The sequence below is a fragment of the Ictidomys tridecemlineatus genome, chromosome 9 (genome assembly GCF_052094955.1).
Source record: "Ictidomys tridecemlineatus isolate mIctTri1 chromosome 9, mIctTri1.hap1, whole genome shotgun sequence".
Taxonomy (NCBI): domain Eukaryota; kingdom Metazoa; phylum Chordata; class Mammalia; order Rodentia; family Sciuridae; genus Ictidomys; species Ictidomys tridecemlineatus.
Genome location: NC_135485.1, coordinates 117,424,966 through 117,497,054, shown reverse-complemented (window position 1 = coordinate 117,497,054; position 72,089 = coordinate 117,424,966). Strand labels below are relative to the sequence as shown.

The following is a 72,089-nucleotide window of genomic DNA, read 5'->3' as shown; positions in this document are numbered from 1 at the left end:
GTAACCGATGTGATTCTACAATCTGTATACGGGGTAAAAATGGGAGTTCGTAACCCACGTGAATCATATGTATGAAATATGATATGTCAAGAGCTTTGTAATGGTTTGAACAACTAATAATAAAAATTTTTTTAAAAAGAAAGAATAAAATCATAGCATTTGCAGGTAAATGGTTGGCGTTGGAGAAGATAATGCTAAGCGAAGTTAGCCAATCCCCAAAAAAACAAATGCCGAATGCTTACACTGATATAAGGTAACTTACTCAGAATGGGGTAGGGAGGGAGAGCATGGGAGGAATAGAGGAACTCTAGATAGGGCAGAGGGGTGGAGGGAAAAGGAGGGGACAGGAGGTTAGCAAGGATAGTGGAATGTGATGGACATCATTATCCAAAGTTCATGTATGAAGACACGAATTGGGGGTCAACACACTTTATATACAACCAGAGATATGAAAAATTATGCTCTATATGTGTAATAAGAATTGTAATGCATTCTGCTGTCATTTATTTTTAAAAAAATCAATTAAAGAAAATCACATGGTCATGACAACAAGCGAAGTGAGAGAGGCCACATATGTTTGTTGGGGGCATTTAAGTGTTATTTATGCAACAGCATACCCTCACTAAGATGATACTCCAGAGTTCTAAGGTTTTTGTTGGTTCATATCTTAGATACAGGGTCTCAAAATGTTGCCCAGACTGGTCTCAACTAACTCATGGGCTCAAGTAATCCTCCTACCACAGCCTCCTAAGTAGCTAGGACTGTAAGTGCCTGGCTAAGAGATTTAAAAATTTTAATGAGTAAAATCAAGTAAAACCTTTAAGTATGACAGGATGAGAGGTTTTTGTTTGTTGTTGTTATTTTTTGGGTTTTGGTTTTTGGGGGGTTTTGCGGGTTTCTAAAGACAGACTCTATTTTAAATGTATTTATTGGTGCATACTAATTATACAGAAGAATGGGCTTCTCTGTGGAATATTCATACATATACATAGAATAATTGGGTCAGTAGTACTCGCTAACACTACTCCTTGCCTCTTCTCCTCCCTGTGTGCTCCCCTTCCTCTACTTTATTGGTTTTATTTTTACTTTCATGACACCCTTTTAATTTTTTTCCCTTCTAGCCTCCATATCTAAGAAAAAAATATATATTTGTCTTTAGCTTATTTTGCTTAACATAATGCTCTCCAGTTCCATTCATTTTCCTGCAAGTAACACAATTCCATTCTTCATTATGGTTGAATAAATCTCCATTTTATATATATCACATTTTTTTATTCATTCATCTGTTGGTGAACATCTCTACTGATTCTACAACTTGGCTATCATGATCATGGTTTGATAAACATGTCGTATGCACACATTCCAAAGTATTCTTTCCAAAATTCTTCTGGATAAATACCAAGAAGTGGTATAGCTGGATTATATATCCGTTCAATTTTTAATTTTATGAGGAAACTTCATACTGATTTTGGTAGTGGCTGTAATAATTTACATTCCCCCCCCCCCAAGAATAACATGGAGACTAAATTACCTTAATAGGTAGTTCCCATTTTTTTTTAGAAAATTGATGATCTTTATTCAAATTTAAGGTAGGCCCTTATCTTTTGACAAAAGATTAATGAACAAGTGCTGGGGCTAAGGGTTGCGGTCTGATCATTGTCTAAGCAGAATCAGAGCAGGATCTCTGGGAAATGAAATATCATTTCTTGTCTTCCTTCTTTATGTTTGATCAGTTGATTTTTGTTTGCTGTTTTGATTTCTCTCTGTGTGTTTTGTTTGTTTGTTTGTTTTGCTTTTGGTTTTGGTTTTACATATAAGTTTTGAGGCCTGCTTGCAGAAGACAGGAGAAGCAGCTTTACTGAGAGAGAACATTAGCACACTGCTTCAAGGTGCAAATGACATTGTAGTAAGACTCTCTGAGGTTCTTATAGAATCCGACAATGCCCTGCTCCCCTGGGAAGATGCAGCTTTGGGCATAAGGAGTGGCAAACTCTCCACCAGCTGCAGCAACAGGAGGCCTTCATCAGACTACTGTGATGGCAGTCGTCTCAGCCAGGGCAAGCTTAGAACAAGAAAGAACAGGAGAGTAGCACAATGGGAGTGTGAGACTTCCCTCTGGAAACTGGCAAGCTTAACTGAGACACTTGGATGCTGAGGTCTGGTAAACATGCTGCAGGGGGCTTTGCAATTTGGGCATTAAAAGTGTGAGACACAAGCTGTTTATTTGCAGTGACTCAGATTTCTCAGGAAGGGAGAGTGACTTATGCATCAATATTTTAAACGATGGTAGGTGAAGACTTTCTGGGACTAAAAAAGTAAAAATATCCCCACCATTCATCAGTCCAGAATGAGAGCTGTGGATAAAGTCATGTACAGATTTATTTCAACACATCATTTTTCCCGTACACACACTACATAAAATGCCTTAACAAACCAGTTCTTGGAAAGCTACTACTTTCTTACTGAGAAATTTTATTCTGTGAAATCATAAACTATTGGAAACATTTTTGCTCTTTGAAACTATTTTAGTAAGAATTAAATGCCCCATTCTCATCTAGAGAAATTAAGTCATTATGACGCAGTGAAGCTGCCTTTGATTTATAGTCGCCTAGAGACAGAGCGTCCCTGGACAAAACACTTGACGTGTGTGTGTGTGTGTGTGTGTGTGTGTGTGTGTGTGTGTGTGTGTGTGTTTTGATGGGGATTGAACCCAGGGCCTCTCACTTTCCAGGTAAGCATGCTACCACTGAGCCACATCCCCAGCCCAACATTTTACTTATTTTACTTCTTAATGTAGTTTCCAAGAAAACAGAACCTAAGTTCCATTTTGCAGTCCTGAGCTAGTGCTGACCCACTTTACACATAACTTTACTTTGCTTTGAGTCCATCAAAGCACAACTTCATTTGCACTGTGTCTAAACTGCACTCTTTCACAAAGTTCTGTATTAATTTTCTTTTCCTTTATCTGGTGAGGCACTCATATTGCAATGAGTCATTTAACCTAATTTAATTGGTCTATAGTTTGTCCCTAGCGATCTTGGGCTGATTGGGAGAGGATAAGACTATGTCATATTTTTTTTAAATATTTTGCCTCCTGTGAGTACCCTTAATTTTCTATATTTTATTCTGCTCCATAAGCCAGAAGTAACAAGGTAGTCTAATTGCAAATCACAGGATACTCATGGCCTACAAGTTCCCATGCTATAAACATAAAAAGTTATTGAAACTAAGAGTGAAAATAAATGTATAATGAAACAGAGAGGATGAGCCACTTATAGGAGAACAATAATAAAAAGGGTTTTATTCTCCTTGATAATCTGACCAAGCAGGTTTAGTGAGAATGACCACTGTATCACTTGAAAGCTATAGGAAATTTTTAAATACTTACAAACTTCTAATTCCTCATTCCAGGTCCTCACTCAACTTATGATCTATTTCCTATTTCACAAAGAGGCAGAAAAATGTTGAAGAGAATGTACACAAATTCCTACCACCACATCTTCCCAACTTCCTGTAACTGCTATTATTATTGATGGCTTCTCTGAGCACCAAACAAAGGCTATCTATGTCCATGCAAGGACATCATTCCAGTAATCCTCTCCCTTCTTTTCCCTGAGAGTCAGCCTTCAAGATGGCCTCCAGTGACCCTCACCCTCTGATATTCACACCATGATGCAGTTTCCTCTCACACTGAATCAGAGACAAACTGTCAATGAATAGAACCCAGAAGAAGCGAAAGTGTGTGATTTCAGAGTTTAGGTCACAAAGGACAATGACATTCTCCTTAGACTTCTCACCCTGTGTAAAGCCAGCACCATGTCATGAGAACACACAAGCAGTCCTACAATGAGGCCCAGAGGAAGAGGAACGGAGGGCTCCTCTTAGTAGCCAGAGCCAGCTCAGGACTCACATGAGTAAGCCACCTAGAAGGTGCATCCCCTAGGCCCACTCACATCTCCAGATGCGTAGAGCCCCAGCCCACATCTGACTATAACTCTTTACCCAATCCATCCCCAATTTTTTGCCCACAGAAACTGTGGGAGATGATACATGTTTAGTGTCCTTTCATGTTACTGTTTTGGGTGGCTATATTTGTTACAAAAAAATAGATAATTAATATGCATCCTGTGATCAAAACACTTCAGTGACTTCTTATTTCCCTCAGAGAAATAGCCAAAGTCTTCTTGATACCCCACAAGTCTTCTCATCCTGCCTACCCCCAGGACCTTTCTAACTTCGTCTTCTACTATTCTCCTTCTTACCACCTCAGATCCAGCCATAAGTGACCTCTTTGCCATCCTTCAAATATATCTCAGGGCCTCTGTATTGAGGTATCTGTACAAATAAATTCTCAAATAATGTTAGCATTTTCTTAAGCTCAAAATAGGTGATTAACACTCTCTTTGGTTTGGTTTATTATAAAATAATGAACTTTTTAAGAAATGAAGCTTTAAATTTTTGTGAACCTATTTTAAAAGTTAACAAGAATTGATAATGTTATTAATTGTTGAAATAACCTTCATTGTAAAACATTTTGTGTGTAAAAAAAAATGCTTTCATTAAGGGCAGCAACACTTTCAACATAGCATCATCAATTCTCACTAAAACAGCATGTTTTTCCTAATATCAGGTTGTTCTTGGTAGATTTGTTTGCTTTCATGATGTGATAAGACTCTTCTTGAAAATTATATATTAAATAAAGATATTAGAGTTAGTTGGTATTTATTAATAGCTTTAGGTATCCCTGAAGTTAAATAAACAAAATTACAGTTTTGTAATAAACCAAATTACAGTTGGTAGTATGTTTGCCTAGCATGCACAAGGTCCTGGGGTCCTAGGTTCAATCCCCTGCACCACAAAAAAAAAAAAAAAAAAAAAAAAAAGACACAGATTAGCAACTGACAACTCAAAGTTTAGAATAAAAGAAGAGGGATTCTTACATCATGCATCCACAAAGCAGATATGGAAACCAGGCCCAGCATGGAATTGTAATAGTAGCAGAGCTGCTGGCACAGATCTCAGAGGTAGATCTCATTTGTTCAAGTCAGGACCCTAATAGGAACAGTGGGACCATGTAACCTGAAACAAGGACAACTAGAGAGACAAGTTAGAAAATCCTAAACTTCCAGGTGTTTTGAACCATTGAGGATGGCAGAAGCATCTCCTTCTCTATAGCTTCCCCTTACCTGGATGCCTTTAGAGAACTCAAGGCAAATTCCCTGGAAGGGCTTCTTGTTTCAAGATGTCTTCTCTTTTCATTGCCTCCACACCAGTAACAAGGATCAGAGTGAGCACAACCTGAGTTGGGAAAACACAGTACATTCTCCAAGAGAAAAATCACATACTCTTGCAAATGATTACAAGACCTAACTAATATGTACTATTGGCAACTGTGGAACCAAGGTTAAGAGTGAAACTCTGTTCTTTGCATGAGGGGAAGCAGAAGACAAACCTACACAGAGAAAGATTTATTGATATGCCAAAGAAAGTAGTCACTTTATTAATGGAATAATTTATGCTGGCCACTATGAAGAACCAAAGAACACTTTGATTATAAAGACAGGACAATAGAGTATTCCCTGGTACCTCTCTTGGTTTTTCTATGCTTATAGCTATAAATGGGCAATGATAGCAACAACAGTCTGAACTTCATTTCATCAGACTTACAGTGAGGAATATTTGATCTAGTGCTGGAGTAGGATGATCCATGGTAAAAATTATGGTCTAAGGAACAGTTTCCTGAGCAGTGATTATTTTTTCCTATACCAAGTCATTGTAGAGATTTTGGCAGGATACTATTTGGGGGGAAAAAAATAAAAATGAAGGAATAAAGAAAATTATGTGTTAAATTGATTCCTTCCTTTCTACAAAAACTGAAGTAGAGTTCTTTTAAATTCAACATGCATGGTTACATAATCAAATGAATCAGCAGGTTTTCTTTGCCTTCATACAATTCATAATTTCTCATTATATAGAGAGATCCTCAAAATAGGGAGCAAGATCATTCAGTCTGTAAATTAATTTAGCCACTAAGGAAGGAAAGCAAGTAGTCAAAAAATTATTTAAACTCCCACACTTATATACCCCAAAAGGTCATAAGGTGATAAACAGGTGTTCAGAGATTAAATGTGAAAAATATTGGCTTTGATTTTATAGAAAAGAATAAAATATAATTTGACAGTAGACTATTTACTTTATAAGTGCTTCTGTTACATTTCATAAATTATTTAAAAAGATTATCAAATGGCTTAAATATATAGTTAAATAAATAAGAAAATTATGTGCATATAGAGATGGAGGTAGAGATAGGGATTGAGATGAAACAAGGTAACTGATTTGGTTGGTTTATTTCCCCAGGTTGAGAAATAATTTAACCCTTGGAAAACAATCTCAAACTTAAAACAATATTTTATAGACTACTTTACAAGGCAGTTTTAGGCTCACACAAAAAAATGAGCAGATAAGAAAGAACCCTCATACAGCTCTCCCCTTCTATTGTGCTATTATTAGCATCTTGCTTTAGCCCGCTTCAATTCTTAGGAAAAAAAAAAGTGCATTTCTTGAAAATGATAAACCAACATTGTTACATTATTCTGCACTCTAGTCCAAAATTTACTTTGGAGTTCACTCTTTCTGTTGTACAGTGCATTGGGTCTGATCAGTGTATAAGATCTAGATGTAGTTTCTAAATCCTTGTGTTTATCTGCCTTCTGAATCCATTGATTGCAAACAGAGGAATAGTGATGACCCTCATTATAACCACTCTCCTTGCAGTTTTACCAGTTTTCTTCTTACATATTTTGACATTGGGCTTCACATCTTCTTGGAGTATTAACTCTTTTTTCAAGATATACTGGCCCTCTTTATATCTAATAATCTCCTAGAATGATCTGTTTTGTCTGAAATTAAAATAGATTCCCCATCTTTCTTTTGGCTAAAGGTATCATGTATATGTTTCTTCATGTTTCTAAATCTGAGCCTTTATAATTAAAGTGGACATCTTGTCAACAACATATAGTTGGGTTCTGTATCTTATTCATTCTGTCCGTCTTTGTCTTTTAATTGACGTACTAGGACCATTTACATTTAAAGTGATTATTGATAGAGTTGGAATAACATCTCCCATAGAGTAAATGTTTTTTTTTTGTTACTCTTTTGTTGTTGTTGTGGTTGTTTCTTTTCTTCTTCTTTTCTCTTCTTCTCCTCCTCCTCCTCTTCCTCTTCATTTTTATCTTCCTCTCTTTTTCTGATTCCTCTAGTTTTAATTGAGTATTTTATTATAGAATTCCATTTTCTCTCTTCTCTTGAATATCAATATGCATCTATTTTTAAATCAGGAATTTCCCTAGAGTTTGTGGTAGACATTTTTAAATAGTCCAAGTCCACTTTTAAATAACACCATACTGCTTCACAAATAGTGCATGTGCCATCTAATTAACTATTCCCAGTGTCTCCCTCCTGTCCCTTGAAGCATTATTGTTGTTCATTTCACATATCTATACACTAAAATCACTCAACGTATTGCTGCTATTACTATTTTGAACAGTTAGATCAGTAAAGAAAAACAGATCAGTACAGAAAAACACAAGGGGATATAGCTCAGTTGGTAGAGTGCTTGCCTTGCATGCACAAGGCCCTGGGTTCTAATCCCCAGCACCACAAAAAGAAAAACACAAGATGTAGTTTTATCTTTAATTATTCTTTTTCTATTCTTCCTCATGTCAATCTGAGTTTCTGATATTTACCATTTTTCTTCTACATGAAGACCTTCTTCTAACATTTTTTTCCAAGACAGTTCTGCTGGTCATATACTCCCTTCATTACTGCTTGTCTGGAGAAGTCTTCATTTCTCCTTGAGAGGATAATTATACTGCACAGAATTCTAGGTTGGTAGAGTTTTTCTTGAACACATCTAAATATTTCACTCTACCTCCTCTTTGTTTGCCTAACCAGGCAAACAATTAAAAGTCTGTTTAATTCTTATCTTTATTCCTTTATAGGTAAGGTGCAGTTTTTCCTCTAGCTTCATGTTTTATCTTTGTCTGATTTTCCTCAATTGGAAATGAAATATAGATTTTGTTTGTTTTTCTTTATCCCATCTGATATTTTCTGAGATTTTTGGATCTATAGATTGGTGTCTGGCACTAAGTTTGGAAAATTCCTAGCCATTGACATTTAAAATATATTCTGTTTCTTTATCTCTTTTCCTCTTGGTATTCCCATGACCTATATTTGATCCTTTTGTGGTGTTTTTGCTTTCTAGAGTTTTCATTTTTCTGATTATACTACATATATGTTTCTGCATATTGTCCACTTATTCTAATAGATCTCTTAGCATATTAATCATGGAGATTTAAATGTACAGACCAATCATTCCAAATTCTCCGACATACCTTAGTCTGTTTTGCTTTGTCAAACTTTATTCTTGCCCATAGCATGCTTTGCAATTGTTTGTTGAAAACCAGCCATGATAGCCAGCCATCAGATAATAGGAAATAAAGTAAACAGACTTTTATAGTTTATGTTTACCTGGATGGAAGTTAGGCATGTTATTTAATACTTGCTGCATCTTTGCAGGTCTATATTTTAAATTTCCTCTAATTTCCCTTTGTTCTCTCCTATTGTCTTTGAGTTTTCTTATAAACTTGTCCTTAAATAGAGTCTGTGTCTTAAGGCTCTCTCAATTATTATACTTGAGCACTGTTAATGTGGTCATAAGATATTGAGGAATGGATAATATTTTTATAATCTTCTGATAAAGCCTCTTAATTTGCTACATACAGATTCCCAGTTTTCCCATCACCATTTGTTAAAGAAGCTATCTTTTCTCCAATAAATGTTTTGGGCACCTTTCTCTTGTATGAAATAACTGTACTTTATGTGGGTTTGTCTCGGTGTTCTCTATTCTGTACCATTGGTCTGCATATCTATTTTGGTACTAATACCATGCCATTTGTGTTACTATTGCTCTGTAGTATAGTTTAAGGTCAGGTATTGTGATGCCACCTGCTTCACTCTTCTTGCTAAGGATTGCTTTGTCTAATTGCCCTTTTTATAATTGCAATAAAGAATAAAGTTCTGGTGAAGTTTGCCTTGCAGGTAAGCTTTTGTTTCAGAAAGCAAAACACTATAGATGTATTTCAAATGGCTCACTGTTTCTTTCTAGTAGCAGAAGGAAGAAATTATTCTCCTATCTTCAGTTTCAGAATCTGATGGGGCTTCTGAAAGTGAGACTGAAGCCGGACCCTACCCTCTCAGGAGTTAAATTTTAACTCTTAGTTTGTCCACAGTCTGCCTGCACATTTTAATGATTATTTTTTATGTTCCCCAGCCCTATTACTGGCTCCAGCATCTTTTGCTTCTCTGATAAGTTGTGATTCTCTGTATTCATTTGTCTCCTCACTTTTCAGGAAGGTGGTTCAAGGCATAACCTCACTTCTCTAAGAAGTTGTTGATTTGGTTTGTCATGATGGGAGTGAAGACTTGACTTTCAAGCTCTTCAACTGTCAGAGCAGAAACCATAAGTCCTAACGATTTAATCATATATATATGGTCCCTTTTGATCACATTTCTTACATTTAATATGGTAATATAAGAAAACTGAGGTTTAAGGAAATTAAATTACTTTTATAGAGAAATATTGTTAGTAGATAAAGCCCAAACTAGAAATCAGATCCTTTAGTGAATTCTAGGACTCTTCTCATATATAGACCTTTATGTTTAGTCATTAATGCATATGAAAAAAATTTGAAAGAAAAAATTTAAGCAATGTTATTCATATTTGGACTCCTCTGTGGCATAATGTACAAAGCACTGGACTCTGGGATATTAAATAATAAATATTCCCAGATCTGACATAACCCCGACTCACTTTCAGATTTTAGGAAATCCTCAACAGTAGAAATCTGTTTTTTCAATGTGAATCAGAAGCAATAATGAATCACATGATCTTTGAGGTTTTTTCTGTTCACAGAGTGAAATGATTCTTGTTTAGATTTAAGGCCCTTTATCTATGGAAGCATATGTGTGTATCTATACATATACGCCAGAGTTTTTGAGGTTTCAGTTCCAGACCACCATAATCAGGCAAATGTTGCAAATAAGTGAGTCTCATGAACTATTTAGTTTCCCAGTGCACATTAAGTTTATACTTACCCTCTACTGCAGCCTATTAAGTATTCAATAGTATTATCTCTAAAAAAAAAAAAAAAGTACATACCTACTTTAACTAAAAATACTTTATTGTTAAGAATACTAATGATCCTCTGAGCCTTCAGTGAGTAATTGTTTTGCTATTGGAGGGTCTCACCTCAGTGCCAGTGTCTGCTGACTCATCGGGGTGGTGGCTGCTGAAGGTTAGCTGGCTCTGGAAATTTCTTAAAATAAGGTGGCAATGATATCTGCCTCATCAGTTGGTACTTTTTCTCACCAATATCTCAGTAGCATTCTCTGTGTTTTAGCATTTTAGCAATTTTGAATTTCTTTCAAAATTGGAGTCATTCTTCTCAAAATTTGCCACTCACTGCTTTATCAAAAAGCTTTGTGTAATCTTCTTAATTTTTTTTTGTTGTCATTTCACCAGTATTCATGGCATCTTCACCAGGAGTAGATTCCATCTCAAGAAATCCCTTTTTTTTTTGTTCATCTCAAACCAGTGACTCCTCATCATTATCTTGCTAGTTTCACCATATATGCAGTTACTTCCTCCACTAAAGTCTTGAACCCTCAAAGTCATCCATGCAGGTTGGAATCAACGTCTTCTGATCTCTTTTGATGTTCATATTTCTACCTCCTCCTCCCGTGAGTCACAAATGTTCTTTATCGCATCTTGAATGGTGAATACTTTCCAGAACGTTTTCAATTCCATCAGAGAAGTGGTGAGTTATAGTAGCTATAGCTTTATGAAATGTATTTCTTAAATAATAAGACTTGAAAGCTGAAATTATTCCTTGATCCATGGACTACAGAAGGGATGCTATATTAGTAGGCATGAAAACAATCTCATTTTACACTTCTGTCAAAGCTCTTGAATGACCACAATTATTGTAAATGAGTAGTAACATTTTGTAAAGATTTTTTTTCCTGAGCTATAGGTCCCAACTGTGAGCTTAAAATATCCAGTAAACTATGTTTAAACAGATATCTGTCATCCAGACTCGCTTTTCCATTTTTAGAGCACAAGCAGAGCAAATTAATACACTAACTGTCCTAGGATTTTCCAAATGGTAAATGAGTTTTGGCTTCAACCTGAAGTCACCAGCTGCATTAACCCCCCATGAGAGTGCCAGCCTGTCATCTGAAGCTCTGAAACCAGACAGTGACTTCTCCTCTCTAGCTATGAAAGTTCTGGGTGGCACCTTCTTCCACGATAAGGCTGTTTTGTCTTCATTGAAAATCTGTTGTTTAGTGTAACCAACTTTATTGATTTTCTTATTTTCCAGATAACTTGGTGCAGCTTCTGCCTCAGCCCTTCTGCTCATCTTGCAAATGTTTTTTAATGGAAATGACTTGTTAAACTTCAGGAACAAACTTCTGCTAACTTCCAATGTTTCTTCTGCAACCTTTTCAACTTTCTCAGCCTTCCTAGACTTGAAGAGAGTGAGATCTTTTCTCTGAATTAGGCTTTGGCTTGTGGGAATTTTTAGACCACTAAAAATAATAAGACTTGAAATAATAAGACTTGAAAGCTGAAATTATTAGACCAGAAATTTTAGAATTTTAGAAAGCTAAAATTATTAGAATTTTTAGACCACTAAAAATAACAAGACTTAAAAAATATGGAGGCTAAAATGTCTGCATATCAGCAATAAAGCTGTTTCATTTTATCATTCTGTTTTTCACTGGAACAGCACTTTTTAAATTTTCTTTTTGGGATGGGATTCAGTGTGGTATTTCTTACATGCATATAGCATGAACTGATCAAAGCCTTATCTCTAGTCCCTCCCCCTTCCACCCTTCCCAATTCCTAGTAGTCACTAGTATACTTGAAGGTCAACTTTGTTTTAGCTTCCATATATGAAAGAGAACATGTAGTACTTGTCTTTCTGTATCTGGGTTATTTCACTTAACATGATGGCTTCCAGTTCCACTTATTTTCCTGCAAATGACATGATTTGATTCTTCTCTGTGGCTGAATAATACTTCATTGGGTACACAAACCACATTTTCCTTATTCATTCATCTCTTGAGGGGCACAAGGCTGAATCCCTATCTTAGCTATTGTGAATAGTGTTGCAATAAATACGAACATGCAGGTATCTCTTTGGTATGCTGATTTCATTTCCTTTAGATATATACCTGGGAGTGGTATTCCTGGATCATATGGCAATTCTATTTTTAATTTTATGAGTAAACTCCATACTATTATCCACTGTGGCTGTATTCATTTATATTCCCCCCAACTGCATATAAAAGTTCTTTTTCCTCCACATTCTTGGCAGTATTTTCTTTTTTTTATAAAGACCATTCTAACTGGGATGAGATAAAATATCATTGTAGTGTTGATTTGCATTTCTCCAATGACTTAAAGATACTGAGAACTTTTTTTTATAAAATTCAACTCAGAATAGATGGAAGATCTAAATGCAAAACTTGAAATTCTGAAACTACTAGAAGAAGACAGGGGAAATATTTCAAGACAATAATCTTTCCTCAGTGCAATGTTTAACTGGAGATGACCCCAAAGGCACAAGAAACAGAAGCAAAACTTGACAAATGGGGTTTCATTGAATTAAAAAGCTTCTGCACAACTAAGAACATAAAAGAATATAGAAACAACCTAGAGAATGGGAGGAAATATTTTCTAACTATTCATCTGAAAGATGTTAAAAATCCAGAACATATAAAGAACTCATGAAACTTCACAATAAGTAATTCAATTAAAAATTGGCAAAAGATCTAAGAAACACTTCTTAAAGGAAGAAATGCAAATGGAGTAGCCCATCTAATTTCCTTCAACTATTTTTCCTTTGCATTCACTTTCTACTGTATGACACAATAGGCCTAGCTTTCAGCCTATCTGATCTTTCAACCAGCCTTCCTCACTAAGCTTAATTACTTCTAGTTTTTTCTTTTTGTTTTTGTTTGTTTGTTTTTTTAATGAGAGGCATGTGACTCTTATATTTGCTTGAACACTTGAAGGCAATTACAGGGTTATTAAGTGCTTTAATTTCAATATTGTTGGGAATAAGAAGGTCCAAAGAGAGAAACTGTCAGATGCTGGAGCAGTCAGAATACACACATTTATCAATTAATCTTCCTGCGTTCTATGGTTGCAGTTCATAGTACCCCAAAACAATTACAATAGTTACATCAAAGATCACTGATCACAGATCAGTGATCTCATAACAGATACACAAATAATGAAAAAAAATTGAAGTTTTCTGGGCACAATGGCACATGCCAGGAATCCCACCCAGTGGCTCAGGAGACTGAGGCAGGAGGATCACAAGTTCAAAGCCAGCCTCAGGAACTTAGTGAGGCCCTAAGCAACTTAGGGAGACCCTTCTTAAAATAAAAAATAAAATAAGGTCTGGGAATGTAGCTCAGTGGTTAAGTGCCCCTGGTTTCAATCCCCAGTACAAAAGAAAAAGAAAAAAAGTTTGAAATACTATGATAATTACCAAAATGTGACCCATAGAAACAAAATGAGCACATAATTTTGGGGAAATGGCATCAACAGACTTGCTTAACAAAACTTCAATTTGCAAAGCACAACAAACAGAGATGTGCTAAGTAAGTGTGTCCGCCTGCTAAAGGGATGTTATTTTTTCAAAATCTTTCTAAACTGCTAAATAATCCTTTCATTTAAGGGAAAAGTCTTAGCTTCTTTAAATACCTAAAATGAAATAATCCTTTGACTTCGAATCTGCTTAGTTTATGACACTGTAGTTTATGACTGTGAGCAATATTGAAAGCAAAATCTCCAGGATATCTCATCTTCGAATGGTCCTTAATGTTTTTTTGGTTTTATTTTGTTTTGTTTTTCTTTTTTGTGAACTGCATAACCATCAACAACCACTGGCTGGTCTCAGTTAAATATCACTTAATTTCAAACAGGACTTCCTTAAACTCAGACTGGTATAGAACTTAGTACTTCCCCTTTTTGAACTTGAAGTTCATGTCTGTGTCCTTTGTTGAACTGGAACCTACATGAAGTTAGGACTTTGTCTACACACTCCCGGCGCCGTGTAAAACAATGCTTTCCAGTAGAACTTTTGCAAGATTGAAATATGTCCTATAATCTGCATATATGGCTTTAGCAGTTGAAGTGTCCAATGCAAGTGAATTACTGGATTTTTTTATTCTACTTTTTTTTTATAATTTAAATAATAACCACATGTTGCTAGTGGCTACTTAAATATTGGACAATAGAGAACTAAAGCAATGTTTCTTAAAAATCTATGTAGAGATGTCAACATTTTCAACCATTCTTCAGGCAATTTACAGACAATAAAATACAGAACATCATATAAATATAGAACATAATCCTCAAGCCTGGCTTCACATTAATGTCATCTGAAGGAAGTTTTAAAAGGAAATGATTCTGGAGCCACGCCCCTAGAGATTCTATTTTAGTTGGTCTGGTATGAGATTCGTATTAAAAGAAGAAGAAACACACACACACACACACACACACACATCACCTCCCTGGTCATTGCAATATGATGCCACCAAGCTTAAGAACCTAGAAAGTCCTATAAATCGTCTATCACTCAGTACACGTTAAATAAATATACAAATCAATGGTTTGAATGCATTTAGAAAAGATTAGTGGTTACAAGTGAAATTCGTGTCACAGGAGATGTTAGTGACCTCAATAGTTTAGATGATTATTTTTTTTTTTTGATGTTCATTGGGGGTAATATTTTACAATCTTGTGAAATTCCCCAGTCTTTTCTTTTATTCATAAACACCACAAATAACACTGTGAGCTTAGGGTGACATGCCCAGCCTTCTCTGAACAATCACATCTTTATACTCAATACTCTTCTGGTTTGCTGGTTGATTGACAAAGGGCTTGACGACTCCTCAACTGTCACCTGACAGTTCGCCCCAGTCCCGCACTGGAAAAAAGGCGGTCCCAACCTGCAGCCCTGTGAAAGCCTCCCTAGGCAGGTGCTGGAGTCGCGGTTCTGCAGGAGGTGGGAAGGGAACTGTGAGAGCAGGAAGCAGCTCCGGGAGAGTTGGCTGGGCCAGGGAAGGGGTCGAGCTCAGGGCGCCCAGTGGGACTCAGTCCCTGCGCAGCCGGAACCCAACGCGGTGAGTACAGAGACCGGGTGGCGTTGCCGGGGGCGGGAATGACTTTTCAAAAAAAACAGAGGGGTGGTTAAAAGAAAACTCCAGGCTCAGAATAAATACGTGCAAACACTGTTAACTTTAACCAAGAGATCAGCAAAGGCTTGCGGGAGATTTGAGGAAATTAGCATGAAACTAAGAATGAAAATGTTGTGAAGCAGAACAAGCAGTATAGATCAGAACCCACCAAATACTAATTTAACAAAGAAGGAGGGGGATGATTAGAAGTTTAAATTGGTAGGGAAAACGCAGGGGGAAAATATTTACCAATAAGTGAGATGAAGTAGTAAAATTTTAAAAAAGAATACAGTTTAATAAAACAGACCGTTAAAAGTGAACATTATAAAATTATGTTGGTTTCACTAAAAGTTCAAACAAAAGGAAAAATTTTGAAAGTTTTTATCATGGAGAAATGATAAAGGTTTGAAGAAAGATCTTTAACGTGATTTAAGATTATACAATGAATACATGGATGGAAATATCCCCTTACACCCGATGAATATGTACAATTTTTATGTTTTGTGCCAGTTAGAAAATCAAATAATAAAAATTTTAAAAAGGAAAAAAGTAAATGTAAAATTACAAAGAGAAATTCCATCCAGCACCAAAATAAATATAGTTTGAGACTTAACAGATTTGGACTAAAAGCAATTGAGAGCAATGTGCTAGAAAAAAAAGTGATGGTGCTTTTCTTTTTCACAAAACCTTCATTGATTTAGAAAGAGGTAGACTCTTTCTTAAAGACAGTAAATTATTACCAATACACATTGAAATTAGATCACAGGCTGTATGCAATAAACTTTATTTATATATGGGTTATAACTGATTAATGGTCATGCAACAGTCAAATTGCAGTTCATGCACCCTGATTAGCACTTCAAATTATTCTTTCAATTCAGGGTGAAATCTGAGAGGTGTAAGGCTGTCTGACAATAAAATAATCTGCTGTCTTTGAAGTTTAGTCATCTGTTTTTATCAACGTACTTACAAAGATTTTGTTTTGCTTTGTTTCTTTTTAATTAAAATGGAAAAAAATATTCTTATCTAACACCTAATCCTGTCTTTCTACTCCCATGATAGCTTTCCCAGATAATTCCCATCTCTCTGACCCTTCTTAGCTCTGATATCATATCTTGGCAGCTCTGCCTGTTTGGCCCTTGAGCTTTATGCCTGTGAGCCATTTCGAGGGCTTAAACTTTCTTGGAGCCTATCAGTAAAACTACTACATGGATCTTTAAATATTTATTATTTTTAAAAATAAAATAACAAGGAAAGTTGATTTCAGGTGTTTTTTTATTCAATCCATATCAACAAGATATTAAATTTGAAGAAAAAAGAAAAACTGGATTATCTTGAATTGTATTCCACAAGGTTATTCCAAAGGGTCAATATACGAATACAAATGCAAAATGGTATTGTGAAAAACTGATAAAAGTGTGTGTGTGTGTGTGTGTGTGTGTGTGTGTGTGTGTGTGTTTCATGAAGTTCATGCAGCTGAATAAGGTGAATTGTATTTAGTGGTCTTTTCCTAATGTTTTCTTATTTTAAAAAAATGGCTCTTGGTTTCTTGCAGTTTGGGTCCTTTTCTTCATAGGAGAACCACTGCTGTACACTAGAACTTTTTTCAGTGATAGAAGAGTTCTGTAACTTGCACTGTGCAGTAGGGTAGCTAATGGTCACATGTAGTTATTAAGCACTTGAAAGGTAGTTGATGTGGCTGAGGAACTGAATTTTTCACTCTTTTATTTGATTTAATTCATTTTAATGAAAATTTAGCTATTTGAATGTGCCTAATGGTTCCTGGATTGCACAACACATACAACTAAGTAGCTGACTCATACACTTCAACTCGTTGATATTATTGCACAACACACCACTGCTGATCTTTCACTTTACAAGATTCTTGAAGCATGTCTTCTATCTGTTTATTTTTTTTAAAAGGTCAAAATGATACAGAGGTTCATGAACGACATTTATATATATATATATATATATATATATATATTTTTTTTTTTTTTCTCGGTGCTAGGATGGAACTCATTGCCTTCCAAATGCTCAGCACAGAGTCTACCTCTATTATATACCCACTGAGATTCATGAACTATTTAGACTAAAACTTACAATGGGTGTATTACTCATGAAAATAAAAGTACCTTTTCCCCTAGGGAATTCTGAGTTTGTAGCAGCAGTACAACCTAAAGTTCTCTGAAGCTGATGTTGAAAAGAAAACAAAAGCTTTTGCTTAGAAAGCACTTAGGCTTTCTAGAAGTCCTTGAAGGTGTTTTTGCATTTGATTGTCACAACAACCAACTGAAGTAAACCAAGTTCCAGCCCCCAAATCTTTCCCTTATACTAGTCTCCCTATAGAGAAGAATCTTTTATATCATATAATAAAAATTGCATCCAGATCTTAGAAGAAGTTAAATTGCAAAAAAAAAAAAATGTTGGATTTTTAAACTTGTAAGTTAGTGATAAAACATACTTGTTGGAAGAATAAATGAAAAAAATTAATGAATGTACATGTGGCATGTGAACATTATATAACTGCATAATGTTCTAAGCATCTTCAAGAAGTTATTTTAGAGTCCATACTTTTGATTGATGATATTGTGTATTAATTACAATTTGTTCAGAGATTCAACACTTCTCGATTGTTTCATTTTTATTTCTTTTATTTCAGAAACTCTTGAAAAGCATATAGAGCCAAAAGTGAACCAGCCCTCTCTTGCACTCCTGGAACCATGACCAATAATGGAACAGATCTAGCCATTGGCTACCTCTCCTCTTCTGTAGCGGTACTTTTGTTTGGCTCAAACTTTGTGCCACTTAAAAAATATGATACTGGTGATGGTAATTATTTTCTCTTCATTATTAACCTAAAATTATTTTTAAATCTTTTGGGTCTTTTTAAAAAAATTATACCTAAAAAGTAATGAAAAATATTAACATAAATCATTTGACAGTATCCATACCTGTTTATCTGAGAGTTAGTATAGGATCACCCTTAAGATTTTATGGTAAAACAGGAAAGCTTTTCAGACAGTATCTGCTATGTGTACATAAGAAGAAAGTCACAGTAAATTCTAATAACACTTGTTTTGAAAACACACATTTCCGACATGATTGATGTATTACAGAACAGTGTTGAGCCTAACAGGAGTTTTGTTCTAGCTCATATGCAATTTTGTCTCTGAGAAAACACTAGGTGAACAAAGAAAACTGCACCAAGATGAATACAGATGTGTAGTATTAAACAAAATCCATGCACATGTAGACACACACTCACAAACACACACACACTTTTCAAACCCCTAAGCTTCCTCAGTTCACCCCATGTGTTATGCATCACACTACATGCATCTGAAGGCAAAATCTTCTATTCACCAACTTCACAGTAATTTCATCTTCCAGTGCTACTTCTATAGCTAACTTACAGTCTTTTTCAATTTCGAGTGCTATATTTATTGCAGCATTCACGTATTTAACCAGTTAAAAACAACTGTCATTCTCATTAGGTCTACTCTTTTTTGATACATCGCTGATGAAGTTTTCCAGTATTCTTTCCCCAAAACCCGTTTTCCCAAAAAGCTCTGTGGTTTGTATTGCATGGTTTTTGCATAGTTTTGAAGGCTTTGCAGTGATATTTAGTAATGCACATGTCATCTTAAAACTGCCTGTGATGTTTATTTTAGAGAATGAAAAGTCAGAGTTATTTTTATTTAATACCCTCCATATGGAAGCCAGAAGGAATTGAGGATATTGGAATGAGGAATATCTATTAGGAAGAAACTTTCTGTTAGCATTTATCTCCTTAATTTCTTATGTCTTCATACTGCCTAGACCATAGGATTACAAATCTTTTTCCTCCAGAGTCTTTCTTCTCTTTTTATTTGGACTTGAAACAGGAATAGAAACTACTTAAAAAAAAAAAAAAAGTGGGGGAGGGGGAGAGGGAAGAGTAGAGGACCTGGATTTTAGGTTTCTTGCAATTAACTTTGTGCTTCTGGGCAAGTCTACTTCTTTAAATTTAATTAGTTAATTTAGTGATTTAGTTAGTTGTTTGGGCTTCGTAGATTGAACCCAGGGCCTCACACATGGCACATGTTCTACCGTTGAGCTATATACACTCCCAGCCCTGGGCAAATCTTCTCAGATCTTTCATTTTTAGTTTCCCACTTGTAAAGTGAAGAATTTATAAAATGAAGTTCCTTTTCATCTGGTAATATTACTTTGTTGTCTTAGAAGCCAATTTTTTCCCTCTCCTCCACTGTGAGGGTAAATAGAAATAGGCAAAAATCATCCTCAAAGTCAAAAAAGTGACAGGTTGAGTTATAACTGACTTTTTCTTTCGCTGTCAACTATTTCCTTATCTTTTTAATTCCTAAATCCTTGGTGGTGCAGCAGCTTCAGAGAGGTACAGATACATCTCATATCATCAGGTGATCTTCAGATCATCAGCAAATATCAGCTAAAAACATTACAAAGGAGAGCAGTCCTGATCTAGAAGGCTTGTTCTCAGATTTGTAATTTCTGGCTTATCTCAGGCATTCGACTCTAGATGAGACCAGTTGGGGGCCATAAAAGACTTTATTTTTATCCCAGAGTTGGCACAAATCATTCCTAAAAAGTTTTAAGTCACTGTGTGCTACTCTAAAGTCTTAATGCCATGTTTTGGGTGGATGGCTCTTAATGTCACATCTGAATGGAATTACAGACTTGGTCTGGCCAGCATTCTGTAACTGAGAATTCCTGATTTGTTTGATAGGTTAAAAAAAAAAAAAAAAGAAGAAGAAGAAGAAGAATTAAGCCATAATGCACTGTGTATAGGCTTAGCATCAAACAACCTGTGTTAAAATTTCAGATCTACAAACCAGCAGCTATTTGGACAAATTGTTTAATCTGGCATTTATTTTCTCTTTAAGTTAGTGTTAATTACAATGCAGAATACTTGTAAAAATGAAATGTGCAAAGTGCTTATTGCATAGACGTTTAGTAAACTGTGTCCATGCCTACTGTGTTATCTCATCCATATTCCTAAGCAAAAATTCACTCAAATCATGTTGGAGCATTAACACCAAGTTCTTTTGTTTCCAGGAATGTTTCTTCAGTGGGTTCTTTGTGCTGCCATTTGGTTGGTTGCTTTGGTAGTCAATCTGATATTACGATGCCCTAAGTTTTGGCCTTTTGCAATGCTTGGGGGCTGCATCTGGGCAACAGGTAATGTATGTTGTAACCTTTTGTATAATCATTTAATAATGATCAAAACACGTCTCAAACTCACAAAGGGAAGAAAGAGCACAAACAGAAATTCTCTATAATACTTAGTCATAGGTAATATAAATTAACTATGTAATTTCTTCCTTTTAAATATTCAACACATATTTGTGAACATTTCCTGATTTATTCCTTTCAATGATTTTTAAGTTCTTGATAGACAATTATTATTTCAAATATTTCAATCTTTTTAAGCAAATCTCATCTATTATCTTATGTGCTCATAAGCAAGCATCCATCCAACCTACAGATTTTTACAACCTCAGTAGGTGTTTATATTTACTCAGCAGATTCCACTGGGAGTCAGTGGGGAAGAGCCAAATTCGGGGATATGTTACAGATTGGGATAGTACAAGTCATAGCAACTGATAGGATATGGACCACTGAGAAAAGGGAGGAATTGATGATGTAGGGCTTTATTATAGTTGATTAGGAGGATGCTGTTATTGATACATGAGGAAACAGAAAGAAATATTTGGAAGGGAAAATGATGGAGTTAACTTGGAACCTTCTGAATTTGAAAATCCTAACGTTTCATCAATAGAACATCTAGCTGCAAACTTATCAGCATAACACTTCACACTCAAACAGGTATAGGCTGGAGCTGTCATGCTGGGAGTATGTGTCTCTGGTTGACAACTGAAATCATGAAATTAGGTGCATTACCCAATGAAGAACATAGATAATAGCAAGAAGAGCATGTTCCAAGTGAAATCTGCAGGAGGCACTTAATCCAGAAGGCATGATGAGAAAGAACAGCTGGAAAGAACTAGAGAGATACAGGAGAATAACCAGGAATTGAAGGAATCTTGGATATCCAAAAAGGAAAATCTTATAAGAAGGAGGCGAGACCGCAGGGCTGAGGCCATGCTAATGAGGGGTTAAGAACTGGTAAAAAGCAATCATGGATTTGGCCCTGAGTGACCCTTAAGAGCACAAGGTAATAAATTGGGAGATTTAGAAGAAAAGTCAATGAAAGTGAATGTGGAAACCTGGAAGACAAGTCCATGAAGGTAGAAGAGTAGATTCTGAGGCTATATTGGAGTCAAGGCTTCTCCAGTGGTTGGCCCCAGATGAATTCAAGGAGAACTGTAGTTTTATCATTTACATCTTTTACAAAGAGCCCTGAAATAGAAACCCTTGTTAAGGATGAAGAACATCTATACAGTTAGGCAAGAAGCTAATTCAATGTCTTCATGGGATTTTCCCCTAAGTCTAGTTCTTTGATCAATCATAATTGTAAATTTAATGCTAAAAAAGTAGTTATCTTATTTTAAAATGAAGAAATATCCTTTACCAAATTTATATAAACCCCATGCACTTCAGTTGAAGTTATTTATAAACACTAATTTTAGATATAAATAAACACTAATTTATAAATTTATTTTATATATTGAAAAATAACAATTTTTTTTCTGTGTATTGCATCTACAGGGAACGTTGCTGTGGTCCCAATTATCAAAACCATTGGTTTAGGCCTTGGAATCCTAATCTGGGGATCATTTAATGCTATAACTGGCTGGGCAAGCTCAAGGTAATACAAGTCAACTTTTCAACTAAGATTCCCTTCACCCATACCCAATGTAAGACAAGTGCTAAGGATTGGGCTTGCTGAGAAGAATAGCATATGATTCTTATTCTCACAGAAATTTAAAAAATGTCACATTTAATTATTTTAAGTTCTTAGTAAATTATCTAGATACTTGATCAAGATATAGCCAAAAAAACAAAAATATTGAAAGAATTATATCTAGGAAAAAAGTGGGAGAAGGAAAACTGAATGTTTATTTCCTCTTCCTGTTACCTGACAATTAACTAAAAATGTTATATGCATCATCCTCATTTTATTTTCATAATTATGCAAGTTAAGTGCTATAAGAGAGCTGATCCTCAAAGAGGTTGAGTCATGCAGGTCACAGACTAGTAAGCCAGGATTCAAACCCAGCTTTCCAATTCTAAACCACATATTCTTCCCTTACAGCAGATCTGTAATCTGTGAACTGCTCTCCTGCTTTTCCATACCCATCCATTTAATATTAACTGTGACTAGTTTTGGGGTTTTTTGGGGGGGTGTTGTTTTGTTTGTTTGTTTGTTTGGCTTTTGGTTTTTGGTTTTTTGGTACCAGGGATTGAATCCAGGGGCACTTAACCCAGCCTCATTTTTGTTGTTGTTGTTTTGTTTTTTGTTTGTTTTTTTGTTTTTGAGACAGGGTCTCACTAAGTTGTTTAGGGGTTTGCTGAGTTGCTGAGGTTGGCTTTGAACTTGTGATCCTCCTGCCTCAGGCTCCAGAGCTGCTAGGATTACAGGCGTGGGCCATAGCTTCTGTCTCTATGGCTGCTTGCAAAGCAAGAGAACCTCAAACCTAGGAAGTCTGAAACTCTAACTCTGGCCCTTTAAGAAAAAGTTTGCAAACCCTAATTCTAGAATAGTGCTGCCCAACAGAGTAGCCACAGTCTATTTTTATTGAATCCACAGGCTATGAGTTAAACATTGAGAAAAGCAACCATTAAATTTCTCAGTTGTACTAGCCACATTTCAAGTGCTCAGTAGTCATAGATGACTGATGGCTTCCCTATCATACAGCGTGCATGGACCAGTCTAACTGCCCTTGGTCTACATTAATGTGCACACTCAAGACAAATTTGGGGAAATGAGCAGAATGAAGAATGTTGCTCTCACCTTACAATGTGGGCTCCCCTTGCAGTCAAAAGCATTATTACCACCTCAAACCAGGAAAGCAAACTAATTTACTAACCTCCACTGGGTACATTCTTTCTTATTCTTTCCCATTACCACCTGAACTTTTTACAAATAACTACTTTCTGCTGCTTCTTGCCTCCTTATCCCTTGCCTCTATATGGTTCTCAGTAATTCTTCGTGATGAACACCATAGTGTAAAGGCATGAGGGGAAAAAGAAAAAGAAGAATTTAAAGTGATTGCAAAGAATAGAAGTTTTAACCAAGTTATTTAAAAATATGTTTCTGACACTATACAAGGGCTTGGGTGTAGCTTAGTGATAGAGTGCTTGCCTAGCATGCTCAAAGCCCTTGGTTCAATATTAAGCATGCAAAAAAAAAAGCTAAATAGTATACAAAATTGCAGCCAATTAATTAGTATTTAGTTATTCACTTGAACTATTTGTTTTCTCCTTATTAAGTTTTAATAGAAAAGGGACACTTACAAGTAGTACTTTTACATATGGTAACCCATTTAATGTTTATAACAAACCTAGAAGTACGATTGTTTCCCCACTTTTAACATGGAAAATTGTCCAAAGTTAGAGTTAGTAAGAATAAGGGCTAGAGTTTGAACCTAGGATCTGGCCCCCCATCTATGACCTTAAAAAATATGGTACAACAGGTCAACAATATCTAATTTGATATGACTCTCTGAATTTCCAGGTTTGGCTGGTTTGGAATGGATGCAGAAGAAGTACCAAAACCTCTGCTAAATTATATTGGAGCTGGGCTCTCAATAGTAAGGTACATAGCCATTTCTAATGTTTTAGCTATTCTTTCAAACGTTTGAACTGCTTTTTAAGGATCCTGATGTGTTTACTATTTTTGAGCCTACATTTAATAAAATCTGCAGGATTTTTTCCTTCATATTCTTCATTTATAATGACAAACCAGTTTTAGAGTACAAAAATACTAGGTCTGAATTCAATAACACCATCAGTAGCTATCAGTAGTGGAGACACTGAGAAAGTCACTTAAGTTATTTGAAGCTCAGTTCTGTTATCTATAATTTATAGAAAATCAGAATACATAGCTCATAAATTACAATCAAGGTATATTAAAGTATACTGCTAATTCAAACATGCTATATAAATAAATGCTGGCTTCCTGATGCCCTGAAATAGTTATTGATTCTCTCTTCTGTTTATTATATAGTCCTAATTCATTCAAGGGGAATATGTCCCAAAGTCCAAGTGGATGCCAAAAACTGCAGATAGTACCAAACTCTATAATTTAATGCCTTCTCCATCTTAACTATGCATTTATCACACACTGTGACCATTCTTTTGCAATTTGAGGTGCGACAGAAAAACTATCATAAATTTCTCTTCTTCACAGTCTCTTACCATGGATCTTAGCAACTTCAGCTCACAATGATTTTTCTTTCCTTTCAAAGTTGAGAACTTTTGCCTTTATACCTAAAGGAAGCAATTTACAGTTTCTCTTTGGTATATCTGATTTGCCCACACCAGTACTTTGTGTATTGGGGCCACTACTAAGCAAAAAAGGGGATACTTGAATAAAGCACTGCAATACCATGATAATCAGTTTGATAACCAAGACAACTACTAAGTGACCAATTGGTGAGTAGCATATACAGCATGGATACATTGACAAAGGAATGGGTTATGGCCCAGGCCTTGACATGATGATACGACATGAGATTTTATCATGCTACTCAGAATTATGCACAATTTAAAGGTTATGAATTGTTTGTTTCTAGAAGTTTCCATTTAATATTTTCAGACCAGGGTTGACCACAAGTAAATGAAACTTTGGAAAACAAAACCTTGGATAAAGGGGCCTACAGTACTCACTCTGTTGCCAGTGTCTATTTCTGACTTCTCACTCATTCTTCTTAACCTAACTAGATAATCACTGTCTCTCCTGGGAAAACCCATGCTCTTTTGGATACCTATTTTTGGATATATCTGTGTCTAGTCATACATACTATATGAGTGAGGATAAAAATGAATCTGATTCTCTACATGGTGGTGTTTGTTCAAGAAAATTCTAACAGGAATTAGGTCACCTTAAATTCAGTCCCCATCCTCTCCAGACTCCATTTATATTCCCTGTCAGTCTTCACAAAATGAATAGCACAGCCTAGAAAGATTTTAGTACATTTTTAGTCTTCAGGGAAAGAACAGTATATTTCCCTTCCACCAGCAATGATGGCTTTTCCCCAGCCACATTCAGGAACAATCTCTTTGTCATTGAAATGTTGCCTTAGAGAGTAGTCCTAGGGCAACTAGAGGAGAAATAATGTGGATTATTCTAAAGTAGTATATTCTGGACACTTTTTGGTTAGAGGCTATTTTATGTATTTTGTACGACTTTTTTACAATATTCTACATTTGAATAGCTCTCTCAAAAGCAATTTCTTTGCACCCTAAAATTGTAATGTAGCATGCCTTAGTTTTAACTTAATGGTAATCTAAGCCTAGTTTACCCAGTCTATTAAGGATTGTTCTCTCAATGTTTCTTTTTCCTGTAGAAAGAATGCATTTTCTAAGATTACAAATTAATTATTTATGTTTTACCACTCTTCCTGTGTGACCTTGGCCAAATCATTTCATTTCTCCAAGTCTTGGTTTCTTCATTAATAATAATAATAATAATAATAATAATAATAATAATAATAAAACCAATCTTATGAGACATTTTGAGGATTAAATGAAATAAAATATGCTAAATGCTTTGAAAATATCAAGTACCATAGTTAATGCTCATTTATGTTAGGCAGTTTTCATTTTGATCACTATTTTTTTTAATAATTCTGTTAGCTTTCTGTTACTTAAACAAATCACACTTGAGATTTTCAGCTTGGAAAGAGAAAGTTTATTTTGGCCCATGAATTTGGAGGTTTCAATCCATGGTTAATTGGCCCTGTTGCTTTGGGGTTTGTGGTGAGGCAAAGTAACTTGGTGGGGAGCAAAGGTGCTCACCTCATGGCCCAAGAGAGAAAAGAAGGGGCCAGTTCCCAAAGTCTCCTTCCAGGGAAGCCTCCAATGAGCTAACTTCCTCCACCACCTCCCCTACCACAGGCTAGGGACCAAGCCAATAACACATGGGCTTCTGGGAAACATTTAATATCCTCACTATAGCCTGGCACGGTGGTGCATGGCTGTAATCCCAGAAACTCAAGAGACTGAGGCAGGAGAATCACAAGTTCTAAACCAGTCTCAGCAACTTAGCAAGACCCTGTCTCAAATTTTTTAAAAAAATTGAAAATAGAAAGTTTAGTGATAAAGCACCCCAGGTTTAATCCCCAGTACTGCAGAGGGGCAGGGGGAAGCCTAATTGTAGCATTACTCTGATCAAATTTATGTTACACTAGACAATGTACTTGAGAACTCTTGTAGCTTGGCTCAGATCTGAATCCATGTAATGATCTCTTCCTGTGGGGTCTCTAGGACCCCAACTATGTTTCTCTTCAGGGAGGAATTTTAAGAATCTGTCATTTCATTACTTTAACTCATTTAAATCAGTTTTTTGTGAAGAATATTTATTGGATAAACTTGGAGCTTCATGATGTGTGTAAAGAAACTTGGAATATGGTTCCACTGGTTTAGAGTGTTGCTTTTCTGTTTAAAATTAAAACAACTGTTTGGATCCTCTGTACCATTCAATCTTTAAAAGATTGGATAGATAATTTCTAGCTTTATATTTTCCTTCTGTGAAAACCTGTATAACTAAATACCACACTAGATATTTTTTTATTCATTTATTTATTTATTTAGGTGCAAAGGATTAAATTCAGAGGCACCTAACCACAGAGCCACATCCCCTTTTTTGTATTTTATTTAGAGAGAGAGTCTCACTGAGTTGCTTAGGGCCTTGCTAAGTTGCTAAGGCTGGATTTGAACTTGAAATCTTTCTACCTCAGTCTCCAGAGCCACTAGAATCATAGGCATGCACCACTGCATCCAGCCACACTAGGAATTTTAAATAACAGAGTATTTAATAGAAGGTATTGTTGACCCCATGGAGCAAAACAGGGAAGGAGAGCACAGCCCAACAGGCATTGCTGGATCAATTGCTTCTGCCTTGAGCTAGCACTTGCTGGAAACCACTGGAGCTGCCACAAAAGCACAATACCTTGTGCATCTTTTAATTCTAGCCACATGCCTCCCATCAGCATGTTGAACTATGAGATCCTGAAAGAAGCAAGATCCATTATTATACATGTACAACAACCCTTTCACATTATCATCAGACTTTTCCAAAACATGTTTTAAACATAATAGATGATTAATAAATGCTTATTGAATACAGTTCAATACTAAGTCTACCACTAGATGTGGGTCGAGAGTGCATTATGATAGGGACGTGAAAGGAGAAAACAAAAGGAGAGATATCAGATAGAAAGGCAGTTCTAAAGAAATGGCAGGACGACTGCAGTGGCAATTTGGAAGTTGTGTTCATATCATAGGTAGTTAAAGATTTAAAGTGTGTTTTTTTGCTTAAAAGGCAGCTTAATGTGGACACGTGTTATGATAAATATCACTAAATGTGTTTTCTTTACAGCGCCTTCATATTCTTATTCATCAAAAGTGAAATATCAAATGGCACATGTTCCATGGACACCACCCCACTAATGACAGAGCAGGTGAGTCTCAGTAGAGACAACTGATTTGAAACAAGATAGAAGGAAAACAGCAAATTTGAAATACAGATGAGGAGGTAGAGTTTTCTTTTCATTCATGGTTGCATGAAAGAGCTTACTTATTGTGACTAGGTCTGTGCCCGCAGGCAATCAATATAACTAAAGTTCCTCAGTAAGCACAGAGGTTTATTTATTTTATGAATGTTAGATGTCTACTAGGAGATGTATGCATGCATCCCCATATTTTAGGATGATTTATGAACTTGTACAATAAGGAAGCCCTAAATTCTGCAGAGGAATATAAATAAAACTTTAAAAAGCAGTGGGGTAGATTTAATGCAATTCCTAATAAAATTACAATGATGTTTCTAGTAGAAATAGAAAAGGCAAACATGAAATTCATTTGGAAAAAATAAAAGGTACAGAATAGCCAAAGCAATCCCTAGCAAGAAAAGTGATGCAGAGGTATCACAATACCAGACCTTAAATTATACTACAGAACTATAGTTACAAAAACAGCATGGTATTGGCACCAAAACAGACATAAAGACCAATTTTACAAAATAGAAGACACAGAGACAAACCTTACATAAATACAATTATCTCATACTAAACAAAGCTGCCATAAATATACATTGGATAAAAGGTAGCCTCTTCAACAAATGGTGCTGGGAAAACTTGGAATCCATATGTAGCAGAATGAAATTGAATCCTTATCTCTTATCCTACACAAAATTCAACCCAAAGCGGATCAAGTAACTATGCATTAGACCAGAGACCCCACGCCTGCTAGAAGAAAAAGTATGCCCAAATCTCTATCATATTGGCTTAAGAACTAAATTCCTCAACAAGACTCCTAAAGCAAAAGAAGTAAAATCAAGAATCAATAAATGGATGGATTCAAACTAAAAAGCTCCAGTGCAAAGGAAATAATCAAGTGTGAAGAGAGACCCTACAGAATGGGAGAAAATCTTTTCCACCTGCACCTCAGATATAGCATTAATCTCCAGGATATACAAAGAACTCAACACCAATATGATGATTATTAATAATAATAACCAGTCAATAAATGGGCAAAGAAATCAAACAGGCACTTCACAGAAGACGAAACATGAATGGTCAAAAAATGTATGAAAAAATGTTCCAGCTGGGCACAGTGGCACACATCTGTAATCCCAGCAGCTAGGAAGGGTGAGACAGGAGGATCACAAGTTCAAAGCATGCCTCAGTAAAAGTGAAATCAAGATAGGAAGAAAACATAAAGCAACTCAGTAAGACTCTGTCTCTAAATAAAATACAAAATAGGGATAAGGATGTAGCTTGGAAGTGTCCCTGAGTTCAATCCCCAGTACCAAAAAAAAAAAAAAAAAAATCTTCAACATCTCTAGCAATTAGAGAAATACAAATTAAAACTACACTGAATTTCCATCTCATTCCAGTCAGAATGGTAATCATAAAGAATATAAGTAACAATAAATGTTGGTGAAGATGTGGGGAAAAATGTACATCCATACATTGCTGGTGGGACTGCAAACTGGTGAAATCCCTACAAAAAGCAGTATGGCGATTCCTCAGGAAATTTGGAATGGAACCACCATTAGTCCAGTTATTCCACGCCTCAGCATATACCACAGAGACTTAAAATCAGAGTACTTTAGTGATGTGGCCACATTAATATTTAAAGGAGCTCAATTCACAAGAGCCAAGCTATGGAACCAATTTGGATAAAGAAAATGTGGTATATATACACAATGAAATATTACTCAGTCTCCAAGAAGAATGAAATTATGGCATTTTCCAGTAAATGGATAGAACTGGCTACTATCATGCTAAGTGAAATAAGCCAGTCCCCAAAAACCAAAGGCCAAATGTTATCTCTAATACGTGGATGCTAACACACAATAAGCAAGGGATGGGAGGGAAGAATAGAAGTTCAAAAGAGTAGACAAAGGGGAATGAAGGGAAGGGAGGGGTATGGGAATAGGAAAATTGGTAGGATGAATCAGGCATAACTTTCCTCTGTTCATATATGAACACATGACCAGCGTAACTCCACATCTTGTACAACCATAAGAATGGCTCGTTGTACTCCACATATGTATGATATGTTAAAATACACTCCACTGTCAGGTATATCTAAAAAGAACACATTAAAAAAGAGGAAAATAAAAGCAGCAGGGTGGAGGAGGTCTTGAAGAAGGAATAGAGCAGAGGAAACCAATGAACAAGTCAACGGTATCATGTGAAAGGAGAAATGACACTTAATTATTCTTCCCATTTCTCTTCTATTATCTGGTTCCACATAAAGACAGAGACAAAAAATATATAAGAAGTCACTCTTCTGAAATTGACAAATCTAAATTAGTCTGGAAGAGCAAATCTGAGTCAAACAGGAACATCCTTTTTAAGAGACCTGATGCGTGTATCACTGGCTATATATTAAAGAAGTTATTGTAGGGCCAAGCCCTGCCATGAACCTGGAAACTCATCTCCTGTGTCTCAGGGATTTCCTGCCATTGGCCCAGAGTCCAGTGCCCCACACCTGCCCTGAAAGATGCTGCTTCTATTCCTTACTTCAAAATAAATCTTTTCTTCTTAATCTCCTGTTAAACATTTATCAACTAAAATGACTGGTATGGCACTAAAGTTGACTAATAATTTACTTAAGCATAAGAGAGAAGAGGTTTATTAATCTGTAAGCATCTGTAATCAGGGATGTGTTTCAGGGGGAATGGACGACTTAATATGGGAGGTTCCTAGTGTTTGTTGCCCATTAAGGACCCTGATAACCAACCAACCTTCAAACAGAGGAATAAAGTAATACAGTAATAGAAATAGAATTTGCTAAAGATACATAGAAGGCTAAGTAGATTTTCCTACACAAGGAGGAAAGATATGAACAAGCTAAGTCTAAAGACACATAATGAGCAGAATGGGTTAGTATGCAGCCATGAGTTCTGAGCCCTTTCAGTCAGAAAGCAAAACTTTGTTAGCTCATGACAAAGAATTCAAACCTAGTTTCTTATCTCATACAAAAGTGTAGATACAGCATCAAGGACACTTTGAGTTTAAGAAAGAAAAAAAATTACAGTCAATAGTAGAAGTATTACTATGAATTTGCTCATAATTTTTCCTGTTTTAGAATACGAGACTAATTTTGAAACATTCCTTGAAATATTTTATTAACTGATTCAGTTCCTAAAATTGAAATAAACAAACTTACTGAGTTTAGGCATTCCATATTAGGAGTCTAAGTTTTTCTTGGCTCCTATTTCTTTACAGGTTGTTGAAATATTACAAATGAACCACAAGAGTTAATGACCTTTGTTAGTTTCAATAGCTGTATCAAAATAGCCACACATTATCCTGTGAAAAATGTCAGTGGAGAACTTGCCAACTTCCAAACCATTCTTGAATGAAAGAGGGGACAGAATCAGAAAGAAATGAACTCAAGCTATCAAAATGTGTGGATAGCATGTTCATATTTTAAGGTATGTTTGAGAGAGGAAAGGAAATCACTGGAAATCTTTTTGTCACCAGAGCAATTATGACTTGAATGTTCTTTTGTTTTGGTTTCTGCCAATGTTTTCAATAGGCGATCAACACAGCTCAAGATCCCTGTCCTGATAATTCCTGGGTGGATAAACTTCCTACAGTATACCACCGCATAGTGTAAGGAGAGGTTACTTCTTTATTATTCTGTCTCATATCTGGTTAAAGCAGGGTAGCCAGAGTAAAGAGAGATTCCTTTGAGTTCAAGAAGGAGATAACACAAGCTTTGACTTCTAGTTCCTTGGAGTGAGGTTTTCTTTGTCCCCTGCTGGATTTTAGATACAGAGGCCCATGAGCTCAGCTGCTTCAGGGAGTTTTGGCATTGCAGGTGACAAAGTCCACATGATAAGCAGGTGACAAAGTCCACCTCATGTTTCAAGACTATGAGCCAAAAGTTAAAACAGGATAGTGTAATGGTGCAATGTATCAATTGTATTCTCAGTGATGATGATCAAGTTAGGGCAATACACTTCTCTAGTACAGCAGTGCCCAGGATGCCCACCCCACACTCATGTGTTAGACAGTTTCAAAATACCAAGATATTGTTGTCAATTATAATGTGATATTTTGTGTCTATGTGAGTCCTACCCTCACTGTGTTGATCACAAGGACTCAGAGAATTAGGTTCCACATAAAACTGTTTTATTTTAAGTGTAAGGTTTTATGAGATTTATGTTTGCTTGTTTTTTTCTTAATTTTTGGACTGACAAAAACATATGAAAATATGTAACAATATACAGCTTGTGTTTTACAATTCATGGCTGCTTCGAACTTTGTGTACACTGGCTTCTGCATGTAATTCCAGTGGCTTGAAAAGGCTGAGGCAGGAGGATCACAAGTTCAAAGCCAGCCTCAGCAATGTAGCAAGGCCCTAAGCAAATCAGCAAAACCCTGTCTCAAAATAAAAAATAAAATGTGGCTTAGTAGTTTGGTGCCCCTGGGTTCAATCCCTTTTACCAAAAGAAAAAAACTATATATGTATGTGTATGTATATATATATGAATGATATGTGTGTGTATGTACATATATATTTGTTTATATATGTATATATAAATGTGTGTGTGTGTGTGTGTGTGTTTGTGTGTGAGATGCTGGGCATCAAACTCAGGGCCTTGTTCATGCTAGGCAAGCATTCTATCCCCAAGCTCCATCCCCAGTCTAAAGCTTTGCTTTTAATTGTATATATACTATCTTCATAGTGAAAATAAGCAGAAATAAACAGTTAAAAAATTAAATGAATAAAAGAATGAACAAATAAGCAAGCTGTAAAAGAAATAAATATGTTGCTATTTTTGCCACAGTATGAAATCTTCAAATAAACATTTTTTCAAATATTTTCAAATGTTTGGTTTTTTGTTTTTATTTTTGTTTTTCATGAATCATCTTCCCCCACTTAAGGGGATATTTGTTAAAGAAATAAGATTTTTAATTGTCTTATAACTAAGCAGGCCTGGTTTACGTCTTATTTGTTTTGGGGACATGAAAACCATTTCTTCATGAAAACCATTTCTCACATGGCTCAGGGATTTCCAGTGTGAGAAAAAAAAAAAAATCCTTAATGATTTTTTTGTTTTGGTTTGTTTTTTTCCTTTACCTTAAGGAGATCAATTATATTGATTCCTTAATTAAGAAGTATTAAAATTGAATAAGAATTTGATTTTAGGCTTAGGAGGGAATCATTTTTGCCTAAATTTCCTGTTTCATGTTATTACCGTTTATATTAAGTTAAAGGGATTATTGCAAAATAATAATCACCTCTCCCCCAAAATCACTGGCAATCTCTGCTTTGTGGATACAAGGCCCAATTCTGAGAAATTAGCATGACTCCAGTGCTTAATATGAAAGATTTTCTCCTTATAAAAAGGGAATATTTTACCTGAAATATCCAGATTATTGGACTAAGTCAGCACTTCCCCCTTGACCATGCCATAGTCAAAGAATGCATAAACAAGTCTGTGGGTCTCAAGAGTTGTTTTCAACAAAAACGTACTTAGTACTTTGTCTATCATAGTCCTGTGCTGGATATTATACTGTGTTTTTAAAAGATGCATCAGGCATAGTGTCTGTCCATAAATGGCTCATAATTTAATTGAAGAGTCAACTTTATTTAAGTAGACTGTACAATACAATGGAAGCAAAATTCTTCCCATCTTATGGTGTGTAATGACAGCTTAGAGCAATAATCCACTCTGACTTTGGCAATTCATGTACTTCCAAAATTAGACAGCAGACTATGCCTGTCCTGGTGCTCATGCCACTTAATACTGCAGGATACTCCTTTGACTTCTGCCAATCACAGAGCTTGAGATAGATGTGTGATTTCTGCTAAAGGCCTTGTGATCTGCATTTTGAAGCTTGCTTTACTTATGATTCAATTTGTGTGTTTGTCAGCAATATTGCTCTGGCCCGAGATTCATGGTGAATTATCTTTGTTTCCGAAGGGGCTGCAGTCTTGCAGTGATATCTGGAATACTCTATGGGTCTACATTTGTGCCAATCATTTATATTAAGGACCACAGCAAAAGAAATGACAGCATATATGCAGGGGCAAGCCAGTATGGTGAGAATACAATGTTATTTTACTTTATAAGCAAACTCATTGATACCTACTTGTCTTAAGAATATGAAAAGCAATGTGATATAGTATATGTTGGTATGTATATTTGATCTTACTTTTTCACTTGGTTTTTTTAACATTTTTTTAGTTGTAGTTGGACACAATACCTTTATTTCATATATTTACTTTTATGTGGTGCTGAGAATCGAACCCGGTGCCTCACATGTGCCAAGCAAGCACTGACCCCTGAGCCACAACCCAGCCCCTTACTTTTTCACTTGTGAATGGTGATTTAGAAAAGTCCTGAAGACTAAAGTAATAAAGGACTGAGAGTATTTTCATGTGATCTTTAACATACAAATAGAATCAGCTGTAGTCAGGCTTCATTTCAACGACTGGGATCTTAGCACATCATTTTTGGCTTTCCGGCAAGATTTGGTGATATTTTCCATTTAAAGGATCGCTGGAAAAAATATGTATTCTTTTGCTTTTTTTAGAAAAGGCTAAAGTGTGGTACATAATACTTTTAAATCAAGTAAAGGTCAAAGTACAGTCTATTGAGTCAGAAGATATTATTTTTTCAAGCACAGGGTGGTAGATTGAAAGGCTCAACATAATGCTTCCTGATAATATCTCACTATTTAATGGTAAAATTAATCTCTCAGGGGTAAACTCAACACCGTATGCGATAGCCTTGAACAGGCTCAGGAGGAGAGGAAAGAGGATGTACTCTGGGGTTCTGTAATCACACTGAAACATGCCTTACGCCCATGAAATGATAAGGGAATTAAAACACGAGTGAAATAAAATTCTAGATCATATGGTACAGAAAATTAACATGACCTGTGTTCAGATAAGGGAGAAGTTTGGAGAGCACAAGTCATGAGGGAAAGGTTAATGAAGAAGCAGAGATTTGAACTTGACTTGAACAGAGCACACAGCCTTTGGGTAGATGCCACCGTTTTCCTTCTTCCTTTTTATATTTAGCCTCATATACAGTACTCAGCCGTTTTATTGACTTCTGTCTTTCTTGCTAAGGTATTATACAAATACTTTTTCATATTTGTATTCTTTTCATTTTTGAAGGATGAAAACTAATAAAAATAGGATAACCTAGGATAAATTAAAAGAGAAGGGAAAAGCAAGAGGGAGGAAATAAAGGGAACCAGGAATCAGTCTAAAAACTTTCTACTACACTTACACACTTGCAAGAAATGAGCATAAATTTGGCTCTCAGATTTCTTGTAGCCATGAGGGAAATTAGATCGGTCCTAGGATTCAGTGAACACAATATAAAAAGAACAAATTGTTCAGGAGTAAAGTTGTTCTTGGTACTGGGACATAATAAACAATGCCTCAACAACGTCGTTTACACAAATAGAACAACGGGTTCTTAGAGATCTTCCTTACCACAATTCTGCATGTAATCTGATGGGAATACACTTTATTCCACTTTATTAAAAATAATTCTAGGAGGCATTATTTTTATTTTATTTATATAACAAACACATATGTATCATCCATTGTAAAATCTTTGCAAATACTCTGTTAGCCCTCATAGCAATTGATACCATTGTTATCCTCATTTTACAACTGATAAAATTAAGTCAGAGAGACATCAGGTGATTTTCACAAGTCTCACATTAAGTACAGAAAGAGGTAGTCAGTATTTTTAATTGCTATTTTATGTTGTCTTTTGTGGAGGTCTGTTTACAGAAGAATGATTCTTGTATGACCCAGAAGTATAATTTAAGATTAAGAAGAATTAGACAAACTCTCTGTCCTTCAGCATTCATCCACAAGAAAGCCCACTCATCTTTGTCAAAATTTTAGGTGACAGAAACATTGAATCCAAAGTGACTTTGCCAGCCAAAAACCTGTAGTGCATCCATCTGTGTGGCCAGAGTGCCATCTGCTTAACCTGTCAGTAGAATTAGGGTATCTCAGAGAACAGCACCATCAGGGGTTATTACTCCTTTTTGTGCAGCTCCATTTATAGTAAACAATTAAATAAAACTCTCTTTGAAACAACTTCTGGCATATCTTTCTGTATAGTTGTCATCCGCAGTGGAGCTGCTGATTTCAAGATTGATTAATAGATCATATAAAATTTGCACCTCCCAGATGTTTTTATCCATACATCCTCTACAGTTGAGGTGAAGATTTGCTACAATTGCCAGCCGTTAGTAAAATGAGGTATGAATACCTACTCTTAAAAAGGAAGTATTGGGCTGGGGCTATAGCTCAGTAGCAGAGAGCTTGCCTAGCACGTGTGAGGCACTGGGTTCAATCCCTAGCACCACATATAAATGAACAAATAAAATAAAGGTATTCTGTCCACTAACAACTACAAAAAAAAAATTTTAAAGAAATACGTTAACATCATGGTCACATTATGTTCATTGTGTCTTATTTAGCTTTCCAAAATAATAATTTTTTAAAATTTGCTGTTTAGATTTGATTATAGTAACTAATTTACTATTTAATATTTCTAATTATGAATATGTTTCTTAATATTATATACAAACACATGTAAAATCTGAGGATGATCAAATATAATTAATGGTTCCTTTACTTTTAAAGTTAATTTTGGTGAGTTTGTTTTATTTTCAAGCTAAGTGTACTTGGGGTGATTAAAATGATGTGTAAGAGTTTTATGGTGTGTATTTTCAGATTTAGACTATGTTTTTGCACACTTCAGTGGCATCTTTCTTACGAGTACAGTCTACTTTCTGGCATACTGTGTAGCCATGAAAAATAGTCCCAAACTATATCCTGAAGCAGTCTTGCCAGGTAAGAATATTAACTATGGAAAATCTCATTACTCTGTGAAACTATCATCCTCTATTCATTTAGCTTGAATAACTGTTAGAGTTCAAAAAATGTGTATTTAAAATACATATGCTTTTATTCTTAAACCATTAGGCACCAATAGTTAAAATAATAATTTCTCACTTATGAGTTTACTGTAATTCAATTGGAGATATAGGACCACAAGTAAAACATTTTTAATGAAATTAGAGGTTTATTTTGAAGTCCTGATTCATTTTTGCTGAAGTGTATCACCTTCTAGAAAATGGTAGATATTTACTGACTACCCAAAGTATTGTGAGAATTCAGCCAGTATTTTCACTTAAATGCTATGAATTTTTCTCCTTAGCTCTAGCATCATTCTGAATTTCACCTCTTCTTTATGTTTATGGTTCAGAGTAAATGATTTTGCAGGAAATGATAAGATCCAGTACTTCCCTAGGCCTGTCTCTACTACCCAATTTCTACCTGAACTCCACTTTGGGTACTTTATTTATTGTCAACAAAGAGAAAGCAGTCAAGAGCAGAGAAATAATTTGGTTTCTAAGTTGACCCATAAAACACAGTTCAAGAACCCATATTGGTCAACAATGTTGATAGGAATGCATTGTCTGTGCACTTTGATGCTCCTGAGGTGTTGGAAGAGTGAATTTTTCAGGAGCAGAGCACAGCTTGCAAATGAGGGTTGTCTGTGTGTGTTTCAGGGTTCCTGTCAGGAGTGCTTTGGGCCATAGCTACCTGCTGCTGGTTCATCGCTAATCATTCTCTAAGTGCTGTGGTCAGTTTTCCAATAATCACTTCTGTAAGTACAAAAATTGTTTATCCAAATTTTTGTTTTTCAAATCAAATCTATTTTTCCTGAGCACTCTTAGCAAATCATTAAAGCCTGTCATAGAATTTGATCTCTTTAGGAATAAACTTTCCAGATTCAGAGTCTGTTTATCTACAACAAACTCTCTATACTCTTCATGTCCTTGATTGTTAAGGAACATTTATAATCTCATTTTAACAGGTTTGCTAACTGATGTTTAATCTTTAATATCCTTGCTATTTTTGTTTGATCATTTTGCCTATTATCTTAGATAAATCATAATTTGCTATTTATAAATTTGGAAAACAGTTTATAGCAAATGGTGTATATATATTATCCCACTTAAATCTCCTGATGTCCTTGAAACTTCTTGAGAATGGTGTTCCACTATTATAAAGGACAAATTTCAGAAAATACTAAGGCAAAGTATTATCCCTGAATGATGCCATTTATCATAGCATACTTAAGACAATTTGCTTCATCTGATTTTCTAGGTGTCATTTATGTAAAACATAATTTGATATAAAAAATGTTTCCTTAGGCATAATCAGGATAAGTATTAATAGAATGATCCTCATTTTAAAGATGAGAAAACTGAGGCAATAACTAATAGCATTATCCAAGTCATATGACTAGTGGAAATCTGAACATGTCTAAGTACAGAGTTTCAGGTATACAGTGCTGCTATCTGCTGGCAGTGTGGAATCCAGTCCAGATCCATTGTGGTACTAGGACTGATAGATCCACAGGAATGCGTTAATGTGTCCTCTAGACATCTTAGATTGCTTGCCAGTTATCTTCCTGCCTTCTCTGCTTACTAAGTCATCATAGCAAACAATTTGCATAAATGTTTTAGTAGCACACCTGTGAAAACCTGTAAAACTGAATATTTTTAAAACATTGAAACAGGATGTGGGGCAGAGGAAGGACTAGATCTCCATTTTCCATTGCTCCTAGCTTCCTCCTTGTTCCACCTTTCCAACTCTATTCAAGGACAGCCTTATTTGCATGCAGAAAAGGCTCAGTTCCTACCCTTAAGGAGTTTATATTCTTTGGTTTTGTTGTTTGGTTGATTTTAGTTTTTGTTTTTTGTTTGTTTTTTTTTGTTTTGTATTGTTTTGGTAAAGCTGAATTTTTTAAAACTTTTTAAAAGTAGTATTTCAAAAATACACCAACACACAGCTTCAACAGTTATGAATATAGTCAGTATTACTTAGTCAAGAATATACTTTTAAAATCCCAGCAACTCAGGTACAGGCATTTCCATGTATCCATTTCTGTATCCATGCTTCCTGTGAGGACTAGATTGTAAGTTTATTGATAGTGGCATCTCTTTTGTTTATTAGCAGGTAATATTCAATTAAAAAGGAAGGAGAGAAGGAGGGAGGGAGGGAGGAAGGAGGAAGGAAGAAAGGAAACACATCTAGCAAGGACAAGGACTTGTGCTCTAAATCTTGTTTGATAAAAACTGCATCAGTTTATCCAGAAGGTTTAACTTCTTAAAATAGAATCAAACACCCCTTGTTCTCAAAGGCTGATTGAAATTTAATTTGTATTAATTTCTAAAAGGAAAAGATGCAATGCCAAATTTTCAAAATAGTCATATGTTCAATTAAAATGCTCTCAGGTAGAAAATACAACTGGTTGCCCTTTGCCAGAAGCAGAGTGTGTGCTGACTTTGATCTATACTTGCCCTGCTTTCAACAAAGCACACTACTCCTTACAGGAATGCTCAGGCCATGTCTGAACTTATATTTAGAAAATCATCAGACACAAAGCTTCAAAGGGCAGTGACACTTGTGGTATTGTCTTCTTCCATATTCTCTGAAGGGAAATGAATTTGGGGAGCAAAGGGGATACAAATTATTGAGCAACTGGCATAGCAATAATGTTTTATCTCTTCTACTGTTTCCTCCATCCTGTCTCCAGTCAGTGTGAAGTTTTCCGAAAGACCCATACGCTTCTCATTTGGTTTGGATTTGGAGGCTCAGAATTTTGCATCACTGATAAAAGACAGTCCCTTTGACCTATTTCTCTAGCCCTTTTGATGTTGACTTTGCAGATGCTGATAAACACAGAGTAAAATATTTTTATTGCTTCATTCCTGTGCCAGAGTGGAATCAAACTTTGTTGACACAGTCACTTAGACAGGTGGAGGAGTAATGGGGGAAGACTCTTCGGAATCATTTATTTTGAAACTCTACTAGAGCTCCTGCTGGGTTCCAAAAGGATCATAAACATGCTGATGTGACACATCTCCACAAAGACCATGGTTAACCCCAATTCCTCTTTTGTTCCATTCCTTGTTGACTGAAAACAAATTAAATCAAAACTTCAAGTTTTCATATTGCAGAATCATTCTTTTTCTTCATCCCATTTCTTCTCCTTTTCTTCTAAATTATTTCATTTTTGTCTTTGTCTCCTGGTTAATGTTATGTCCTCCTTTTGTATTCTTTTTCATTATATATATTTTTAATCTTTCCATGTAACCATATTCAGCACTTATTTATGATTAGGTTAGGCATTCTCGAGTCTCTGCAGAATTAACTTTTTTTTTTTAAGTATGTGCTACTTTCTTTCATGTGCACACTGCTTGCGAGGCCCAAAGAACATGCTGAAATTTCTTCAGTTATGAGACTTTTATGCCAAAGAAAGAAGTTTGTTGGTGCACTTTATCTTGTTAATCCCATTTCTACTATCTATTTTTCAATAGGAATAAAATAAGAATAAGCTGTTTGCATATTAAAATAACTTATTATAATTGTATCACATTAAAGAAAAATATGCTATGGTAAAAAATATTATAGCATCATCAAAATAATAAAAATAAAAACCATAAAGAAAAAGACTTCTTTTTTAACTTAATGTTACTTGATGTTTAGTTTAATATAAAGTGATGGTTGAGATTATGGGTAGTTTTCCATGAAAATATTTATATATTATCTCAAACTTACTGTATTTACGTAGAGCACACTTGTAAGAAAAATATTCAATTTAATTAAAGTTCTTATTTTTATTTAAGGGACCAGGATTTATAGCTGCATTGTGGGGTGTTTTCATTTTTAAGGAAATACAGGTATGTATAAGAGCATGTCTGGATTATGACCAGGTAAGAAGGGTATTTAATATTATGTTTGTGTTATTTCCTGAAAACTATATGTGACTTCAAGGTCTAAGGTAGACAATATATGGATGAATTGACAGACCAATGTTTAAAATGTTCTAATATCTAAATAAGAAAGAAAATACTAGGTGTGTAATAATTATTAAGATTTATCAGGTCTCTTTCCATTTTAGTTGGCTTTAATTTCCCTGAAGGGGGATTATGGTTAAATAACCTAATAAAACATAATAGAGAGAAATTTGTTTAGTGTAAAATAATATAGATAAATAACATGAAAGTTTTCTTATATCAAAGGTTAAAATGTCTTTTGGGGGCTGGGTTTATAGCTCAGTGGTAAAGCACTTGCCTGGCATGTGTGGGGCACTGGGTTCGATTCTCAACACCACATATAAATAAGTAAAGGTCCATCAACAACTAATAAAATATTTAAAGAAAAGTCTAAAAAAAAATCTCTTGAGGAAAATGGAATTTGTTCTTGCGTCTTTATGTTGGTCCATAAGCTGTTCAAACCAGCAACTTTTTAGGAAAGCAGATGGTAACAGATGGCTACTATTCCCATTTCAAATGTGATAGTGGGAACTATAAATTACATTCATCAAATAGTTCTAGTAAATCTGTGTGTGTGCTTCTTTACAAAATAATTTAGAACTTTTCTCATTTACCTTTATCAGTGGAAAGAATCTTCAGTTGAGGATTATATGATAATAAAATTGTATAATGTTTTTTAACTAAAGATAATATAAATCCAAAGAATTTCTGCCAAGGCATCATAAGCAATATTTTCTGTTTAATATATAGTATCCTGCTACTAAGATTTGATGTTGCTATTTTCTGGGAATCACAAAGTAAAAATATTCTTAGCTGATCTTTAAAATGATTATTCAGTTTTATATTTAAAGCACTTTGATCATTCTAAATGATTTTTTTTTTCATTTTAAAGGTCACATTGTGTATGGCTTATTATGTAAATAATTCTTTGCATTCTAGCCAATGTTTGTTATTTTTTTATTGGTTTTGTTTTGTTCTGTTTAATAATAGTCATTCTAACTGGGGTGGGATGGGATCTCAATTCAATTTTGACTCACATTTCCCTGATGGCTAAAGTTATTGAGCATTTTTTCATATATTTATTGGCTATTTGCATTTCTTCTTTTAAAAAGTGTCCAGATCAGGCTGGGGATGTGGCTCAAGCGGTAACGCACTCACCTGGCATGCATGCGGCCCGGGTTCGATCCTCAGCACCACATACTAACAAAGATGTTGTGTCCGCCAAGAACTAAAAAATAAATATTAAAAATTCTCTCTCTCTCTCTCTCTCTCTCTCTCTCTCTCTCTCTCTCCCCCCCTTTCTCACTCTCTCTTAAAAAAAAAGTATCCAGATCATTTATCCATTTTATTAGATTACTTGTTTTTAAGTTTTTTGTGTTCTTTATATATACTGAATATTAATTCTGTCAGATTAACAGCTTTCAAATATTTTCTCCCATTGTGTAGGTTCTTTCTTCTCTCTGTCAATTGTTTCCTATATTTTTAATTTAATTTAATCCCATTTGTCAGTTCTTGTTTTGTTTCCCGTGCTTTTAGCATCTTATCCAGGAATTCATTGCCTATAGCAATACTAAAAGCATCTGATAAGTGGATACTGATCCATAACGAGGAAAAGGGAGGCATGGGAAAATGGAGGAACTTTGATTTGGCAAAGGGGTGGGAGGGGAAGGAGGGAGCAAGGAGGCAGGAAAGATGGTGGAATGAGATGGACATCACTACCCTAGGTACATGTATGACTGCACATATGGTGTGACACTACATCATTTACAACCATAGAAATGTAAAGTTGTGCTGCAATTGTATACAATGAATCAAAATGCATTCTGCTGTCTCGTACACCGAATTAAAATAAATAAATTTTTTTGTAAAAAAAAAAAAAAAATATGCCTCAGACTAAATAGAAAAGTAACTTTTAAGACCATTGTACCATGACCAATTAGTGTTCCCCTTAGGAATGCAAGGAGAGCTCATGATATGCAAATCATTAATGTTATTTACTACAATACCAGATAAGCAGAGAAAAGATGGGATGATATGTACTACATTAACCTCCTAATAACCTAGAGAGAGACAGAAACTTTGGTTAGTATAGGATGTCTAGCAAAGAACCACAACATGGCTAAAGGTGTAGCTCAGTGGTATAGCACTTGCCTGCATCCACAAGGCCTGGCGTTTGATCCCCAGCACCACAAACAACAGAAAATACATGTCTAAGGTGAAAAAAATAGTTCTTTATAAGTTGAAAGTCAAAGATTTCTCTACTACCAGGATTATTCAGCATTTTCTAGACAGTTTGTTAAGACAAGGATCGGAAATAAAAGAATAGATACAGGAAAGGAAAGGAAAATTTTATCACTAGCAGATTATATAAATTTTTTAAAAAATTAAAAGAATGAGCTGAAATCTAAAGATTCAACAAGATCACTTAATAAGGTTTATGATAGAAAAATCTCAATAGTTTTCTAATACACTACCCCTTACCAATTAAAAAGAAGAAAATTAATGTCATTATTAACTACAAAAAAACCCACAAAAATCTAAGAAAAACAACAGGAAATGTGCTAGATATATAAAGGATTTTACTTTACTACAGAAATTTACTATAGGTCATAGATAATCAGAGCAAATGGGAGACTTGACATGTTCCTGATAGGACAATTCATGGTTATAATTAGGCAGTTCTCTTTAATTCCATTCAGTGTGATTCCTATAAAGTCCCAGTGGAGCCCTGTCTTCAATTTCCAGAGTAGATTTTAAAGTTTTGTCTATTATGTAAATAAAAATAGGCAAAAAATAAATATTAGAAAAATGACAGAGCACATTCCATATTTTAAAACATATGCAATTTAGATTAGCTAGGACAATTTTCTTATAAAAATGAGGATTTTTAAATATAGAAATGACTCTCTGCTCTTTTCTATTTAAGGAAAAATGACTACGATAAAAATTACAGATATTAAAAGGGAGAGAGAACCAAGCTGAAAGCAAAGAGGAGATTATTGACATTTCTTGGGTTAAAAAAAAAAAAACTTATAAGTCTCCCTAAAAACCGCATTTTTTTAAGGGTTGTCTAGTGGTATTTGTCATTAAGTGCAGATGTCTAATTACTTCTCTACAGATATTTAAATTTTTAAATACTTTACATGCAATTTACAAAAAATAAACACTACACACTAGACCCCAAATCCTCCCAAGTATTTTTTTAAAGTATTTTTTTGTTAGAAACAAGATGAAACTATTTAAACTGTAAAAGAAACCAAAAGCAAAACCTTTATCTTTATGGCTTTTAGATCTTGCCAGATGTGTATCTTAACGTAGTCCTTAGAAAATATTTAAAATTCCACAACCTACACCTGCCAGGACTTTAGATTGAGGTCAGAGCACCTTTTATGTGAAAGAGTTTTGATGATTTGGTTTAGTTTAAAGCCATCAGTTGGACATTTCTGCACTTCTGATGCTCTTTTGTACTTGATTTCCATTACTCTTGGGGAGAAATAACAGACAATTACATTGCTAAGAAAATTATAGATCACATTTTTACCAAAACACTCCAGTCAGTATGTCTACAGTAATACCAATGCAAAGAATTATTCCCACAATTTATACATTAGTAGCTACTCTCATATGAAGAATGAGATGATCTATTATTTAGCAACTCTTTCAGAAATCAAAGTTAAAAGCTTTCAGCTTGGTTCTTAGAGTATACTTTCCAGGAGTTAATATTTGCTTCAATAAAGGAAAACTTGGTGCTGCCCAAATATAGTTGGTCTTTTTCTGTAGGAGACTAGACAGTTTGGGCTGATTCTGATTCTGAATCTTGAAGGTGATTTTTTTTTTCCCTGGGAACATTATTCTTCTAGCTCTGTAGATAACAAAACAGAACTTAGCAAAGTATTCACACAATTAAATTGTAGAGTGCTTATAATTCAAGCCCCATTTTTTTAAGTTAAATAATCACATCAATTTCTAATTCACAAACCATATTTACAAACTATATGAATGTATTCATTCTTTGAACAAATCTTTAATTGAGTGTCTATTCTGCTCCAGCATTATAATCTAGGAGAAGGTTAAAGTTCTGAAAGCTAAGAAAAAGATATTGGGAAATATCTTGCCTTAGTGCAAGATTTGTGTGTATGGTTGTTTAGTTTGGTTTGGTTTGGTTTGGTTTTTTGGTACTAGGGCTTGAACCTAAAGGCAATTTACCACTGAGATACATACCCAAACCTTTCAATTTTGTATTTTGAGACAGGGTTGCACTAAATTGTTGAGACTGGACTCAAACGTGCAGTCCTCCTGCTTCAGCCTCCTGAGTAGCTAGGATTACAGGTGTGAGCCACTGCGCCTGGCCAGTGTGGATGTGTATTTGTTAGCAGCTCTGTACTTAGCAAGGTTTTGTTTCTCTTGTATAAGTTGTGATTAAACTGACTTCAAGGAGTAAAGATGTTCACAGAGAATCAGATGATTCAACCAGCTTAGCAAGATCTATCTCTGACCATGAAACAGAGGGAATTTTAAAAAATTCTTTCTGACACAATTCTTTATTAAGTTGAAAAAAGAGGTACATACAATTTTGGTTGTTTGGGGTTATATATTACTTGACATTAGGTTTTATAAGAGCTAGTAATATGAAAGAAGAGCTTTCTTGGCAGTCCACATCTGACCCATCCTGGATATCATTTCTGCTTTGTCTAATGTCTGAACACACATTTACCTCTGATCTCTACATTTTAAGACCTCTAAGGATCAGTGAAGGAGGTAGAGTGAGACTAAACAAAAGCCACCCTTTGCCATGACAGTTCCCCTGGGCATCTAGGAAACAAAGTGATGCATACATTGCCGGCCTGGCCTATTCCACCCTGACCCTATTTCCTGGAGGAGCCCAATTAGCCCTTTCTGGGTATCACTCAAAGCAGACCTGACAGAAGGACAGTCAAGACAGAAAATCTCTGCACCCCTTTCCATCTTTGCAAGGGCAAGCAATCTCCCTAGGCCTTTGTGTGGTGCATGCCTGGCTGTCCACAGGAACCCAAATTGTGCATGCTCCTCACTGATGACTTGGGTAGCACTGGTGGAGATACTGAGGAGTCCAGCTTAGCCCTGAGGATCAACCCCTGACAGGCCCCAGGATACTGCTTTTGTGAACCCACTCCCTGTACAAGTCAGTCGACAGAGCACCCCATTCCCACAGCCTTCCCTGAAGTTTTGCCTCAGATTTGTGTAGCTTGACACTGTTAGCCTGGCAGACCCCAGTAGCCAGGGTTATCACAAGAGGAAGGCCATCAGCCCCGTTTTCTGCAACTCTAACCAGTATGTACATGACTGCTTAGAGTTGCCTCTTCTCTCTCTTCTGTTTTCCTCTCAGAACCCCTGTGTGTCCTCCATGTGACATAATTAAATAACTGTTATTTTTTTCTTTAAAGAGGAGCTAACATTAGAATTATGTGATTTCATTATTGGAAGATTTTTAAAATGATCTAAGAACATATATCTAAAATTAGAGGTTATTAGCCCTGTCTTATTTTGGATGATCTTGGTTTTAGAGTACTGGGGTTCATCCCCGTAGAATGATATATACCAACCAGCAATCATTCAGAGGGGAATGGCCAGGACAGTGAAGGAGCTTGAAGTCATTCCTTGTGAAACGTGCTCAAAGGAGCGAAACTATTGACCAGGAAAAGAGATGCCTCCAGGGATATAAAATGGTTATTTTTCACTATTTGAGGGTTTATCTTGTGAGAGAGAGATTAAAATCAATCGTTCTGTACCCCTAGAGATAGATCTTGTAGGAAATAAAATGCTTTGGCTTAACACAGGAAGATATTTCTTTATGAGTCCAAAAATGGACTGAGCTACACTGGGATGTGGTGCTCCGAGTTTCCCATCTTTAACACCAGTGCCCCATGCATGGCTGGGAAAGTTCGTCTTCATCATACTTCACACCTGTCTGCGTTTCTTCCTCATGCTTTGGTTCTGTGTTCATCTCTCCATCTACTCTTCATCTCTTTCCCTGGAGGACTGCAGGAACCTCCTTACTGGTCCCCTTGCATCCATTCTGGCCCTTTCTGATCTGTTCCCCATACTTCAAAAAGTGTAAGCTTTACAAAATGCAATCCTGATCTTTTCAGCACCCACAGTTGTCCATTCCTTCAGTGTCTTCCCATTGCATAATAAGCCCAAAGCATAAGAAGTTCCAAATGCTCAAGCAGACCCATAGCCCTCCACCTTATCAGCTCCACTTACCTCTCCTTGCTCCAGTAGACTGTTCTTTTAGTCCCTGGGAAGTATCATGCTTTCTCTTACAACAGCACATAAAATTCCTTCTACTTGGAGTCTTGACTGCAGCCCTGTTTTCCTGGGCAATCCATCGATACTCATAATTAGACTCATAATTAGAAGTCTAACTCCCCACCTTCCAAACCAGCTTTAAAAGAGTCTTATAACACACTCTCAGACAACCACAGTGGTTTCCTTTATGAACACCCCTTTCATGTTATAGCATTCCTCTGGGTAATTACTTGATTAATCCCTGTCACTTGTAGTATGTGATTAACTGGGTTAGGGCATGCATAGTTTGTGCTCAACTGTGAGTGAGTTAGTGAGAATTTTGCAAATTTTCAAAAGAATTTGGATTATTACTAGGAGAGGGTAATAAAAAATAATTTAAAAAAATACCAGGTGTGTAGAGCAGACAGTAAGATACTAAGCAATCTTGAAAGAATCTGGTTTTTCTGTGCATTTGATTCCAGTTTCTTCATTGCTGTTATTCTATTTTATTTTTCAGGGTCTACGAAACTACCTATTAATGATACTTGCATTTTGCATCATCTTGAGTGGAACTTTATGCACAGCTTTTTCTAAAATCTAAACATCGCAAGACCAGCAGATGGCAGCAGTGGTTAGGAGAACTCCCTTACTGGACAAGAGAGGGATTATGCTGAGAAGAGTTTCACTTTCATACAACAAATGGATCTCAACCACTTCTGATTTTTTTCCCTCATAAATGTGAAAATGGAGGAAAATTATGTTTCAGTCTACTATAAAAATGAAAAATTCTTCTGATGAACTGTTAATGAGGGTAGGACTTTACAAGGTGCCTGAAATTTGTACATTCATGTAGCATTACATCTAACAGTGCTGATTTTTGTTTGTTTTGTTTCTTTTAACACAAAGTATACCTGGTGTTGCATAATCTAGAAAACAGCATGGAGTTCATATACAAAGAAGTTACCATCCAAATTTCTAACTTACTAATGAAGAGAAACACAAATAAAGGCCTGTGGGGGAGGGGGAAGGAGAAGACTCACCATATGGAATTAAATTGCAAAGATACTTGGATATTTTGCAAAAGTAAATGTCACAGTTGGTAATTACATGTTTAAAAGACCATTGAATTATTTTTAACCGAAACTTATTTTTACTTCCAATTAATGTTGTTCAACTCTACATCATCGGCCCATCTTAGCTTAAAATACCTTGATTATCTCCAAGTAAATCCATCCTCAGAAAACAAAAGTTTTCCACCATTGAGGATATGTACAAAATGTAACACATGCATACATAAGTACACACACAGATGCATTTTTAACTGCACACCTATGCATATGTGCACAGTTATGAATTTGGGGGAAATTCTAGAGTTGGTAAAGTAAGGTTCTAGCTTATTGGGGCAATTTAAAGGGACCAACATTCATTTACATATTTTTTTCTAAAATATACTTATCTGAAACCATTTTAAATGGAGGCTTTCTGTTTTATTCCTGTTTAAACTAGTGGTTTCCAATAGACCACTGGAAAAAAAAAATGATATGGCAATAGTTTTATTTATTTAGGAAAATGGAAATAGAATTACTAATACAATGTTCATTGACATGGTTTTCAAACCCTTAACACAATAGAACTACTGTTCAAATATAAATTTCACCTGCTCCCACCTGATAACACATTATTTTTTGTGGGTGCTAGAGAAACAGAACAACATTCTGTATGAGTGCATAAACTCGGAAGACAACCTGCACCAGTTTAAATTCCACCTCTGCTTCATTTTAATCATTTGATTTTGGACGAGTTCCCAAGCTCATTGTTATCAAATTCCTTATTTGCAAAGTGGGGTTAATGGTAGTACTTGTCTCACATGACTAGTATACGGTTACAATCTGTAAAGTTTGTGAGTGCCTGGTATTTGGCAAGCACTGTATAATTGTTTGCTATTAAATGTTATTTGAAGGGAAAATGTCTACAAATTGGAAAATACCTTTTCAGAGCTACTATTCTTATTAACTTCCATCCAATTACCTTTTGTTCCTCCATATGAAAAAGGACACTGGAGTCCCTATATAATTATTGAACTGCTAATATAAATAAATATTTGATTATTAACTCCTTAAGCCCATTTTAATTTTAACCTGTCATTAAATTATGCTGATAACTTTTAAATAAATTAACATGATAAAAAACTATTTTTATTCTTTAAATATATTTTAAAACATTATATTGGACAGTTTTAATTATTTTGTAGTTGAGATTGTGAACTTGTATGCAAAATTTTAAGCATGAAATAATTGCAGAAGAAAAATGGGTGGAAAAGAAGGCAATTTATTATACACTGCTGTACAATATTATATACTGCTGCCAGACAATAACTGTAGTGTTAATAAGAATTGTATACAAAAAAACCCAAGTCTTTTCAAAATGATAGCCAAAAGGCTTACTGTTTAGAAGTTAGTCTAAATGGACAATTGCAAAACCCCCTCTGTTTGTTCACCTAGGGAAGTGAATGCCTAACTCTTTTGCGGTTTTGAGGATTTATTTTTCATTGACCAGTATAGCCAGATTCTTGTGTTGAACTTTTTATGGCTTGGTCTTCTTACTTTATCTCAAATGGTAACCTTTATAATAGAGCCCCTGCCATGTTGTGTATACAGACAGTACTACACTAAGTAGAAGTAGCAGCCCCTGAGCAACCCAACCTTCTTTTATTCCTATTGTACCGATATAACCTAGAGTTACTGACTACTAAGCCTGTCCTTGTCAATATTGAAAAACATGTAGAGTGAAGAATCCCATACTATAGATCTGTGGGTGGACAATGATGTCATTTAGGTAAATTATCAATAAACAAAATAATATATACTTTATATAAATCCTTAAGCTAAAAGTAGAATATACATATATTACTCTTATTGTGCATAATTAATAAAATTTGTCACGGGTATACACGTACAGAAAAAAACATACTGTATGTAGAGTTGGGTATTGTCCATGGTTTCTGGCATCTACTTACTGGAAATCTTAGAACATGTTCCTTGTTGATAAGAGGAGAATATTGTATTTTGAAATTAGATAATAATTCTATATTACATTCCTAGAGGGAAAAAAAGAAAGTAAAAGAATGGATAATTCATTGAATTTTACAAATTTTTAAGGAGGTCAAAGGAAATGCTTTAAACTAATCTTTGTTTAAGTGGATTTCATTTGGCAAAAAAAAAAATAATAATAATTATAGCCAGGTACGGTGGCACACACCTGTAATCCCAGCAGCCGGGGAGGCTGAGGCAGGAGGATCATGAGTTCAAAGTCAGCCTTAGCAAAAGTAAGGCGCTAAAAAAGCAACTCAGTGAGACTCTGTCTCTAAATAAAATACGAAATAGGGCTGGGGATATGGTTCAGTGGTCAAGTGCCCCTAAATTCAATCCCCAGTACCAAAAAAAAAGTAATAATAACTAAACTTTCTCCTTTTTTTTTTTTTTTGGTTCAGAGCACTTAACTTGCCAATGCTAAATCATATCCAAAAGGGGGGGTGGCTAGATCTGTTTTCATAAGCCTTAACATAAATTATTTGTTACTCCAGCTATAAGATTTCTAACACAGTTCATATTAATGAGATTTCACGAAAGCAAACATAAATCTCAATTTCTAAATGGAGATTTTCCCATAAGACCTAAAGAAATGAATCACTAGAAGAGAAGGTGAGACTCATTAGTGGAGAAGATGGGCCAGACACTCTGACTGATTGCAGCATCCACAGGGGAGTCCAAGACCCTCATAGGTTCTCCTGAGACTCAGATCCTGTTTTTGTGTTTACAAAGTACTTGTAAACACATTATCATTTGGCATAATTTATATAACTAAAGATTTTATAAACTTCCCTTTCACTTATAAAATTTTGATTGTATTAAATTCAATTTTTTTTCCAACAAAGTCTCTATCATCTTCCTGTTCTCCAAAAATATATGAGCATCATATCGATTCATATGTATAGGAGAGCTAAAATTACTTGGGAACTCCTTGAGAGAAGTTGTTTTAGTCATCTTTATATCTCAAGAACCTAGCACAGTGCATGACACAAGTGGAAAAAAAATGGATTTTTTTTTGTTATTTCTTTGTTTTTCCATCGAAGAACATCTTATCATTATCTGTTATAGTTTGTTTGTGATTTAATTGTGTCCTGTCCAAAGTTTTGTGTATTGGAAAATTGGTCCCCAAGGTGGAACTGATGAGGGGTAACTGAACATTTAAGAAGTGGAGCCTAACGGCGGGAGCTCTTTAGATCGTGGAGGATGCAGAGTACTTCTGGTGGGATCCCTCAGTAGTTCTCACGAGAGGACTATTATAAAAGTATGAGTCTGCCCCTGCCTCCTTCTCTGCTTTGCAGCTCAAGATCTGACTACCTGCTCAAATACACATTCCCACCATAGCCTTCTGCCACCTGCTATCAGGTGACTTAGCCAAAAGGCATCCCTCATCCCAGAGCCTGTGCTATGCTGTTTAGTCTAGTTCTAATAATTTTAAAAAATATATTTCTAGTAGGCAATTATGAGGCACTTCATATTTTCCAATCTCGGTGTCTTTCACTTCTTTTTCTTGCTTTATTCCCCTATCAATGCCCTCCACTGCTATTTAAATAAAAATGACAATGGGGACCCCATTCAGATGAAGGATATTGTCTTCTGTTTGTAGTTTACTGAGTTTTTATCATGAATGGGTGTTACATGTTGTGAAGTTTTCATCATTCACTGAGATACTATGTTAGTCGGCTTCCCATTACTATATACAAATACCAGATAGAATTAACTTATAAAGAGAAAAAGGTACTTTTGACTCACAGTTTAGAGGTTCCAGTTCATGATTAGGTCGACAAATTGCTTAGACCTCTATTTGTGGGTACAAGATGGCAATTGCAGGGAGATTGTGGCAGAGCTAAACTGTCATGAGGGTGAAGCAAAAGTGAGGATGAGGCCAGGGTCCCACCATCCTCTTCAAGGCACCTCCCCCCATTGGCACCACTGTGGTTTATCCTGCTGTGTGCCCTGGAACTCAGATGCCTTCTATGGTATAAGTGAGTTTGTTTTGTTTTTTGATTTGGGGTTTTTTTGTTTTGGTTTGGTTTGGGTTTTTACTTTTGCTATAATAAGTCAGAACTCTTCTAAGCTCTTGGACTTTGTGGGGACTGTTTCCATCTGTTCCTTTCCTGGGGAGTTGTTTGTCCAGTCTCTAGCATTTCCCTCTCATACATGGCTGGTCATTAGTCAACTAAAATTTTGAGAAGCCCACGGCAAAGCCCTGGAGCTCTGTCTCTGCTCCCTCCTTTCTCTCTTTCCCTCTCCCCACCCTCACTCTAGTTCTGTAAGGGGACAGCTAGATGAGGAAGGTGGGAACACAAGGTTAAGAGAATAATTCTATAAAATAGGCCCACTGTGCTGGGCACCATGGCACATGCCTGTAATCCCAACTACTCAGGAGGCTGAGGCAGGAGGATCATGAGTTCAAAGCCAGCTCAGTAATAGTGAGGCGCTCAGCAACTCAGTGAGACCCTGTCTCTAAATAAAATAAAAAATAGGGCTGGAGATGTGGCTCAGTGGTGTGCCCTTGAGTTCAATCCCCAGTACCAAAAAGAACAGTCCCACTGTACTGACCCCCTACAGGCTTTCTTAGTCAAAAAGCAATCTTCCTGCAGCCCCACCTGGCCTAGGCAGATCCAAAGGTCAACTAGTCAGTAGGTAATGAATGATGGGATCTAAAGAAACTGAGGACTGGTTATCAAAGACAAAAACAATGGGTTATTAACCTCCATGATCATGCTCCAGGTCACCCTGGGTTGCTAAAAATTAGCTTCTTGTCCCTGCCCTTGGTAACATATATGCTGAAGAAAGAGAATGCAATAATTAAAAGAGGGATTCTTGGGTCTGTAAAAGAGAAAAATCCATCCTTTCCCACAGACTCCCAGCTCTGGGGCCCTTTTTCTCCAGATAAATCTGTCTCTGTCCTTTTCTTAATAAAACTTGCTTTCTATACTTGCCTCAGCATTTCTTGGGGTTTTATTTTCAACACCAGGTTACAAGGACCTATTCCTGATCTCCAAGACCGGTATCAGGATTTATGTATCCTACCTGCCTTGGCCTTCCCAAATCCTCAACTCGTGTGGATTTATCACCTCTGTGTTCTTTCTTGCTGTACTTACATAAAATGTATTAATGTAAAATCCTTTTTATTTTACTCATTTTTAAAATTTCTTCAAAGTAACAGAAGAAATCTGGTTTCTATTATTCTTCTTGAACAAAAGCAGAAGTCCTGAAATTAGCATTTTGCTATATTTTAATTCCAGCTTCTCTTTGGTCACATTCTCATCAACAGCATCAAAAATAAGTAGGCGTTATAGCAAGTTGAATAATATCTCCTCCCCAAATATGCCCTGGTCTAACTCTTGGTGCCTGTGAATATGACTTTATTTGGAAATAGGGTCATTGTCGATGTAATTAAGGGTCTTAAGATTAGAACCTCTGGATTTACAGTAGGCCCTAAATACAGTAGCTGATGTCCCTATCAGAGAAAGGACATTGGAAACACTTGGAAAGACAGAGAAGGACATATAGAGATAAGGGCAGAAATTGGAGTTACAGAGCAAAAGCCAAGGACCACCAAGGATGGCTAAGGCTACCAGAACCAAGGAGAGAAGCATGGAATAGATTCTGCCTCAGGCCTACAGAAGGGACTGACCTTGCTGACACATTGATTTTTCTCTTGGACTCCAGAACTATGAGAGGATAGATTTGTGCAGATTGGTTGTGACATCTCTAGGAAACTAACAGAGGCACCTGCAATCCAGTGAGCATAGAAGACACTGCATGAAATAAGGTGCACACATGCAGCTCATGCTGAGCCAAAGAGGGTGGTGACACCGCAGAGCAAACAATAGGTATAAAAACTTACATGTCACAAAGACTTCAAATAAATGACTTTTTGTCTCAACACAACTGGGCATTTTTAAAGAGGACAGGATGGGGCATACTCTTTTCCTCTCTATAATAAAATCAGATGTCAAATGATTTTTATTTTTAAGAAAGAAAGAAACTAGATGACCTAGAATTTTCTGTAAAACATTTCAGGCAGATGTCAGAGCAGAAAAAGCTGTGGCTGAAATTAGATAAGAAAAATATTGTGGGTTTTTTTTTTAAAGTTTCCTAATATTGACAATCAGATTTTTCTAGCAAATAGGACATACAAGTGGACACAGTGTTTGTGTTTTTTAATTTTTTTCTACCATTAAAGTCTGTGTATGGGAACTCAGGTCATTTTTGTCAATTTTTTCCTTATTGAAGACAAGCTACCTTTTTGGAATTCAGTTACATTCTTATTTTAATGGTCCCAAGAAAATGTGAAAAATTTTTAAATCTAGTATTGTACTATTTGTGTACGACTCGCCCATCTTTCATTTACATTGATTCTGGGGTAAACTTAGCCTCCCTAGAGCTGCTAAAAATAACTCCATATAAAACAAGAAAATGCTGATCTTCACTTGTAATTGCTCTTAGTTAGCAGATATTGCTCTATCCCAAGAATCTTCTTTATCAGCCTCTCTATTCTATTACAAATGTTTGCAAGAACTTGGTGGTGAATAGTCATATAGTAAGCCATTTTACAGTCTTCAGTTGTTGAACCATAAAAAGAATCTGAGCTTAAACACTTGAACATTGTTTTTTAATATTATTCTGTGGGGATTTTTTTCTGTCTAAGCCAATAATAAAAACAACATGGTTATTATAAACAAAGAAAGGAATATTTAATTCTTTGGAAGTTTTTCTCTGGATCACACCTGACCTGACATTATGTAGAAATTTGCTCCCTTTTCTCAAAAGCAATATAAGATGCCTAGAAGAATGGGTGGAAAAGGGCCTAATAAATAAAATATCTTGGGTGGACTGGGTGGTGCTTATCATGTGCAGGGCCCTGGGTTCAATCCCAGTATACACACACACACACACTGGTTAGATGTTTTTAAGAAATTTGTGTGCAGTGTGAAAAAAGAAATAACATTCTTTCCATATACAATAATGTGTTTCTTAACTGAAACATACATAATATGTATTTCCTGAAAGATGAAAAAGTCAGGTCAGTTGGCATTTACTTGACTGGGCACAGTATTATGACATTGGTGGTAAATTCGTTCATAATACATTTTAAGTATATAAAATGTTTACTATAACAAAATAAACTTTCACAAATTTTGAGAGAAACACTATATTAAGACATGTTATATGAAATGTTATACATTTTGTGAAATTTGCATGCTGATCAAACATGGAATAGAAAAGCACCATTTTATGTAAGTTGAGGTGAAACTTCTTCAACAACAACTACTATAAATTTCTGTTGATGTAGAAAAGGAAGGCAGGCAAAGAACACATGGAAAGTTGATCTTGTCTTATCATGCAAACAGTTCTTAATTAGTTTTGAATTCCTTTTCAGCATATAGACATCCACAGAACTTTCTTCATCTCTATATTAGAGCCAATGAATGGAGTAGAAATCTGTCAATGACTCCAATAATGTGCCAGGGAAAAGGTAGATGGGAAAATATGTTATTATTTTTTTTTCTTTCTGCATACTTATTGGGCGATTCCTCTCTTATCCTTGCCTTGCTCATCTATGAAAAGTAGAATATAATGTTACCTTCTTCATAGGGCTGTTATGAGAACCAAATAGGATGATAGCAATAATAACCAGATTTATTCAATATGTGCTAGATACTTGACATGTTAAGAACATTGTTTTCTTTTTTTTAATGAATTCTCATAGTAACTTTGAGACAAGCTCCATTACTGGCCCTATTTTATAAAATAGTTCTAGGATAGTATAATAATATCCACAGAAGGCTCACCATGTGCCAGGCAGTGTGCTCAACATGTTAAGTGTGCAAGCAAATTGTCTTCACTAAGATGGTTTTGTCTTTAATCTAACAGGAATAACTCTGGGAGCCCCTACAGGCATTGGCCAAATACCTGTGTACTCACTCACCCCGAGGGACAAGCGTCAGAGATGACCAAGAGCAGGCTGCATCAGGACGTTCTAATGTAACTCAGTTTCAAAAGCAACATGATATTTTTGTAATAGCTAATATACTGTAATCAGCAAACAATAGGAAAATCACTGGGTTGAGCTGAAAAAACCTACACTCAACCATCAGTGAAAACTTCAGCAAATAATTTAATACCTCTTTATTTTTAAAGTTTATTTTCTGAATAAAAATAATAAATTTTAAGTTAGAAAATTTTAAAACTGCTATTCAAGAAGCTCATCTAAGATGACTGTAATATATTGGTATGAATCCTTCCAGAATTTTTCTCCTCAGATATATAAATACACGTAGGTGGCAAAAACTGAATTGTACTGCATTTATTATTTTGGAATATCATTTTGTTATTGAATATACTGTGAACATATTTTCATGTCCATCAATATATTTCCATAGCATCACCCTCAAGTAGAATAGACATTTAGTCCCTTCTCCCCACCCCGCCACCCCTTTGGCTTGGCCATTCCTCTTGGTTATAAAAACCTTTTTATAGTCCATTTTACATGTTGTACATGGGGTCTCTTTATTCTACACCTTCCTGCTCCCAGAGGCCACTGAATTGATCCCAGTTTCCTCCCAGCATCAGTTTATGAACTTATATATGTCTGAAGTGAATGACAGGGTAGGATTTGAGAACTCAGTGACTAGGTACTCTGACACTTTTTTTAAGTCTTAAAGTATGAGTGGCACTCACAACCTTCCGAGGTCATAACACTAATAAAAAGAGGAAAAATCTCATTATCAACATGCTACACTGAAAATACCCACATTTTCCTGTGTTTGTCACTAAGCTCATGATGGACTGAATCCACATTCCACATGGTCCCTGCATTCAGTACCACTTATCTCAATTTAACGCATCTCACCTGTTTATAAAGAAAGTATTGCGCATGCATAAAGACATCTGATGTCCATCTTTAAATCTACCTTACAGATCAAGGCTCTGAGCCTCAGGAAATTAGAGTTCCTATCCCTTGGCTATGATGCAAGCACATGATGAAGTCACCACTTTGAGAACTTTTCTACTCAATCATTTAATAGTCACTAGATTCCAACCACATGTGAGGCTAAGGAACAGAACAGGGACCTGAAGAGACAAGGAACTCACCCTGAAAAGGACAGCTTACATAGCCTGCTTGATGTCATTTCTTGACAGAAAGAAGAAGCTCCTCCCCCTTCTCTTGTCTAAAGTCTCTCCTACCTCACGGTCCATTTCTTCACCTTCTTCTTCTTCACACCTTCCTTATCATTAAGCCCTCTTGTCCCTCCCGGAAACATCCAGCATCTTGATCTCACAGTGTATTTCTGGTTTGCTTTTTTGCTTTTCTCTCACTAATTAGTAATTTTTAGTCCGCTTTTGCACTCCTGTGACCAAAAGACCTAAAAATAGTAATTAGAGGAGAAAAAGTTTATTTGGGGGCTCACAGTTTCTGAGCTTAGTCCATAGACAGACTTCATTCCTCTGGCCCCAGGTGAAGCAGAGCATCGTGGCAGAAGTGTGTGGCAGGGGAAAGTAGTGGGCACATGGCCCAGGAAGCAGAGAAAGACAGAATCCGCTCACCAGGGACAGAGGTACATCCCCAATGACCTACCTCCTCCAGCCACACCCTACCTGCCTATGGTTACCATCCAGCTAATTGGGTTAAGGCACTCAAAACACAATCATTTCTCTTCTAATCCTTCTTGCATTTTCTCACACATGAGCTTTTGGGAAGACAGGCCATATCTCACCCATAACAAGTACTCAACACCATGCTTTTGTAAAATAGGTGCACAGTGAATATTTACTGGACAAGTTTAAATAACCTAAATCCTAAAGGCTTTGTTGATGCTAAAATTGCCTCATATTCTGGTTTATGTTTCACATCAAACAAGCAGGTTGAGCAATATTTCAAGAAAATATATAGTTTCACGGTGTAGTTGTCTTTTCACAATCCAATTAGTATCCAGCGTGAAACGTATGATTATTGAAAAACTACTTTATCTTCATTAGTTATCACACAGAGCAAAAGTATACATTTATTATTTCTTGTCCTATCTTCCTCAGTTAAAAGAATATTTTTTAGAATAAAAAGAGTACCAAATAAAATTAGAGAGTTTTCTTTGTTTTCTCTTTGAGGCTCAAGGAGAGTACATTAGTACACATATCTTAGATGTAAAATTATCTTAGATGATGTTAAAACTCAACAGTCAGGAAGAATATACCCAATACCCAAATATAGGTTTATATTTTCTCCAGAGAGAAAAAACAATATTCCAAACTGAGGCTATAACAAATTCTACATTGTAGACATGACGATAAAAAGGACAAGTACAATGAAATGTATTAATATTTATATGCATCAACCACCCCCAAGCACTAGACAGCTGGGCATGATGGCATATGCCTATAATACCAGCAACTCAGACACTGAGGCAGGAGGATTGCGAGTTTAAGGTCATCCTCAGCAACTTAGTGAGACCCTAAGCAATTTAGAGAGATCTTGTCTTAAAATAGAAAATAAAAAGGGCTGGGGAAGTAGCTCAGGTGTTAAGTGCCCGCTGGGATCAATTCCTAGTACCAAAAAAAAAAAAAAAAACCAATATCCTTAGTTTCTGGGTTAAGCTTCTAAATTTTGACATTCTGATAATAATGTATGTCTCAGTGCTCCTAAAATTTTCCATTTTAATATACATGACAAAATATGGCATCAAATAACTCATAGTCTACTTTCTTAAAATTTAAGTATATTTAAAATTTGAGTATAAAATTTAAGAATATTAATCTCTAAGGGTTTTACCATCACTAATAGACATCCAGAAAAATATTATTTCCTATTCATTTTTCATAAATTGCAACTTAAATGAATACCCAGATTCCAAGTATATAAATAGTATCATGCAGTACAAGTGGCATATAGACCTTGTCATAGGCTGGAATGTTTATGAGAACTGAAACCTCTACAAGGAAGAGTCATCCAAATTTAATAGTGAGAGAAAAGGTAGTCAGATGAATTGGTTAAAATATTCACACAATATAAGGAAATCCAGTTGTCCGACCATTAGTTACTGATGTTTATAGTCACTCAATCAATTCATCTCTACAAATACATTTTTTAATTTGACCACTAGAGGGAGGTATAGGTTTAATTGTGATAGTCCTTACGACCTTTTTGCTCTTAAGTTCTTTCTCCCTTTCCTATATCTGTCCACTGAATGACCATATCATTTATAGGTTTTTAATATCTGACCTAGAAAAGAAAGCTATTAGATATATTTTATAAAACTATTGTATATGTCATGCTTCACATACTATCAATCTAATTCTCAATGTGATGGCTGTCTTTCAGTCATTGAGTTTTCATTACTTTATTATTTGGACTTTAATATTTAATTTCATAAAAGTTAAAAATGTCATAAAATAAGCTCACTTTTAGAGTTATTTAAACAGAAGAGTATGTTCTTGTCCTAGAATAGTCAGGACATAGAATTCTCACAGTGCCACCAATCTTTATGACGTTGCCAAATAACAAGCTAGAAGCCACATTATTCTCTGACCCAGTGACAAGAACATCACCACTAAATCAGTAAGCTGAGAGGCCTCAGGTTTCTCTAAGATGCACTAATAATTCTTTGGCTTAATTAGACTCTTAAGGTCACAGAGACCTGGGACTATTTGCCCTGTTATTTTGGAAGACCTTTTGGAATCAAGAGGCCAAAATGTTTTCCCAATAGGCTCATTAAGTCAATCATTTGCTGTAATTGGATGTTCAATGAATATTAATTCCTACAAGTTTTTTCATCACTAGTAGACTGAATTGAAAACAGCACATCTCCTATTCCTTTTCTCTGGTTATGGATTAACTTTGATGAAGGTAAATATTTGACATAAGCTGGGTAGTAAAATGAGCCTGATGTTTATTTCAGTGCTGAAATGCTTAGTGGAAAAATCACCATGATAACAAATTCCATTGGAATAGGAAAGTTGGATGTGTCTAAAAATGCTCAAATCATAAGCTGAAAATGTTTTCCAGAATCTTCTTCATTTATATACTTAAAATCAGTTCAAATCCTATCCCCTCATTTATGCTGCCTTAGTCTTGGTGCTTCTTATTATCTGAAATTCAAAATCATCTTACATTTACACTGACCTATCAATAAAATCACAAACTTTAACTTGGGGATGTGACATATTTCTTAAATACGAGGTAAGAAAACAAATCTAAATTTCACAATATATTCCAATAGATTTGTGTGCATTTTATGGGGTTGGTGAAGGAATGGAAGGCAATTTGGTTTTAGACACTTTCAGATAAAAGAGATCTTCGCAGTTACAAGACTACACAGGATGTACTATTTCATGTAAATGTGTATCTCTTTTCTTTTCAATGGCTGTTACAAATTTGTGTAATCATTGTTAACATCTATGGTTTATGAGATTAATTTATCTGTCTGAAAATATGTTTCAAGATCATAAATCAAAGGAGAAAATGTAATCTTTCTCAGCTTTTGTGTGATTTTCCTGGGCTCTGCACCTGCAAACTTTTCATTCAGGCAAACTTTTCAGAAAAAGCTACAAGAAATCTGTCAGAGCCAAAATGGCCCATACTTAGGCAATTTGTTTACCCATGAGAGAGAGAAGCACAGCAATAAAATCGCTATTCATATTGGTTGGAGTTTAAATTACAATAAAAGAAAATTACTTATAGAACAGGATTCTGACTCTTTTAATATTTCTTCTAGTCTGCATCTAAATTCTCTCTGGAATGTACATAGATTTTTTTTAATTACATCTGTTTATTGCTTACTGAGAAAACAAGTTCATCTTAAAAATAATGAAAAAAAATATTAACTGAAAGTTAAACAACATTCCTATTCTTTCCCAGTCTCTACAATTTCTACCTTACACACACATATACACACACAGAAATTTAGAGATTGTCTCCAATATTTTGTTACTAAAATAAAAAAGATACCATTAAGCCAGGCAGGGCAGCACATGCCTGTAATCCCAGGGACTCAGGAGGCTGAGGCAGGAAGATCACTAGTGCAAAGGCAGCCTCAACAAAGATGAGACTTGCCACAGTCGGGCTGCAGCAAAATAATGGGGTGTGTGTGTGTGTGTGTGTGAGACAAGGAACTTGTGTAGATTGATACAGCAGGAGTGGGAGCGGTTTATTGTAGGACAGGAGGGGTATATATACATTCCACACAGCTTATCTTAATTAACATAAACTAGATACAGCAGTCAACCAATAAGGAATCTCCACACTTAATGGCTCTCTGGCGTTACTTCACAAACCACTCCCTCTGGCAAAATGCCAGGCACCATCCTAACTTGTTTACAGATCCTAACAGAGACTCTATCTCTAAATAATAACCTACCTATGCTTCAGTGGTCAAGTGCCCCTGAGTTCAATCCCTGGTACCCTCCAAAAAAGATACAATTAATTTTTTGCATATTATTTTATGTTCTTATGCAACTATGTTTACAAGGCATATTCTAAGAAATATAACTGTATCATGAGAAAGATAACATTAAATTTTAGAGTTGAATATACCATAATGCTCGACCAAAAAAATGTAACTTTTACCCTAACAGATTCTGAACATTCTTGTCAAAATTATTTTTTAAATCTTTCTCAGTGCGATATGAATAAAATGATATCTAAGAGTCTATGTGTGTCTCTGTGTTAGTTCATAAGCAAAATTGATGGATTCAGAATTGATTGACTTTTTCTTTGTGTATCAGCTCCTTGTATTTCCCCTTTTTGTAACATTTCTTCCTATTTATCTCTCTCAACCATTTTTTTCTAGAAAGTTTTTGGAATTTAAATATAATTTCTAAGATTCCTTTGCATATTAAGAAGAATAATCTCTCTGAAGTGTAATTTTTGGCAAATATATTTCCCAATTCATTTTTAATGTTTGTGGATGGTTATCATCATTTAATCCTATGTGGTAAAATGTGCTAAACAACTCCCTTTTAACAGAGATATGTGGTCACACTTTCAAGATAATTATTTTTTAGTCTCTACTACATTTTTCTAGTGGTTTTATTTTTATGTTTCACATTTAAATGTTTAATCTCCATAGAGTTAATTTTAGAATAAAAAACAAAGTTTAAATTTTATTATTTTTAAGCTTTTTGCCCCTCTGCATTTCAGCTTTGGATATTTTCACTTAACCTAACAACATCTCTCACAATGGAGAATAAGTCAGCCTTCCAAAGTTCTCAAATCTGCCATAGGTTTGCAATTCAACAGCAAGAATATTGAATATATAATAGAAAAATTTTTTTTTGAAAAATAAAGACTTTTGCAACCCCTCACCCCACACCACCAGTTCTTATCTTAACTTTAACACATCACTTATGCTGGGAATATTTGACAACATACTTCATTGGAAACCAAGATCCAGAAGATTGAAGCTGAATCTTTACCCCAAAATGAAAACTAAATACAATGAGTAACGTGAGGGTTATGGCACACAGATTAGGTAAACGCACATACAAGGAGAAAGGGGAAGAGGAGATGGAAGTGTGGGAAGCAAAGCTGATAGAACACATTCCAAGAGTATAATGGAAAGAACACAGGAGAAGTGCTGTGTCGACTCAATGTAATGAACATGTCTGGAAGCACAAGATCCCTCCATGGCAGATCCAAGACCAGGGAGCTAAGCTAGGAGAAAACTGCCATCCTTCCAGTTTTAAAAGTCTCACGTGGAAGAAAAGAGCAGCATGTAGTGGGATGATGCCCTGTGCCTGGTGGCACCATTGGCCCAGTCTGGGAAGATAGTCATTTTTACCCTCTGAGCCTCACTAATCTGGACCACCCCTCTCCCCAACCTCAGATACCTCCTGATTGCCTTGCACAGTATAAAAGGCTTATTTCTGTCCTGAGAGAAATCAAAATTTTTCCATCTGCAAGCATCCCAGGGTGGTGCACCATGCAGGTCCACTTCAGGAAGGAGCAGGTCTCCTGGGTATCTGGTCTCCACCTGCACTCCCAAGGCTATGGAGAATGACGGGCAGAAGATGCCACCTAGCAACATGGACCTGGCAGTGAGTGGTTCCGTTTTTCTTAAAAATCTTCATTTTGGTTTATTGCAAAGCTGGGTATTGATGGAATCCAGGGCCTGGGGCATGCTAGGCAAGTGCTCCACCACTGAGCTACATCCCCAGCCTTCCAAATACTTTTGACATATTTCAGATTCCTATAGGTACTTAAATCAATTCCTACTCTGGGTGATCATTGTGTGTGTGTGTGTGTGTGTGTGTGTGTGTGTGTGTGTGTATGTGTAGTTGTAAATATTCTCTTGATAGTGTCTTTAAATTGTTTAGTTGGTCCACATCATTACTCTTCTATTTCAGGTTACCTAGGCTATATCTGTTTACTTTTCCAGAGGAATTTGAACAAGACTATCACGAACAAACAAACATACTTGTTGGTTGAACATCTGAATTTGCAAATCTAACTTAGCAACAACTGATATCTTTAAAATACCAACTTTTCCTATTAAACAGGACTCAATGTTATTGCACACTTTTGTAATATTTTCATTATACTGCCATATGGTTTTATATTCTATTATTAATGTTGAATTCAAATACAAATTCTTGGTTTTATTTGTCAATTCAACTATTTATCTAATTTTTATATTTCTGCTTTAATCATTTTAATACTTACTTTTTGAGTATGTGTCATCTATTTTATTCAACTCATTATTTAATCAGAAAACCTGTAAGATTCAAATGAAGGTAAAAGTCAAAGAACACCAAGAGGTCCATCAGGAATACTGATTGCAAAACTACTCAATAACTAGTTTGGGACAATAATCAAGTACATCTCCAAGAAACATGCTTTATTTGCATTTTAAAGTATAAAAATTATTCGTATTGCTATCAATTGTCTACACCTTTCAGAGTTAAAAATAGCTCAAAGACAACACAGATCCCAACAGATAAAGTTGAATTACACTAGAAAGGAAACCAAAAGGAGTTTTCTTTCCCCCTACATTTCAAAAAATCTCTTAATATGTTTTCTAACAGAAATATGAGAGTGTTATCTGAAAATATATTTAACACAGTTCTCAACACATCATGATTACTGTCTTGTTGTCTTTTAAGCTAATAAAATCAGACAAAACCATTGTCTTTGAGGCAAACTCTGCTAGAGAAATGTGTACAAGGACCTCAGTATTCAGAGGTAAGAATTTTCTCATCTGGCTGGGAGAGTCTTCCTGCTAGAAGAGATCTGGTACCCCTTTCTCTGGCAGCATTTACGCCCCAACCCCACAAAAAACACCATGAAGCCACAATATCCATGCTAACATTTTCCTGTCACTTTACAGCATATACACTGTGGCCACTTTAGCATTGCTCATTTGTTACTCATAACGATCATAATCATTCTCATTTTTAAAAAATTTTTACCTTTTACTGCAGTTTTAGTTTCACATCAAAATTAAGCAGAAAGGTACAGAGAGTTTTCCTATCACTCTCTGCCCGCAACATGCATCACCTCCGCATTATCAACACCCTCACCAGAGTGGTATTTTTGTTATAAACCTACATTAATACATCATAATCACCCAAAGTCCGTAAATTGCATTAGGGCTCATTGTTGATGTACATCATCGATGGATTTGGACAAATGTATGATGACGTGTGTCACCAATGATGGTATCAGACTGGAAGTTTCACCTCCTTGAAAATGTTCTGGGCTCTGCCTATTCATGCTTCCTTCCTCCCTTGTTCTGGCAACCACTGACCTTTTCACCATCTCCACAGCTTTGCTTTTCCTAGAATGTCATGTAGTTGGAGTCACACAGGATGTGGCCTTTTCAGATTGGCTTCTTTTAGTGGGCAATATGCACTGACGTCTTCTTCATGACTTGATAACTCATTTCTTCTTAGCATCGAGTAACATTCCCTTGCCTAAGTGTACCGTAGGTTTATTTTCTCATTTAAGTACTAAAGGACATCTTCCCCAATTATATCTAAAGCGCTATAAGCACCTAAGTACAGGTTTTTTGTGGGGACATAAATTTTCAACTGATTGGAGAAAATACCAAGGAACATGATTGCTGGGTCATATGGTAACAGGATGGTTAGTTTTGTAGGAAACTGACGAACTGTGTTCAAAAGTGGTAGTCCCATTTTACATCCCCACCAGTGGTGAATGAGAGTCCCTATTGTTCCACGTTATTACTATCAGTTGGTGTTATAATTATTATGGATTTTGGCCATTCTAATAGGTATATAGTGGTTTGTCCTTTTATTAGTTGTTTTTAGTTATACATTGCAGTAGAATCAACTTTGATATAATTATATAAGCATAAAATATTCTAATTAGGACCCCAATCTTGTGAATGTGGGATTCAGTGTGGTGTTTTCATATATGTACACAGTTATGTCGGATGAATTCCATTGTCTTTCCTTTGTTTCCTCACTCCATTCCTCCAATTCCCCTTTGCCTGATCTATTGAACTTCTACTCCTCCCCTCCCCCAACCTTATTTGGGTTACCAACTATATATTAGAGAGAACAACTGACCTTTGGTTTGGGGGATTGGCTTATTTCACTTGGCATGATAGTCTCCAGATCCATCCACATTCTGGAAAATGTCATAAAGCTATTCTTCTCTGTGACTCAATACTCCATTGTAGATATATACCACATTTTCTTAATGAATTCATCTGCTGAAAGGCACCTAGGTTGGCTCCATAGCTTAGCTATTGTGAAGTGTGCTGCTATAAACGTTGAGTGGCTGTATCACTGTAGCATGATTTTAAATCCTTTGGATATATACTAAAGGAGTGAGATAGATGAGTCAAATGGTAGTTCCATTCCTATTTTTTTTTGAGGAATCTCCATACTGTTTTCCAGAGTGGTTGCACCAATTCACAGTCCCACTAGCAATATATGAGTGTATGTACTCCTTTTTCTGACATCTCTGCCAACATTTATTGTTACTTGTATTCTTGATAATTGCCATTCTGACTGGAGTAAAATAAAATCCCAGTGTAGTTTTACTTTTTTAAGTTTCAAATAACTTTCTTTTGAATTTGTTTTAATTAGTTATACATGGAAGTAAAATGCATTTTGACACATCATACATAAATGGAGTATAACTACTCATTCTTCTGGTTGTACATGATGTAGAATTACACCAATCATGTAATCATATATGAACACAGGGTAAAAATGTCTGATTCATTCTACCATTCTTCCTACCTCCATACCACCCCCTCCACCCCCTCTATCTAATCCAAAGTATCTCCATTCTTCCCTAGTATCCTGCTTACTGTGAATTAGCATCCATTCTTAGAGAAAACATTCAGCCTTTGGTTCTGTGGAATTGGCTTATTTTGCTTAGCATAATAACAGTCTCCAATTCCATCCATTTACCAGCAAATGCCATAATTTTATTGTTTTTAAGGCTGAGTAATATTCCATTGTGTATGTATACAACATTTTCTTTATCTATTTATCTGTTGAAGAGTACCTAGATTGGTTCCATAGCTTGACTATTATGAATTGAGCTGCTGCAAACATTGATATGGATGTGTCACTATAGTATGCTGATTTTAAGTTTTGGGAGTATATTCTGAGGAGTGGGATAACTGAGTCAAATGGTGGTTCCTTTACAAGTTTTCTAAGAATCTCCATACTGCTTTCCAGAGGTGGTTGCACCAATTTTCTGTCTCACCAGCAATGTATGAGTGTACCTTTTTCACCACATCCTCACCAGCATTTATATTGCTTATATTCTTACTAATTGCCATTCTGGCTGGAATGAGATGGAATCTTAGTGTAGTTTTGATTTGTATTTCTCTAATGCTAAACATGTTGAACATTTTGTCATATATTTGTTAACTGATTGTATTTCTTCTTCTGTAAAGTGTCTGTTCAGATCCTTAGCCCATTTATTGACCAGCTTATTTGTTTCTTTGATGTTTTTTGAGTTCTTTATATATCCTGGAGATTAATGCTCATGTCTGAGGTGCAAGTGGTAAAGATTTTCTTCTATTCTGTAGGCTCTCTCTTTACATTATTGTTTCCTTTGCTGAGAAGAAGCTTTTTAGTTTGAATTTGTCTCATTTATTGATTCTTGATTTTACTTCTTATGCTTTAGTAGTCCTATTAAGGAAGTTAGATCCTAGGCTGAAAAGGTGAAGATTTGGGCCTGCTTTTTCTTCTATTAGGTGCAAGGTCTTTACTCTAGTGCCTAAGTCTTTGATCCACTTTGAGTTTTTTTCCAATGTGAGAGAGAGGTGTTTGTTACACGTGGATTTCCAATTTTCCCCACACTATTTATGAAGAGGCTATCTTTTCTCTTTTCTCCAGTGAATATTTTTGGCACCTTTGTCTAGTATTAAGTAACTTTATTCATGTGGGTTTGTAACTTTATTTATGTGGGTTTGCCTCCGTGTATTCTATTTTCTACCATTGTTTAACGTGTATGCTTTGGTGCCAATACCATGCCATTTTTGTTACTATGGCTCTGTAGTATAGTTTAAAGTCTGGTATTGTGATGCCTCCTGCTTCACTCTTCTTGCTGAGGATTGTTTTAACTGTTCTGAATCTTTTGTTTTTCCAAATGAATTTCATGATTGCTTTTTTAGGTCTATGAATAATGACATTGGAATTTTAATTGTAATTGCATTAAATCTGTAAAACACTTTCAGTAGTATTGCCATTTTGACAATATTAATTCTGCCTATCCAGGAGCATGGGATATCTTTCCATAATCTAAGGTTTTCTTCAATTACTTTCTTTAGTGTTCTGCAATTTTCATTGTAGGATTGTAGATCTTTTACCTCTTTTGTTAGATTGATTTCCAAGTTTTTTTTTTTTAAGCTATTGTGAATGAGGTAGTTTTCCTAATTTCTCTTTCAGTAGATTCATCACTGATAAATGCGAATGCATTTGATTTATGGGTGTTGATTTTGTAACCTGCTACTTTGCTGAAATCATTTACATGTTTTAGAAGTTTTCTGATGGAATTTTTTGGCTCTTCTAAATATAGAATCATGTAATCAGCAAATTGTGATAGTTTGAGTTCTTTGCCTATTCATATCCCTTTAATTTCTTTCTCCTGTCTAATTGCTTTGGCTAGAGTTTCAAAGATGATATTGATAGAACTAATGAAAGAGACATCCTTGTCTTATTCCAGTTCATAGAGGAAATGCTTTCAGTTTTTCTCCATTTAGAATGTTATCCTTGGGTTTAGTGTATATAGCTTTTAAAATGTTGAGATATGTTCCTACTATCCCTAGTTTTTCTAGTGTTTTGAACATGAAAGGGTGCTGTATTTTGCCCGATGATTTTTCTGCATCTATTTAGATAATCATGTGATTCTTGTCTTTAAGTCTATTAATGTGATGGGTTACATTTATTGATTTCCATATGTTGAATTGACCTTACATCCTTGGGATGAACCCCACTTGATCATGTGCACTATCTTTTTAACTTGATTTTTGTATATGATTTGCCAGAACTTTATTGAAAATTTTTACATCTTTGCTCATCAGGGATATTGGTCTGAAGTTTTTTTTTTTTTTCCTTGATGTGTCTTGTCTGATTTTGGTATCAGGGTGATGCTACCTTTAAAGAATGAGTTTGGAAGTGTTCCCTCTTTTTCTATTTCATGGTATAATTTGAGGAGCATTGGTGTTAATTCTTTTTTGAAGGTCATGTAAGAACTTGGCTAAGAACCATCTGGTCCTGGGTTTCTCTTAATTGGTAGACTATTGATGGTGTTTTTCCATTTCATTGCTTAAAATTAATGTGTTTAAATTATGTATGTCCTCCTGATTCAGTTTGTAGGGTCATATGTCTCTAGAAATTTGTCATTGTCCTCAAGATTTTCTATTTTATTGAAGTATAAATTTTCAAAATAGTTGCTGATTATCTTCTGCATTTCAATAGTGTCCATCATGATATTGCCTTTCTTATCATGAATTTTAGTAATTTGAGTTTTCTCTCACTTTCTCTTCATTAGCATGGTTAAGGGTTTGTCAATTTATTTTTTTCAAAGGACCAATTTCTCATTTTGTAAATTTTTTGAATTTTGTTGTTGTTGTTGTTGTTTCAATTTCATTTATTTCAGCTCTGATTTTAATTATTTCCTATCTCCTACTGCTTTGGGTATCGATTTCTTCTTTTTCTAGGTTAATTGTTAAGCTCTTCTGTTCATTTCTTGATCAGATAGTTTACTTTCTCATTGTTGATTTTTAAGAGTCTGTAAATATATTTTTTGAATAACTATCATTTGTCTTGAAGGTATATCATAAATATTTTCTCTCAGTCTGTGGCTTGTCTTTCAGTTTTTTGAAATATCTTTTGCAGAATAGAAATTTTTAATTTTAAGTAAGTCCAGCTTAGCAACTATTTCTTTCATGGATTGCGCCATTAATGTTGCATACAGAAAGTAATCACTGAGCCTTATGCCATATAGATTTTCTAATACATTTTCTTCTGAGAGTTTCATAATTTGTCTTTTTATTTAGGCCTAAGACCCATTTTTTTGTTGTTCATTTTTGTGGAGAGCATAGGGATTTTTAATTTTTTTTCTAACTTGGATGTCCGTTATTCTAGCTTCATCTGCTGAAAAGACCACTTTGTTTCCATTGTAATGCCTTTGCTTTTTTAAAAAATCAAATATCAGTTGTCTATATACAATTAAATATGTATGCTTGCATGGGACTATTGATGGGCTTTGTATTGTGCACTACTGATCTATTTGATTATATTGCAGAACACAATAGCTGTGTTGTTTACTCACATTGCATCACATGAAGAAATATATTGTCATGAGCTGTCCATGGGTCGCATGTGGGTCACTGCACATGAAAGCCTCATAGATAGAGACATCTAGTGTCTGGGAATGGCCAGTGGACATTTTCTCTAGTCAATTTCCCAGGGACAATGTAAATTTCTTTCCCACTCATCCATGGCCCACACAGCACCTGAGATGGGTGTGACCTGCCAAGATGTCAATCAACATTACCTTTACTACATCATTACCTGCAAGACATCAGGAAGCAAGACTCTACCCTTGAACCTTATCCCTGGCTTTGATGTACTTTCTTAAATAAATAACTAAAGCCATTTTCCCTTTGTCTAGTTCCAGAATCCATGTGGACTAGATCTACTGGGGGTTTCATCTTGTGTAAAAATATCTCTGAGTATTTGTGTTTTGTTATTTGCTAATTATCTGAGATTGTAGTTTTAAGGTGACTTGGATCCCCCCATACAGAAAAAAAACCCACAAAGAGATGCTGGCTGTCATCCTCCTTCCCAAAAATATATAATCCCATTTTACAACATTGTGGGTGATACTGAGTTTGATAATTTGATTAAGATGGTTCCCATCAGATTTGCATATTGCATTTTCAGGCCAAAACCTATTCTTTGGTCATATTCAACCAATGGCTTGAGCACCCATTGCTAATTCTTGTGTGAATAAATTATTACAACAATAGTTGCCAAAGAAGATTTTGTAATTATACTATTAATTGCATGTTGATTACCATCATTCCTTTGTAAAAATAAAATTTCTCCTCTACCTCTTCTCTCATTTTCTATGGACTTGTGAAAATCTACTGGTGTTCACTACATTGAAATTCATTGTAATCATCATTTTTGATATTTAGATTCCCCCAAATTTAACTAGGAGAAGCCCTTCAATGCTCCCATTAGTTTTCATGTATTTCCTTGCTTTGAGGTACAATAACTTATTTTGTACTTATCAAAACCTTTAACCAATTCTTCCTTTAAATGACTAATCTCCTTCACTTGGAAATTATATATAAAACTAAAAAGTGTCTGATTCTTTTATTCTCTGAAAATAATTGTCTAGTTGTTGTCTTTATTGGCTTTTTTTTTTTTTTTTGTACCAGGGGATTGAACTCGGGGCACTCGACCACTGAGCCACATCCCCAGCCCTATTTTGTATTTTATTTACAGAAAGGATCTCATTGAGTTGCTTAGCACCTCACTTTTGCTGAGGCTGGCTTTGAACTCATGATCCTCCTGCCTCAGCCTCTGGAGTCGCTGGAACTACAGGTGTGCATCACCATGTCTGGCTATTGTCCATTTTTTTTTTTTTGCTGTTTTGTAGTATGCAAATAATGTTCACATGGTGGACTTTTCTTAAGATCATGTTATTAATGAGGCTGTTATATTTGAGTGTGAATTTGTTTAGGAATATTGTGGGGAGGGGCTGGGGTTAATAATCAACGTTAAATCTGGTTATTGCTTCCCGAATTTTTTCCCACTAGAAAATCTTTTCCTTTTTCTTCCAGAATCTTTCCCACTGCTTTTTAATCCCAGTGGGTTGGCTCTTTTCATCTTTTCTTGTTTCCCCTTCAGAGAGAGAAGAGATCCCCTAGAAAAAGATGGACATGGTTCAGGGAGAAAGTTTGTAACCCAAAGCTCCTCATTTGTCTGTTGTTCTCTGATTTTCTCACTTTGCTCAGCAGCTGTTTCCCTGGATGAAGAGTCTCCATCAGATGAAACAAAGATAAAACATCCACACCTCTCTTACTTTAAGAGGCCCCCCAAAGGTTTCCAGCTTTCCTTGTGGCAGCCTTTACCTTAGTTCTCACTCTCTAATAAAGTGTTGTTAGTTAAGGTTTTGCAGAAAACGCATAAGGCACCTCTTTCAGAAAAAAAAAAAGGATGAAATCAGAAATATAAGTCATCTATTTAAAGAAGAATAAACTAAAATTTGAAAAGAAAATAAAAACCCTAAAAATGAATAGCCTTGGGATTAGATACTCTATGAAGCTTGTCGCTCAGGTCATCCTCTGATCCAGCTCCCTTGATTATATGTCTGAGGTTAAAAAAAAAAAAAATACAAAGGAAAACTAAACTCTTTCTATTAAAATTCCAGTCAGAATTGGAGGAACAGTCCTTCTTTGAAACT

The 72,089-nt window shown here is 35.5% G+C and overlaps 1 protein-coding gene across 3 annotated transcripts; it reads left to right on the top strand.

Moving 5' to 3' along the window:
- The first annotated feature begins 15,012 nt into the window (after nucleotides 1-15,012).
- Nucleotides 15,013-48,196, top strand: Tmem144 (transmembrane protein 144). Of its 3 annotated transcripts, none has more exons than XM_078021956.1 (12): nucleotides 15,013-15,261; nucleotides 17,978-18,147; nucleotides 20,392-20,514; nucleotides 22,006-22,105; nucleotides 23,975-24,055; nucleotides 27,842-27,923; nucleotides 31,516-31,592; nucleotides 33,914-34,032; nucleotides 36,703-36,822; nucleotides 37,545-37,642; nucleotides 40,674-40,727; nucleotides 41,936-47,601. In XM_078021956.1, the coding sequence occupies exons 2-12, from the start codon at nucleotides 18,039-18,041 to the stop codon at nucleotides 42,053-42,055; spliced, it is 1,083 nt and encodes a 360-aa protein (XP_077878082.1). In that variant the 5' UTR covers nucleotides 15,013-15,261; nucleotides 17,978-18,038; the 3' UTR covers nucleotides 42,056-47,601. The 3 variants fall into 3 exon arrangements, with proteins under 3 accessions (XP_077878082.1, XP_005330990.1, XP_077878083.1); XM_005330933.5 differs by lacking the exon at nucleotides 41,936-47,601 and adding an exon at nucleotides 47,608-48,196 and having other exon boundaries at nucleotides 15,015-15,261; XM_078021957.1 differs by lacking the exon at nucleotides 15,013-15,261 and having other exon boundaries at nucleotides 17,978-18,092.
- The last annotated feature ends 23,893 nt before the right edge of the window (nucleotides 48,197-72,089 follow it).

Excerpts from the sequence above, each read along its gene's own strand:
- Tmem144 (XM_078021956.1), top strand. The coding sequence starts at position 18,039 with ATGACCAATAATGGAACAGATCTAGCCATTGGCTACCTCTCCTCTTCT. Across the intron at positions 20,515-22,005 it reads GGGCTGCATCTGGGCAACAG|GGAACGTTGCTGTGGTCCCA; the intron begins GTAATGTATGTT and ends TTGCATCTACAG. Across the intron at positions 31,593-33,913 it reads ACAGTATACCACCGCATAGT|GGGCTGCAGTCTTGCAGTGA; the intron begins GTAAGGAGAGGT and ends TTGTTTCCGAAG.